The sequence below is a fragment of the Leguminivora glycinivorella genome, chromosome 3 (genome assembly GCF_023078275.1).
Source record: "Leguminivora glycinivorella isolate SPB_JAAS2020 chromosome 3, LegGlyc_1.1, whole genome shotgun sequence".
NCBI classification, from domain to species: Eukaryota; Metazoa; Arthropoda; class Insecta; order Lepidoptera; family Tortricidae; genus Leguminivora; species Leguminivora glycinivorella.
In genome coordinates this window covers 8,431,063-8,503,151 of record NC_062973.1, presented here as the reverse complement: position 1 = coordinate 8,503,151, position 72,089 = coordinate 8,431,063, and the positions used below count along the sequence as shown (strand labels likewise).

Sequence of the window (72,089 nt, the reverse complement as noted above, 5' to 3'; positions counted from 1 at the left end):
TTTATACGATGACTGTATTATGTGATGATGTACATAATATACCTATTTAAGTGCCGAATTTATTTCATACATATCTCATTTACCTATTTATTACTAGCTTCTGCCCGCGGCTTCGCTTGCGTTAGAAAGAGACAAAAAGTAGCCTATGACACTCTGCATCTCTTCAACTATCTCCACCTAAAAAATCACATCAATTCGTCGCTCCATTTTGCCGTGAAAGACGGACAAACAAACAGACACACACACTTTCCCATTTATAATATTAGTATGAATTAATTAAAATATAGTGCCTGTATAACTTATCCCATCAAAATTTAAACTTGTAAAAAAAAACAAGTCTCGCAACTCAGTTCTTCTGGCGTCAAAAGTTGTGAGATCCATGCAATACCAAGTCGGTTACTGTGGTCCCTGCTTAAAGGACCTTCTGTCATAAGATGTAAATATTATATTACTTAATTTATAGCTAACTAACAACATCTTATAGCGACCATATCAATATTAAAAATATTTTATGTTTTCAAGAAAATGGACTGAGTTGGCAATTATTATTTATTTATTATTAGAAGAGTTATAATTATTGAAACAACATTTATGGGCAAAATAATGAGTTAAGTAATATTTTAACCTCTATGAAGGAAAACCCTTTCGCAACATCCATTATATTGCGAGTTTACGTCTGACGGCCTAGCCAAGGTTAAGATTCACCTGCGCTACGACAGTGAAATGTTTTCTCTCTCTCTCTCTCTCTCTCTCTCTCAAATTACTACTTATCTTACAAATTAGTGCGATACAGACATTTGCATTTCGTTCGCTACAAAGCGTTCACAATCAGCACCTTGGCTACACAGTACACACCCTACCAGCCCGGCCAAAGTTGAAATCACTAAAGGCTAAAAAAGTAACATACAGACATAAATACATTTATAATATTAGTTTGGCTAATTGGGCTACTATAAAATAGAGAAGATGAGAATATAACAAACAAAATAAAGACACTATGCTACTCCACCAAATATTTCCCATACCTAGGCTAAAAGGCAGAGCATGCAAAAGATTGGCACATTTCGTTTACAAAAACGAAAACACTAGAATGAGATGAAATACGGACTGCAACGAAAACGGAGGACACTTCAATAGATGCACAGCACTGCGAACAACATTAATTAAAAATAAAGATAAAAATATGACGGATGGGGATGTACAGTAAACTCGCTAATTCCTGCCGGCCTAGCCGAAATGACAATTTGTTCCCGCTACGTTGCGATCCAAACACAGTCGGGCTCTGTCGCGCCAGTATGAGTGATAAAGATTACAATATTATTGTAAGAGTGATAAAGATTACAATATTATTGTAAGTGAATCATTCAAAACTGAAGTGTTTGTGAATTTAGCTACGTGCCGTGTACAGAATAGCAATAGGGAGAGCTTACTGCTTACTGCTAGCCTTTCTCCGCAGATGTTTTGTCTGCTTGCCTTTGGCTTAGGCCTCTCCCATATTTATCCATGTTTCTCTGTCTAGAGCTTGTCTCTAGACAGAGATAGGGAGAGCTAGCTACGATACGCTTGCGAAGCGTTAGCGATTTGTGACGTTGGGTAGGTTGGGATTTTTCCCGCTTGCAGTAGAGAATACGAGCGGTCGTTGCCGACATAAAATTAATCAGTAATTTGAGCACACTCAGCCTTTACAGCCGTTGCTCGGAGGTTTTCAGTACCTAGTAGTATTAAAGTAAATATTGAAAACATGCTTTTTCCCTTTCGATCAAATCGTAATGAGTTTTTAAACGTTCTGGCTTATAATAATAGACTATTTACAAAATGCTTAACCAACACGGAAATCGTTTACTGCATAATACCTTATATCTTAGAGTATTTATAAATATATCTTTACCATTCTCTTATAATAATACTAGCTTTTGCAGGCGACTTCACCCGCGTTTGAAAAAGACAAAAAGTAGCCTATCATGTCACTCGAATCCATCCCTTCAACTATCTCCACCTAAAAAAATCACGTCTATTCGTTGCTCAGTATTGCCGTGAAAGACGGAGTATGGATGACTGTGACAGTGATATTAAGGTTTCGTTCGTTACGGGTCGTTTTACAATATGATTGGCTTATTGGATAGTCACTTCATATAAGTAGTCAAGAATTATAAAAAGGAATATATTTGTAAAATTAGTGTGTATGTAGGTGGCTGACATTTACCAGTGATAGCAACTACCCACAGACTTCTACACAGGTTTTTAGGGTTCCGTAATCAACTAGGAACCCTTATTAGTTTCGCCATGTCTGTCCGTCCGTCCGTCCTTCCGCGGATAATCTCAGTGACCGTCAGCACTAGAAAAGCTGAAATTTGGTACCAATATGTATATCAATCACGCCGACAAAGTGAAAAAATAAAAAACCGGCTAAGTGCGAGTAGGACTCGCTCACCGAGGGTTCCGTACAAACTTTCAATAGTTGAATCATCAAAATGTTATTCATAAAACTCTACAGATTTGACTAAATCCTCCAAGACTCAATTTCCCACATAACAAGTAATATTTTAATATACAATTTTATTGTTAGACAACGTCCAAATAAAATCAAGACTATTCGACTTCAATAGTTTACGACTTACGACATGTCGCAAGGACGCACCTGAACCGACCTCATTATATCAGGAAAAACGCGATGTAGGAAATGAGCGTTCAACGTACAGCAACATCAATCGTAAACTAATGCGCGCGAGCTAGTACGGAAGATGATTTTTATGGAATAATTATTTATTGCGTGAACCAATTTTAACCATTTTGCCTCTATTTGAAAGCAGCACGGGAAGCATGGTCGCGCGATAGGGACGGCCTGCTATTTTCCCGTGCAGGTAATTTCATTGTTATTTTGTTAAAAAATACAGGTAACCCGCAATGGTGTTGAAATTGAAAATGTAAATCTGAAAGATTTTTTATAAATAATAATTATATCGAACAATGAAGCGAGGAAATATAATGTAAAACATAACCTAACCACAAAATTAAAATTTTGAAAAAACCCCCGACTGCGACATAGTAGACCGATTTTCATGAAACATGGCTAAGAACACTCCCGACTAACTCAGCTTTCAGACAAAAAAAACTAAATCTAAATCGGTTCATCCGTTCGGGAGCTACGATGCCACAAACAGACACACACACAGACAGACATACAGACAGACAGACAGACAGACAGACAGACAGACAGACGGACAGACGGACAGACAGACAGACAGACAGACAGACAGACAGACAGACACGTCAAACTTATAACACCCCTTCGTTTTTGCGTCGGGGGTTAAAAATAGTTTTCAAGATACGTGTACGATTTTATTTTTTCTGTAATTTGGTGAAAATTTCATAAATGTATGTTGGTAAACTTCGGATATAAAGGTGGGGGGGTATTTTTTTTTACATTTTCCTTCAAAAAATATTTTTTTCCACAACCAAAAAATTATAAAAAATAGTTTTGATATGTACAATTTGAGTTCTTTCTAACGATACCCCACTTGACCTAGTTACTTGAAATTTTCAGTTTGCCCCCCTTTCATTTTGGCCATTTTCTATCATTTATATTAATTAATTAAAAAAAAATACTTTCAACTTGTAGAGGTTCACAATGTTTATAACTATTCCAAATTTCATATCGATAGCATAAGACGTAGTTCTCGAGATATTTAACAACGTGACAGACGGACAGACAGACGGCCAGAGTCGCACCATAAGGGTTTCCTGTTGTACCTTTTTGGTACGGAACCCTAAAAATCGGAAAAAAAAGTTTTATTATGTAAAGTTAGAGGGGGACCCTCTAACTTTTGAACCATAAGTTTAAAAAATATGAAAAAAATCACAAAAGTAGATATTTATAAAAACTTTCTTGGAAAATTATTTTGAAGTTGATAAGTTGAACAGTTTTTGAAAAAAAAAAATACGGGAAACTACGGAACCCTACACTGAGCGTGGCCCGACACGCTCTTGGCCGGTTTTTTTTATCTGTTTTGTATTATGGAATGGTATGTTTGTGATGCGTAAGCCTAACTATATGAGCTTACCACAGAACTTAATTTAGATAGAAGAAACAAATTCATATATTTGTATAGGGGCCGAGCGTGTCAAATTTTGTACTGAAGTTGATTCTTGCCTGTAATTTTAAATATGTCTCAGGCTCTTGATTGTTCATAATTTTTGTGTTGTTGCAATTGAATATCACGTAACGAGGAATTTTGATGCTCGTTACGCCCGAAAGCTGCAAGCTGCGAGTAAAGACGGACAACTCAGTGGATTTCACTGAGTTCATTTGACACGCTAAGTAGATACGTTTGCTTGATCTATGGTATATATGACATCTGTGGAGCTTACTGTAGAGCTTAGTCATTAGAAGGGATATCTAATATTAAAATGTCCTATGATATTATTCATTTGAATTTCGAACCTGTGAAACTTTTTAAGCTACAATTATTTTTATCATTCCCAATATTACCTTAGTTGACAACAAGTTTACCTAATATCAGACATCGAGGCCGTCGTGTATTAAATTACCTTATAATTAAGTTTCGTTTTTCTCGTTTCGGCGGCCAAGATTTTGTTTGGATCATTGAGCCAAGTTAGTAATATAGGTTTTTCACATTTCGTGAGAAAAAAAATTGTACATTACCTATGTCAAACGGTTTTCAGTAACTTTTTTTAATAATACTTCGGTGGGAAACAAGCATACGGCGCACCTGAATAACGAAATGAACCAATACCTATGTATCAGAGTCACCGTAGCCTATTTTGCAGGTGTTCGCAACACAAAGGTGTTGGTAAGGTCTACCACACCCTCACCATCGTTGGTAAGCTCTAGCAACTATTTTCGCCGCTAATTATATTATTACATAATAATTTTATGAAAAAATGCAAAATATATTTTGCCAATAACACACCCAATGTCAGACTGTTAAATGGTAGAAGTGCCTATCGTTTCAAGTACCCGCCGTTATAAGCCGCAAAATTTAATATTGAAACTCTCTGTCAATTACAGTATAATAAATTCCATTAGCGTAAATTTTAATATTAACATGAATTACAATTTATTAATTACTAGCTGAAGTAGGTAGGCAATATTCTTTGATATTGCTCCGAAATATTGTACTTATGTGTGAAGTGTTAATATAATGGTTCACATAACAAACACTCGGCGAAAATTCGGTCAAGAAAAATCTAAACAAAAACGTGTTCTTAGATAATGCTGACATCGCGTGTCCGAGAACGAATCGCGGGTGATGCCTAATGGAACAGGCATCATCACATTTACCGGGAAAACGCTTTTTACTTATCATCTAGAGGTAGAGAGAAATGATAATAATTTGCTACAGTAATGGGTTTCTGATTATCTGATTTGTGGTGATGAATTATACTTAGTTGCATTGTACCTCTATTACATGGATGACCTTAAATAATATCAAAACTTAGTAGACACATTTACTTAGCCGGATACAAAAAAATATTTTAAAATAAAAATTATGATTGTGTTTTGTTAAAAAATGTACTAAAATGAAGTTCATTTCATTTTGTAAATTTATTGAATTCATAGTAAAGTACCTATATTCATATTTCGTGGAAAATTGGTTTGCTTTGCAATAACCAAAACAAATTACGAATACTGATAATTTATAAAGTGTCGAGGAATATTTAACCTCCAAATAATTTAACTAGAATAATACTTATATGTCTTAATTTGCCTGTGACTGGCCAGAGGCTGCGCAGGATCGGGACAGGTGGCGATCTCTCGTTTCGGAGGCCAAGATTCACTTTGTATCACTGAGCCAAAATAGTTAGATTTTTATTATGTCTTAATTAAAAAATATATGATTTATTTTGTAACTATAATATTATGCCTGATCTGTAGGGGAAGGTTGCTATCATTGCACCACTTAACTTCCCTGCTCTATAATGACTATAATTCATAGATTTTATGTCAAAAAATAAAACTACTTTGAGAAGTTTTAATTATTGACATCTATTTATGCATTACCTTTGAGAACCATAATTTATTATAGGACCAAGTTACACAGAAACTTATATAACATATCTATAAAATATTTGTTTATAATATCTAGTCTATATGTGGGAGGGCAGCACCGTCGTCAAAGCCGAGCCATCGGGTGATGGCCTTGAAGCGGTGGCGTGTGCCTCGGATGCACGTGCTGGTCGCGCGTATTACAGCAATGTTGATGCGTGCACGAAGCCAGCCTAATATAGTCGATAATGAACGGCTCCAACGTTCAGAAATGGTTTCGGCCATCATGTGTTTCACAAAATTTGACATTTGGGGTGCGAAAACTCCGTCTACTGAAATTACGAGTGGAGTAAAGGTTGTGTGTTGCATTTCGCAGGCGTTGTTGTGTTTCCTTTGTTTTTCGGTTTCGGCTGTTTTCAAGACGGATGAGACGGGTTGTGAGATGTAAGAAGGAGCGTCGGTGTCAACAACATGGATGTCAAAAACCGCCTCCCTCTGAGCGTCCCATACCCCACGGCAGGATAGGTCTGCGCGTAGTCCGCAAACTTATTCTGAGATGATGGGTTCTTTGGTTACGTTGCCCAAGGCATGCTGGCATAATTCGCAGAAGAGGTCTCTGATTTCATTGTGTCGCCTTGTGATAAGGCCGCCTGTTTTGCAACAGAGCGCATGGTCAATATCGAAGTGGTTACTGCCACAGCTATCGCACGACTGTGGCATGGCATTAGGGGATCTGTGGTAGCGTATGGATAAAGCATCTCTAAACTCCAATGGAGATAGGTCGAAGTGGTCTTTTTTTGTGGGAATAACTGAGAGCCAATTTGAGCATTTTGTCTTCATTTTGGATGCGATGCGATGGACCTTTCGATTGCCCGTTTCTTATTGACAGGAAATTTTTTCAAGGTGTTTTCTAAAAGGTTGTCTTAAGCTGTTGACTTCTTTGGACCAGAGTCGCCTTCATTGGCCCACAAAGTCGCCACGAAAGGACTTAGGAAATTTAGACCAATGGTTCAATCAAGGAAACTTATGGAAATCGACAAAAAATATTTTTTTAATGAAATATTTTTATACAAATTATATATAATTAAAGAATAAATATATTATTTTCATATCTACTAGTTTTTTCTTACATATTGTCTATTTGCGCAAGGGTGAAAAATTCTACAAAAAAAGTTGCCATGATTGGACCGGTCCGATGATAGAACCCACAGGTGGTCCATTGATAGCAACAAGGTATGTGATACCTTGTTGCTATCAATGGACATAAATAAAAATATAAAAAATAGAGAAAACAAATGCCTGGAAACTGTTGCTTTAAATTGGCTCATTAATAAATATTTAAGCACTATACATCAACACACAAATTCAATTGCCAATGTATTCCTGTCCTTTGTAATAAGCAATATAGTTTTAAGTATTTAGTTCATAAGATCTCTCTTTTTCTCTCTTTTTTTAAATGTATGTGATGCTGTATGATGGTTTCTGCAATAAACGTTTTTCTATTCTATTCTATTTGTACTTTTGTGATTTTATTCCTTCGCGTAATTTAACTTCAACAGCGCTCGAAACACACTTGGACGCGTCACTCTCTTCCGGGAAGCGAGGCGCGACTGAGGTTACGGGGTGGCCCAAGGTGAGGCCTAAGGTCACCTTGTACCTTACTGGATTCCATCTAGCACGATTAGATTTAGAAATATTTAAGTGGTCCAATCAAAGCGCTGGTCCAATGACCTTCCCCTAATTTATATTATGAATGAATAATGAATATTAGTGATTAGTGTACAATTATAAGTAAATAGTTTTAATGTTTGTCTCGCACTCAATGTTTATTCGGTCTTCTTCCACTGTTCATTTTTTTAATGTATACTTCCAGATCGTTTATTTATATCGGAATGCGATTCTAATTAATGTTTGTAATATTAACTCTGATACGCCGTCATATTAGACGCAACATCCAGACAAATTTCCGCGTTCCATAATGCTATAAATTCATTACCATACATAATATATCCTCAGATCCTCACCGAGCTAATGTCACAGTCACAGTGTGTAGCTAATTTGTGAAGCTGCCTACATGAATGAGAGCGTAGCAGAACACTCAATTTCTCAGGCTTTTATTTTATGAATATTCATTACTTAATTTGCTTAAAGAAGCGCCATACATCATGGAAACGAATGCTTTGCGTGGAAATATGCGGACTCTGAGGAGGTTCGGTACCTTGAAGAGAAATTAATATGCGCTGTAATTTTATTCATGTTGCGGTGCCATACAGGATGCGATGAGTAGCTTTGATAACGTTTCGCAGTTTTCATCTCAGGTTTTTGCTTCACCTTTATAAGTAAGTAAGTTCATTTACTCATTCATGTTACTTTAAAAAGTTTAAAGAAGTGATGTAACACAGGTAGATATTCTGTAAATTATCGAAATGCAGTATTAATTGGTTGACAAGTATTTTGTTTTAAAGGATAAACGATATAAATATTTTGTATCGTTTTATTTTTCCTTATAAAAAGGTCATTTCTATAACTTAAATGCAAGATATTTACAGTGCATTGTGCAGAAAGTATTTTCTGTGAAAAGCCGCCGAAACCAGTGCCGATGCCGTGTTGTATTAAACAGGGTTTACACCAGTATCCTGTTTTATGTTTTTAGGATAAATACATTTTTTTTCTTTCTGTCTTCGTTCTATTTATAAATTATTATTGTTCAATAGGCCTGGAGGCGCTCGGTGGAAAAGGAGGCCGGCTCAGTGGATCTCGGCTGGGCGCGCCTGGAGGAGGCCGCGTCGGACCGGGAACAGTGGAAATCCTTTCTAAGAGCCCTATGCCCCTGATGCAGGACAACGGGATATAATCATCATCTTAACTTTTGACTTAACTCTTCTCTGTTGAAATTCCTATATATACGAGTATGCTCTCAATCCCTAACTTCACTCAGAACAGCTTAGGTACCTACAGTCGAAATTACCTCAGTAAACGTTTAATAGTAGAACTTAGTCTAGACTACTTAACTAAGATGTTGGTTGCGTGCCGTACTTAGTACTAACAGCACGTACTAAAGGGACCTATATGTGCTAACTAAGACTTTAGACTAGAAATCTGGACACAAATATAGGTTAACGTTGAACACGAAAGCTTACCTAGCCGTTTTCAAGTTAGCGATCGAACGTCACGGCTCATTATAGAGCTTGTTAGGATGGCCAGTTTAATGCAAAATTGCAAAAGCGTAATATTTAAATTCCACAAAATAAAATATTAGTGAAAGAGGAATACGAGCGGTACTTTAAATATGAATAAAAACTTGGGGCTTTATACCACGTGCAAAAACGAATGTTTGGTATTGATTTTGCGTTGATGTCGGAAAAATCGTTACATTTCGAATTGCTACTAGTATAATCACCCTGTTACAATACAATCCAAGTGTGACAACCAATTCCAACTATTATAAACCGAATTATAAATAAATAATTAAACCTGTTACAGAATTTTAAGCAAGTTTTAGAGAAGGATATCATTTCAAAAACTAGGTACCTTAGCAAAAACAATACTGCAAAATGTTTGAAGCTTTTGGCTATTGGTGTTAAAATGTAACTTATATCTAAATCGATTATTATTCGTAAACTAGTGGTAGAAATAGACACCAACATTTATAATTATTGTCTTGTCTGTTAGTCTCGACCTACACAGTCCTCCTGCCAGAGGTCGATTCGTGGCGAACGATACAAAAATCTCTTCAAGCAATAGAGATAGACAACTACGATTCTGCCTAAGTTAACCTGCTCGACCTGTTTAATTTGAATTAACTATTGTAATTACCTACATAAAATCAAATTATTATATACGATACCTTTGGGTTCAATTGGCGTAAAGGACAAAATGCAGGTTTTCAGGAGAAGCAAAAAACAACTTTCTTTTTAGAAAAATGTTTATATCTTTTTTGTTTTTTGACCTATATTTGTGACGTATATAGAAAAATATGTAGATTTTTAGTATCCTTAACCTAGTGTAGCAACCGTAGTGATAAACTAAACGGTTTAGAAGTTACATGGTTGTAAAGGACACGTCAAAATTCTATGGACGTCCTTTACACCCACGATTTTTTTGAACAATTAGAGTTGATAGGGTCGTAAATGACGGTCTTAGATGATTTTTATACAAATTCGGGGCGTAAATGTAAGTGGAATGGTACAAGTGGCAACTGTTTTTAGCTTAGTTTACAATTGAGAAACTTGAAAAATGTATCAAAACGTAGTTAATATGGCATAGAATAGCCACATTAGTGTTACAGTGTATATTTATCTAAATATTTAGCAAAGACAAAGAACAAGACTATTTTATATCCAGTTTTGCAATAAAGAAACAACATTTGCTTAAAAACTATCTAATATTTTGGAAAGTTATTATTTTAGTACTCGCCGCTGTCTCAATAAGATATACGCATTCAGTATTTAATTCTAGCAGGGAAACGCTTTCGTAGTTTAAGTAAATATAAAAACACTAATGGTAATCACGTAAACTTTAATCAGCAACTGTGAATAGTAGACTATATTAATACGACAGTAATTTTAAGTCTAAAGTAGAAAGAAGTTCTAAGAATAACTAAGTGTTAAGTACTTATTTATAAACGCAAGTTAGGACGCGTATACAAACTGTAGTCAAGACTACCTACTATGTTGATTCATATTTTTGATAATTTTTAAACAGAAGATTGTTATTTAGTCTTAAACCTGTTAAATAACAATAATCTTAATTATGAGTTCAATCCTAGAAATATTATAGTCACTGCTTTAAGTACCTGGGTACATAGCCAAGTCACCAAACGCTAACGCCCATTCGCTAGCGAAACGCACCTGTTATTGTCGCACTAAATGTTAGTATAGTCTACTGTTAAAGTTTACTGCCGGCGTAGCTGAATGGCAATCGTCGACGCCAGACGCCGACAAAAATGCAGTCTGGTGCAATACGCAAGAGCGATAAAGATATATAGCTACGAAATAGATATTATCGTGAGCGTTTGTGCATTTGGGTACGTACCCTGATTACCATAGTGTTTTTTTTAATTACCTACATCTCGCCGTAGTATAATAATACTACGAAAGCGTTTCCCTGCTAGAATTAAAGACTGAATGCGTAACCTACTGACTATTCAGACAGCGGCAAATACTAAAAAAATAACTTTGAATTTGTTGCCAAAGTATTAGATAGTTTTTAAGCAAATATTGTTTCTTTATTACAAAACTGGATATAAGATATTAGTCTTGTTCTTTTTTGTTGCTAAGATAGCTTAGATAAATAATACACTGCATTAAACTAATGTAGCTATTCTATGCCATATTAAGTACGTTTTGGTACATTTTTCCAGTTTTTAATTGTAAACTTAGCACAACATTTGTACCATTTCCGTTACAATTACGCCCCGACTTTGTATAAAAATCATCTAAGACCGTACGACCCTATCAAATCATGGGTATGGGTGTAAAGGACGTTAATAGCATTTTGACGTGTCCTTTACAACCATCTATCTTCTAAATCGTTTAGTTTATCACTACGGTTGCTACACTAGGTTAAAGATACTCGTAATCTGCATATTTTTCTTATACACGTCACAAATATAGGTAAAAAAAAAACAAAAAAAGTGGGTTTATCTTTCTCTTGGAAACCTGCATTATATGTCCTTTACGACAATTGAACCCAAAGATATCGATTACCGTTGCGGATAAAATATGGTAAAGGACGAAGAACAAAAAAACTTGTCCTTTACGCCCAACTTTATCACACTACTATAGAAAGTGATCCTTAGAAAGTAAGGGCTTAAAGGGCAATAATATATATCAAGGTGACTTACGACTATATTTTTATTTGTAGATTTCCTTTACGACACAAATAATAATTTATAATTAATGACTTGATATTTACGCCCCTTCAAAAAGGCTATTTTTGCAAGTCCATAGTAGAAAATCTTGGTCGTAAAGGCAACTTTTTAAGAGATATCGAAATTTTAACTACACAGATCGATAGCGCTTGAAATTCTGAACAAAAATATAACTAATTTTCGCCAAAATGTCCTTTACGCCAATTGAACCCAGAGGTATCGATAAGGGAATGGATTAACATTGTACAAAAACCTATCATTTTTAATCAATTACGAAGTAAAATTGATGACTATTAAAAATTCGTGAGTTACGAGTACATAAATGACGAAAAAAAATTATAAGATTGATAAGGTCGTAACAGTTATTAAATACATCTTTATACCTAATATGTACATACAGTACATACAGGTTACATACAGGTTACATACAGTATCTACTGACCTAAGAAAATGCACATATCTCACAATAACTTTCAACTTTCTAAACCTAAGCAAATTTTTACAAATCCTAACAATCAGATTAAAAAAGAACTAAAATTAAATAAGTTGTATAACACCATCCAACGTGTGCGCTGAAGCATTGACCCTTGATTCGGCATCGATAAGAATCAAAAATACTTTGTCGGCTAGCATACCTCTGAAATTGGGTTGTATAAATAAATAACTTTACGACGTTGCCCTCACAACTAACGGGCAGCCCTTACAGTGTACAAGCCACCGAAGAAATGGGGGTGCAAGATACACGTCTGTCAATATAGATGTCCACAAAAACTTCAGATGTTTTTTTAACTCTTCATCTGTGTTTGATAATACAAAACTCATGTTGGCTTTTCCGCGCGTTATCTGTTAAAAACCAAGGTGTGTGTGCAGACGACGGTGCGTTTGTGGCACAAAACTCATGTTGGTTTCAGACGAAGGGTTAAAAAAACATCTTAAGTCTGTTTTTAAGTTTATACTTTAAAACAGTATCATAACTATTAACCACTAGCTTTTTCCCACGGCTTCGCTTGCGTTAGAAAGAGACAAAAAATTACCTATGCCACTCTACATCCCTTCAACTGTCTCCACTTAAAAAATCAAGTCGTTTTGCCGTGAAAGACGGACAAACAAACAGTCACACACACTTTCCCATTTATAATATTAGTATGGATTTTAATAACAAAATAATCTGTATTTAACTGGCATGTAAAAAATAAGAATCATAAATAAATATACATACATACAACATACATACAATCACGCCTGTATTCCATAAAGGGGTAGGCAGAACACATGAAACTACTAAAGCTTCAGTGCCACTCTTGGCAAATAAGGGGTTGAAAGAAAACGAAACTGTGACATTGCAGTGACATTGCCAGCCTCTCGCCTACGCCACAATTTAACCCAAATAAATAAATAAATATTTCAATAAATATACAGGGTATTACAATGAAAGTAATGCAAAACATGTTTTTCAAACTCGTCTTCCTATTGCTAAAACACTATGTTAGGTCGCGTGTAGTTAAACTAGTTAATAATCATCAATATCATTGTTTTCCTAAATGTTATTTTGGTCACAACATGGTTACCCTACCTAGGTTGTTAAGAGAAAATATTTCGAACCTAGTTTTGTAGTTTATATCTACTACAAAACTAGGTTCGAACTATTTTCTCTCACCTTTTTGTTTATCTAGACTGACATTTTATAAATAAAATGCACTCTGACATGTTACCTGTCACAATAATCAACACCTTGATAACTGATAAGACACCTACACAATGAGTGACCGCACTTCAAGAATTGGATTTATTTATTTTGTTAGAAAATTAGCAAAATTTAATTACGTAGAATTTTAAGACCTGGATACGTGGATTATATTCTTCGTCGTTAATAGAGCCAGAATCACTTATTTTGTATTACGTTCATTGAAACACCCTACATGTACATTATACAATTCTTAATTGAGGCAATATTATAAGGTTTATAAAATAATTAAATTTTGACCCGAATTTATGCACAACGTGACGTACATTAATCTGCAACATTCGGATAATAAGGGAAAATCACAAAAGAGTCATTACGTATAATATTTGTTCATAAAATATAAATCTATATTATTTTCAGTCATGCTCACAAATTAAAACGGAACATACACTAATAGCTTCAGCAATAAAATACCTCAATAATGCCATTATGTGCTAAAGCCAAATATTATTTTGGTTAAACATAGACAGCCTATAAATAATGTTCTGAAATGATATTAGCCGCCATTCGCTACACCGCACTATAGGCAACAAATTGTCTTGTCTATTTATTTTTCCTTGGCGAAACAATTGTATTTATGTTTCATAACATACGTGTAGCGTAGCAATGTAGAAAATCACGACGGGCCATACCCTTGGGGGCACTCAGTCCTGACGTAGTGAGAACTCGCGCTTTTCCTATTGTAACACTTCGCTTGAATGACTCGGTCAGTTGTTTGTGATTGTAACACACATTTTTAGAACGGTTATGTGTGAACTTACACTATGTCAGTACATTTTGTCTGTAGGTTTGATAGAACATTGTTTGTATTTATCTTTAAATCCGGTCACAAATAAAGTCCACATATTAAAAAACATCCCAAACCCTTATGAAGTAAAATGAAACTTTCGATAGCGCAATGTAGGAATCGCCCCTCTTAACACAGCTGCGCCATCTTAAGTGTCATTTGGTAAGCTGTCTCTAATGAACATAATAATTATGTATTTTATAGATAGAGGGATATGAACACTTTCTCTATTATACATTCTCAACAAAATAGTAAATTCGTGTTAAACATTATTATTTTTCTGTCCAGGCCCCGTAGCCGAATGGCATTTATCCGACGCGAAACGAAAACGAAACGCCGCGAAAGGTAGTCTGGCTCTGTCCCGCCAATACGCAAGAGCGATAGAGATAGATACTCGTATCTACTAAAGTAAAATTCATAAACCTACGGACTAAATTGACAAATGACTGACAGGTAAAATGATACCAGGAACAGCAAAATTAAAATAGGGAAGGGTATATGTCGATAACAATATATCGACAAGTTGTAAAGTACATATAACAGACAAGTTTAAATCAAGAATAAGTATATGATTTTCAAATAAGAGGTACACATTTTGGTTTGTTCTATGTATCTTCGAGGTAGTGGATGGATACCATGAATTTTTAACCACTAGTTTTAAAACATAAAAAAGTTTCCGAGCCTGTAGGTAAAAAATAAAATACCATGTCCGGCGATAATAAATTATCTATCACGCTATGGCAAGTATATCATAAATATCTATATAATTTTAGAATAATATTATTGCTGCTTCGAAATAAAAAAAATATATCTAATCTACAGGCCTACAGACCTTTTGATCTGTCGAAATCACAGAAAAAGTTGGTATATTGATTAGCCGATCAAATTGCCAATTTCATTGTCCCGTCTGGGTGCACCTTAAATCTACGATGTAATAATAATTTTAATATCGATAAGAACGACACTGGCCAAACTGTGGCAACATTCGTTCACACTTACTTGTCAATTTGGTCCGTAGGATTATGGATTTTACTTTAGCATTTCGTTTCGAAAGCGTTTCGTGAGCGATTGTGCCATTCGGCTACGCACCCTGTAATTTAAGTACAATAAGGTCAAGGACAAATAGATCACTTTACTTTCTGCTTTGAGTCCGATTTCGTAAAATAAACAATAAATTGACACCGTACTAGAAACTAAATGAGCAGTTTCTTTCCATTTATCACAGTCGCTACGATCAAATATCTATGCCCGTTTCTATTAGCGGTACTAAAAACAGTTATTATCGCGACCACGTATTTCCGCATAATAAACTATCAATAAAGATCGGCATCGCTACAGTTGAGGGCTTTCAAATAAGCGCTGTAACTTACTATTTTTATTGCACATAAAAAATTACAGGGCGATTGCTTCATATTTGCATGAAAATTCGGGCTTCGTAAAGTATATTCCGACGGTAAATAGCCGACATAAAACACAAACATACTTGCACGACTCTTGCCCAATTAGTTTGCTATTTTAAAACCGCATTTTATGTTTCATAGATTGTTGCACAGTTCCATCTTTTTATTAAGTTAGCTAGCTATCTAAGCCTCTCTACATAATTATATACAAATCTGACCTTCAAAACTTGTATTGCTTTTTAGATTAAAGTGCTAATAAAATAACGAAATAAGTATAAATCATTGTCGTGTTCACTAAATCTGAATTTGAAGGGTTTTATTTTTGTTATTTAAACTTAATGAAAATTATACATCTAAATTTTCTTCATATAAAAGTAAAAATATGTCAAACTCTAATTAATTTACAGTGTGAAGACAACCCAAAACGAAAATTTAAAATCGTTAAACAATATGACATTATATCGATAGAAAAATGTACAGAATAGCAAGCTGATTCAACAGATTGACTCAATGTTTGCCAACGATCGAAGATTCAAGTGTAACGATCTGATATCGATGTTAATAAGTCAATAAAACGTCGCCGGACTGGAAGCAATTTCTTTTTACGAGTCCCGAGACGGTGACTGGCTACAATTCAGCTTTTTACTTTTACTATACACTTCCCTCAATGAGTAAAGACGTATCAAACAACTTGCCGACGGTGAAGAGCGTGTCAAATATTTACTTGATATAATATAGATATACATATTAATTTTGAATTGATTTGTTTAAAATTTGATTTATTTTGACGACCGGTCTGGCCTAGCGCGTAGAGACCCTGCCTGCAAAGCCGCGGTCCTGTGTTCGAATGCCGGTTAGGGCATTGAGTGTGATGAGTACAGATTTTTGTTCCTGAGTCATGGATGTTTTCAAAGTAAGTATTTGTATATTAATATTATATTGTGTATATCGTTGTCTGAGTACCCGCAACACAAGCCTAGAGCTTACAGTGGGACTCAGTCAGTCTGTCTGTGTATGTCCTATACTATTTACCTATTATTATTTATTTACTATTATTATTTTACATAGTATTCTTTGTTCTAAAATTGGCTCATAAAGCCATGTACTGAACCAATTTTATTTTTCTATTTTATTTACTAGCTCGTGTAACAATATTAGCACGTGATCAGCACTATTGATCGTTAATAACAATTTCGCCCTTTTGTAAAATAAATAACTAAATAAATATTTCTGTTCTCCGGCCAGCACATATATCTTTGTAGGCACTTTTTTTCCATAAAAGTAATAATGATCATTAAATAAATAACAAATCTGTAATTGTGGAGTGCAGGTTTTTCCTCGCAAGGTGATTTTTAACCGACTTCAAAAAAGGAGGAGGTTCTCAATTCGACTGAATGTTTTTTTTTTTTTTTTTTTACCTTCCTAAAGCCAGTATATTACAATGTACACAAGTACATAAAAAGGGTTAACGATCAACAAAAATGATCTCCGAAATAACTTTTAGATACAATCAGAAACCATTTATTACGTACAACCGAAATAGCGCCATAAACGTTTATGGTGGCATAACACCGAACTCGGAAAAATCACCGATATATATCACGCTATCGACAAATGACAATCATTATCACATTATCCTGTAAACGTGGCCGATACTTGTCACGTTAATCGTGCCAAGTGTATCATTTAAGGCGGTCGAAAGCGAACAATGGGCGGTAATCAATAAGAGCCTTCGGCCCGGCTATTGTGTCCCTAATGGGGAATTAGCTATTTGCTCCATGACGAAGACAAATTATATCTCCACTTCGATTAATTACATAGCTTAACTGTGTTGTCGATTATGTGAATATATGTACCTGGCGAACTGCAGCAACGATGGAGTTTCTGTGTAAGTTAACAATCGAACTACGAGTAAATTCAGGATTTGATGTTGGAGCAATGAATACGAATGTTTTTTCAGATACGAGAAGCAGAAGTGTTAGGGAAAGAATAGTCCATACTAAATACCGTACCCCGTTGGCCCGCTTTTTCCATAAAGTGTTGGCGCGACGTCAAGTGGGTGATAGGCGTACGAGCAAGTACGCGTTGGATGGTCGACTACTATGCGCAGCGGTTTTTACGCGTACTTACGGTGACACACAATCGAAAAAGGTGGTCGAGCCATAAGTACGCATACCTGCTCGTATCGTACGTTTATCACCCACTTCAGACTGCGTTTCGATCGGCGTTTAGCGTCAATGATTATCAGCTCGGCTTCATGGCTTTACGAACCTTAGCTCGGACCATCGAATATGAAACTTATAAACTTCTTTATACACAAGGGTATAAAGAAGTTTATAACCAGGTGCTCCATGACACCATTGCACCAATCTGTCGCCAGCACCGCTACACTTCAACGGCCAAGTCACACAACATCCATACTAATATTATAAATGGGAAAGTGTGTGTGTCTGTTTGTTTGTCCATCTTTCACGGCAAAACGGAGCGACGTATTGACGTGATTTTTTAAGTGGAGATAGTTGACTGGATGGAAAGTGACATAGGCTACTTTTTGTCTCTTTTTACCCCACTTCCTTAGAATGGAGGATGGAAGTTTGTGGAGAGATTTTCGAATTTAACGCGATCGAAGCCGCGGGCAAAGGCTAGTTAACTATAATAATAAAGAAATCGCAGTAAGGAACTTTATGTAGATTTCATTACTTTTTAGAGATAAACAAGCAGCTCCATCGAGACGGCTATTTTTTACAGAATGTTTTTGGTGGGATATACATAGGCATAGGTATATAACACTAACAAGGTATCTATTGTCTTAGTCCGTTTTCACATTATCCGATCCGATATCGGATGTCGGAAGGATTTAAATGGAAAAAATCCAAGATAGCGCCTGTAATGTATGGGGTATCAGTCCTACATCCGATATCGGATCGGATAATGTGAAAACGCATTTAGTCTCATTAATTATTACTTATATCAGAGTTTCACTAATTATTTCCTTTTATTCATTTATTATCTCAGTTTAGGTTTATACGAGTACCAAACGAGTATAGTATACGAGTAGAAAATATATTACCAAAACAATACAAACTATCATTAATTTATTATAAAAACGTAATCCAAAGTGCCACACCTGGCGGCCTAACTATCGGCGTTGTGTCCAAGACGAAGCCTGACCGACGAAGCTAGCAAGTCTCTCTACATGTTAGCTGAAATACTGTCAAACCATTCACTGTGATTACTCAGATTATTATAAGCAAAATGATCTTCGAATGAACTTTCTGGACAATTGAGATGCATGGGCGCAGTCGAAACCAGCTCGCCCCTTCAGCCATGTCCCGTTGAAAATCGGAAAGATTCTTTTCCTTAGCACATTAAATTTAATGTTTACAAATTGGATTCGCCTTCTGTCACCTAAACTGGTAATTTTATGTATGAGGTCATTGGTCATACAATTATTAATTTATACAGTTATTAATTCTGTATCTCTACTCGCATTGCTGCTGCGATTCTAAAATATTTAATATCCATATATTATGAATATTCAATAAATCATACAATGACATTTGTGATGTGATATGGATGTCAGATGTCACTGGATGTCACATCTGTTGGCACAATGATTGCGTTTTGTTGAACGTATTTGAGCTCAACATATAGGTTTATTATCACTAAGTATATTATATTAATGAACAACGAAACGGATGTGACATTTTCCTAGTCCACCAACGTCATCTAGTCATTTTATTTGGCAATAGTTAGACAACATGCGAACAAACTTAGCCAGCGAAGCGATCACAACTACGTCGAGGCCGACCAAAAAATATAATTTGTAAAAATTATGTTTTGAGCCAATATTTTGATATTAAAATAAAGTTTTTTGATAGTTATTCATAGTATAATATAAAAACAAGTAAACATATGTGTGAAAATATGTTTTTTTCCACTCCCGGGTTACGAAACAACGCCATCTAGTTTTAAAGCAAAAACTAAGCTTTTTTCAGGGGTACGCTTTTTTGTATGGGCTATATCAGTCTAGTATTAAATGGTCCTTGGTACAGGTTTATCCACGAAATAGATAGAAGCAAAAATGTTACAGTTTTTCGCAGAATATTTGTGTATCCATAACTCAGATACAAGCAAAGAAACAATTAAACAACAACAATTAGTTTAATTGAATTATTCACATACATATCTGTTAGGGACTATCCACACACAGGCGACGCATGTCTTAAGACGCGGACCTCGCCTCGGACCCCAAGCTACGCGTCGCCTGGGGCGCGTCTCACGTCCTTCCTATACAAAATGTACTGAAGAGACGTTTTTAGGGTTCCGTAGTCAACTAGGAACCCTTATAGTTTCGCCATGTCTGTCTGTCCGTCCGTCCGTCCGTCCGTCCGTCGTCCGTCCGTCCGTCCGTCCGTCCGTCCGTCCGCGGATAATCTCAGTAACTGTAAGCACTAGAAAGCCGAAATTTGGTACCAATATGTATATCAATCACGCCAACAAAGTGCAAAAATAAAAAATGGAAAAAAATGTTTTATTAGGGTAGCCCCCCTACATGTAAAGTGGGGGCTGATTTTTTTTTTCATTTCAACCCTAACGTGTGATATATTTTTGGATAGGTATTTAAAAATGAATAAGGGTTTACTAAGATAGTTTTTTGATAATACTAATATTTTCGGAAATAATCGCTCCTAAAGGAAAAAAAAGTGCGTCCCCCCCCTCTAACTTTTGAACCATATGTTTAAAAATATGAAAAAAATCACAAAAGTAGAACTTTATAAAGACTTTCTAGGAAAATTGTTTTGAACTTGATAGGTTCAGTAGTTTTTGAGAAAAATACGGAAAACTACGGAACCCTACACTGAGCGTGGCCCGACACGCTCTTGGCCGGTTTTTTTTTTAAATTACACTCGGGCGGCGTGGCGCTGACGTCCGTTCCGCGTCTTAAGACATGCGTCGCCTGGCCCCGTAGCCGAATGCCATTTCTACGACGCGAAACGAAAACGAAACACCGCGAAAGGTATCTAGCTCTGTCGCACCAATACGCAAGAGCGATAGACATAGATATCTACGAGCGTTTCGTTTCGTGAGCAATGAAAATAAATGTATGCCTAGTTATGGCAAGTTTTGCTTTGCGAATGCCAATGTAAGACTCTTTTAAGCATTAACCATCAAATTTGTTGTCTTTTTTTCTAACCCCCGACACAAAAACGACGGGGTCTGTCTGTCTGTTTGTCTGTCTGTGTGTGTGTCTGTCTGTAGCATCGTAGCTCCCGAACGGATGCACCGATTTAGATTTAGTTTTTTCTGTCTGAAAGCTGAGTTAGTCGGAAGTGTTCTTAGCCATGTTTCATGAAAACTCGGTCCACAATGACGCGGTCGGTGGTTTTTTCAAAATTTTAATTTTGTGGTTAGGTTATTACCTATCCTATTTTGTGTCCCACTTTTGGGCAAAGACGTCACCTTTCCTCCGCTTCTTATCACCATTTTGCCGTCATCTCGCCATCTCTTCTCTGCCCCGGCTAATCGGCGTTGCCCAGTCAGTAGCCAATTTGGCCCACCGATCTGGACACGTTCGTCAGATATGTCCTGCCCAATCACACTTAAGCCTAGCCGACTTTAACGCTTACGTCTTCGGCACTAGTTTTTGAGTACAGTACAGTACGGAGTGTTCCTAACCAGATTAGTTTTGCGGACTCCAAGTATACTGCACTCCATAGCTCGTTGGCGAGCGCGTTGAGTCGCGTCTTGAGTCGGGACTTTTGGGCTTCCGTCAATAACTAAATTCGGGCGAACTATGTTAAAATAGACAGGACACACATATCGACTAGTTTGTACTTTAGTTTGTAAGGTTTGGGGGTGGGGTCAGGTTTAGGGTTCATCGTTATAAAAAACAAAATTGATTTTAATCCACGAACTTATTAACTCATTTACTTCTGATCTACGGTGGTAACGTAGCGCTACGCCGTAGCCGATATCATTGGTTTCCCCGTATGCAGAGAAAATCCATCGTAGAGGCAGAAAAACGTGATTAGCACACGGGTTACTATGTAATTCTCTTTTTCCTAGTGCTTAGAACACGTGTAACTATAAGTTGTTTATTTATGCCTTTTAGATATCAGTAAATGTCCTATAATCAGTGACGATTACGCTAAAAATATATTATTATACATATAGTTTCATGCCGATAAAAGACATGCAAACATTGAGCTATCATATACTACACTTACGAGCATAGCTATTTAGGCGTGTGACGCTTTCTGAATGGGACCCCCAACCTTGAAACTTAAGTCACGCGATTATGTGAAATTCACGCATTTGGTACGCATTTGATGAAATCATTTGTAAAGGAGGTATTTGATTTCTAACCATTTTGTTTATGTTTTTCGTATTATGTAGGCCATTGTAGGCAAACAAACAGGCAAATCGCCTGGTGATAAGAGCTTACCGTCACCCATGTACGGTCGAGGAAATTGATTCTTTAGCAATTTGCGGTTCAAGTAGATTTGGTTGACACATACTAATGCTAAGAGCTGTCAAACGTAAAGTGAACCGTTAACTGCTAAAGAATTAATTTCTTCGACCGTACATTGGACCTATAGTAGGTACAATAGGTACATGTATAGTAGCCTAAAGATATATATATCTCAAGCCTTTTAAATAGAAATCTCTTTCATGAAAGAGTCAAAGTCATATTGGTCCGAAAATACCGCAGGCGACAGATCATTCCACAATTAAGTTTTGGCCATGAGAGACAGGAAATTTAATCAATCTCTTATAAACCTCTGACTCCAAAATGTTGTCTCTTATTTATTAGGAACGACAGAGGAACGTAACAAACAAAAATTATAAAGAAAAAACGGTTATCAAATTTTTGTAAAAGACTAGGTACAGATGTTTAAGAAAAACGTCATTGTTTTTCTACTATTTTCCTATTCAGATACGTGATTAGTTGATTACAATACCCAATTTAAAAAGTTAATTGCATTTATTACAATGAATCAACAAGTCGATTTTATAAAAACAACCTGACACATATTGTTTTAAACATACGTTTGGCTGATTCAAACGGATAAACCGCAACAAGTCGAACTTGTTAAATTCACAATGTAAATTTCTCTCAGTGTATATTAGAAAAATTTGGGCGATAAGGATAATATTTCAGGTAAAAATATTGCGAAACAGTAAATTACGATGACATGTGCGGAGAAGTGGAATTTCGGAACGAGTGGCGATAAATTAAAATACGATACATAATGAAAGGCTTACGCTACGAGACTTTGTATTAGATTACTCATATGAGAGATAATTTCGACCTCAGCAACTGTGACCTGGGTGGCCGAGCGGAAATAGGCATCTGCCGCGATTGCAGAGTACGCTGGTTCGATTCCAGCCTCACGCACTGGAGGCCTCTTGGTCACATTTTCTATCGTATTATATGTAATTTATTTCAGTTTTAATAACGAAAGGAATTAAAACTTGAGTGTGGTTGAAACGAACGAAGTGTGAGTAATAGTGAGTGAGAGTTTCTTAATAGGATCACAGGATTCACAAGCAATTTATTAACTTTTTTGATATTATTAACTATTTTTTTAAATATTATCAAAATATTCTTTTTATACTTACTATTTTAAATTGTCAACCATACAATATTCATCTTATTCTAAATATCAGAGCAATTTATTGGTGCAATAAACAATATTGTTTTAAAACTACATTGATTTAATAAAATGATATCAATTAAAGTGTATAAAAAAATATAGTATAAAAACTTCTAGAATAAATTCTAAATGTCAAAAAAATTGTATAAAAATACATTGAATTATCAATAATTATCATCATTAATAAGCTATATAATTAATGGTTTTCAACAATACTTGCACGGTGTTTCATCATTCATGCTGTAGTAGGCTTTAGAGATCAGTATACGCTTTACATAATGTTTAAATCGATTAAAAGACAGTTCAGTGATGGCATTAGGAAGTTTGTTATAAAATCTTACACAATACCCATGAATGATTTTTTAATTTTTGGAGCCGAGTGAAGGGCACTGCAAGCTTATGCTTATTTCTAGTGTTTATATTATGTACATCACAGTTTTTCTTAAATTTACAAATGTTTTTATGTACATACATAATATTCTCATAAATATATTGATTTTAAAAACCATAAATGTCTTAAGAGACGTGAAATAAATGATGATATTTAGTGTATTAAAATGGAAAACTAACTCTTGAATGCACGTACATCCAGTCTAACTAAAAAGAGTATAAATTAAAAATTGGCAACATTGTAGTGTCATCCCACTCATCCCTTTCAAATAAATATGTGTTAGAAAACGGGACGACAACGATTTTGCCACTTTTTAATTTCTACTCTTTTTGGTCACACTTTGTAGGTCATTTACTAATATAGGTATTTTTTGTCCTTTAAATGGCGAATGCATTTAGCTATATTGATAACCAACTCAATTCCTACCTCCGCTCTAATAATCACCTTCATCCACCGTAAGGGTGAAATCATAAAAAGGGGTGCGCACAGACAGCCCTAGGTCATAAATTCAATTCAAAAGAATGTCTCTTTTCTCCTGGTTTTTGAGACTAAAAAAAAATAACGAAGCCTGCGGTGTTTTATTGTTATACTGTAATCTTTTGAGAATGATTATGATTCATTGCATTGGCTCCACGTTTATTTGAGTTGTCAAGTTTACGCCATTACTAGCTATTGCCCTTAAACAGGACATTATTTGTTTTGTCCTTAAGGTCAAAGTGAGATAGCACTTTATGTGTATGTGAGGGCGGAGCACTTTGTGTGTATGTAAGCAGATCTCCGTAAACTTGAAAACTGGTGTAATGTCGCTATGGGCCGAGCAAAGTGTCGAAGGCTTATTTTAAGTCAGCAGTCAAGTAATTACAATAAAGTGCACCACCCATATCATTATATAACGTCAGCCTTGTCATTTTCAAATGAAAGTTAATAGCAATGCAGCACATTAACTATAACCAATACACCGCAAACTGATGGCAGATGAATGCGAGTAATCACTCAATCCATGGATGCGGGCGGCATAATCTCCTATCATTCAACAGGCGGAGGCGGACTCGTAAACAAACCCGCGGTAAACACCGCAGAATGATGGATTAGATTATGATTTTCTTAAAGCTATCAACTAAGTTTCAATTTCGCTGATGATACGGTTGTTGCTGCTTGTAATTTCATTGCTCAAATCTAAAGTTTTAATTTATATTCTGAAGGGCTGAAGGTCTTCTAAGACACCTCAAGGTTTGTTCTCGGTATTGTTTGCATAGAAGTCAATATCAGGTCACTTGATAAAATAATTATGCTTGTATTATCTATAAATAAGTACGCAAATACCTACATTACAAGTCAATTTTGATAAAATATATTTAATTTTCAAAATATATTTTTTAAATATATTTAATGTCACAGTTTCGTTTTCTTTCAACCCCTTATTTGCCAAGAGTGGCACTGAAGCTTTAGTAGTTTCATGTGTTCTGCCTACCCCTTTATGGGATACAGGCGTGATGTGTATGTGTATGTGTATATTTAATTTTACATGTTAAGCATTAACAATAAAATGATGTATTATAGTAGGTAATCCTGAAACTACGATGAAAAGACGAATAATTTCAAGACATCCAGGAATTGATTGAATGTTTAATTATGAAGGAAGGGAGAATTTTATTAATAGTTATTTGTTATACAAGGGGGCAAAGGTGTATTTTAACGCCGAATGTAGAATTGAAAAACGAGCAAGTGAAAGGATGCTATAGTTGAACCACGAGCGAAGCGAGGTTGTCTGGTTGAGGTAACTGGTGACCGAAGAGCTGGCGACTTCCTCGCACAACGTATCAGCATTGCGATATAGCGAGGAAATGTCGCCAGTATCCTTGGTACAATGCCTCAAGGGCCTATTTTAGACATTAGCTAGCTTTTAAGTTTAGTTTTAGTTTCTTATATAATTATGTAAATATGTTCATGTAAATAAAGAGATTTTATTTATCTGTTCGACTAAAAAAAAGACTCATCAACATTATGCCAAAGTACGATTCGGTATTATAAAAATCTGTGAAATGATTCATGCAAAAGCATATTCTGCGATATGCTGAATTCTGCCAAGAACTAGCATACAAATCAAATACACGTAAGTATATAATTATATGAGTACGAAAAAAAATTCTGCAAGACAATAGTGAAAAAAGAAAGCTATTGTTGACTTCCGATATTTTACAATTGAATTGAATTAATGAACCTATCGATACTGATCTAGAATAAACCCCGTGGGTATAAAGTGCGAGTAGGCCCTAAGGTAATTGAAGAGATGATTATGATACGCCTGCTCAAATCTCCAAGAACTAGCAGGCATTAGCCTTTGGCATTAGCCAATGCTTGCTCTAGGGCAACCCAAAAATATACCTGTTTACTTTAACTTGGGTACTGGTTAAATGTTATACTTAAAAGTTATATTAAAAAAAGATATATGATCACAGTCAATAAAAAAGCGCTGGTAGCCTAGCGGTAAGTATTATGTGTAATGTTTAATGAGTTTCTCGGAATTTATGTGCGAAATGTCATTTGATTTGACATTTGCCAGTCGCTTTTCGGTGAAGGAAAACATCGTGAGGAAACCGGACTAATTACAATAAGGTCTAGTTTACCCTTCGGGTTGGAAGGTCAGATGGCAGTCGCTTTCGTAAAAACTAGTGCCTGCGCCAAATCTTGAGATTAGTTGACAAAGCGGACCCCAGGCTCCCATGAGCCGTGGCAAATGCCGGGATAACGCAAGGAGGATAATATGATCACAGTCAATGGTGCTGGTAACGGGTCACGAGTGTCACGACTTTAACTTAAACTTGTTATTCGTGCCTTTTAATAGGTACAATGTGTACAATTATACTTTTATTTAAAGAAGTAATTAATGAGTTTGAAGATAATTGGCTTTACAATATAATGAAGGTTTTAAATATCTCCTGCAATATTTTAGATCATATAGTATACTGAGCAACTTTCTTTAAATGTCTTAAATATTTAGAAGACTCAAATGGCTCAAGAACAAAATAACTGTCTGTGCTCATCACACAAATAAATGCCATTATCGAGATTCGAACCCGGGACCATCCGCTTTACTGGCAGGAATGCTACCCACTTAACAATTAATTCATTCACAAAATGAGTGCGTGCATACCTGCGCAAGATTTTTACGAAAACAAAATAAACATTAATGATAAACACCCTCCGAGGGGAATATGTATCTGATAAGATATATACCTATAGGTACACACATCATAGTTGAGCTAATAAAAAGTAGGTACCGAAACAAATGAAATGTCAGGGTACTTATCCAACATTACAATCGGTTACGCTTCGTAAGCGTATCGTAGGTAGCTGTTCCTTTCGCTCTTCTGTATTGGCGTGACAGAGCCAGTCTGCGTGTCGCTCGTCACGCACCGTTAACGACTGTCTCTTCAGCTAGGGAGCAGTAAGGAATACACCAGCGGCGGCGCCGCGAGGGCCGGCGCCGACACGAGCGCGGCATTCAAACGTTTTAGCCGCTTTACATTTCAACCGGTATAAAGCAGAGCAATTTACCTTTAATGATGGACCGTGTAGACCTTTTTTCCCCCAATAAATTTCACGAAATCCCAAGTTTTTATGGGAAGTGAAATACAGGAGGGTTAAAATGGAGTTTTCATTGCTTTTAACCTCATAATATTCATATTGCTCAGTCGAGCAATTCCAAGTTGATAATCCCGGGTGGGTGTAACGAGGCAATGTTTAGCCCCGGCTTTCACCGCACTCACTTGTTAAACCGCTTTGACTTTTTCACTTACTGCGTGACACATGACCAGCGTTGTTGCAAAAATTATGACCTTTTTAGCCGACATTAATATTGAAAAGACTTATGTTATTTAGTTATATTTATATTTTTAGACAATATTTAATTATTATTTTTTAATAAGAATAAGGTAAATATTAATTTACATTAAGTTACATCAGTTACCCTTTTATTTTTCAATTATATAGAATAGGGTTTGATGTTCAGTCAATTCAATACCTACATACTTACGTGTAAGAAAGTCCGACTTAATATTCATCATACTTAATATTTATTAATAAATACATAATATTTAAATAAATAGGCATAATTTTAGAACTATAGGGAACAAATCAACAAATCAAATTTTTTTCCTTGTCGTTTTTTCTTTCGTGTATTATATCTATTTCAATTTATAGGCATAATTGTATTATACAAATACATATACATGATCATTTTATAATCATAACATATATAATTATTTTTGGAATCCACATAAACTTAATTGTTTAAATTCGTCCCGAACGTGTGTTATTACGGGGCCACTCGGCAATTGTGGACGCTAGTGGAATTTTAACTAAACATTATTTTAGTCCTGAAATAAAACTATGGAAACGGATTAAATTGCGTATAATGCTGTAAAGTATACGCGATACTATCCATTATACGCGATTTAATCCGTTTCCATAGTTTTACTTCATGAGTAACTATCGCGGTAACCGAAGACAATATTATTATATTCCCTCAGTGTTATATTTTAGGCACTGGTCCCATCGCGAGCTAGTAAGCTATGAGCTATAAAAACGCTATATCGGCTATAAAAACGAACAATAAGGCGATAAAAAAGATAATCACTCCCGTGTAAATAAAAGAGACACAGCGATGTTTATAGTTACTCGCCCAGCGGTGAGCTAGGTATCAAAACCGCCGTTTCTCATTTATTTGCACGGGGGTGCTTATCTTTTGTTCGTTTTTGTAGCCGATAGCTCATAGCTTATTAGCTTGCGGTGGGACCAGTGCCTTATACATCACTATTTTAATAGTGTTCCGTTTCGTATTGTGTATCTAGGTTTATATAGGACATCATTTCAAAACAAACTATTTTTTTTTACTTTGATCCTGCAGTCAAATTAAGAAGTGATTAACTCGTAAAAGCAGAAAGCTTTCTGTAGCTTTATATGTACTTTAGTTAGAATTAACAAATAAAAAATCAATTAAAACCGAAATAAATTACACATATGAAAGAAAAAGTGACCAAGGCCTCTGGTGCCTAAGGCTGGGGAAAAAAAAACAATTGTAATAAAAACAATTTAACTGCTACTACTGCTACTGTAGTGTAAGGTTTTGCCTAGGAGTGCCTCTCTTGCCCATTTGCTGAATAATTGTCTGTATTAATTTTATTGTAGGTGTATCCAAATGTTTAATGTTTTGTACCTCAATACAAGATTTTGATTCTCGCAACCTGGATTTTAATTTTTTATTTATTAAAAACGATTATTAGTTTACATGACTCATCTAAAACTGGAATTACACCAAAAAAAAAAACAAATAATTTGTATGAAATAACGTGTCTTATTCATCAACAAGTGAGATTTATTTGCAAGTGGAGGGGCCCGAGGGGCCGAAGTTCTTCGACTTAGCCAACTTAACGCAACTAAGTGAATGATGGTACCCGCGGGCCTTCATAACATCAAAATCACGTTTCATGACGTATAATTTACTAATATATATAACTACTTAAAGACGGTGTTATATGCAGGAAAAGAAAATATGAAAATACACTTTTATAAACTGAAGAAAATTTCAAAAATTGACCTCTCTATCTGCATATATAAAAGCTTTTATTATTTGTAAAACTTAGACTTAAAATGTAATTGTTTCAGTTTTTATAGCACTACCTACTATTATCATAATATTCGTCACTTTAAACATCTTTCAACAGGTACTGATATTTAGACTTCATCCTATTATGGCATCATTGACATCAAAATGACGACAACAATACTAACAATAACATTTTTTTTAGAACGTTTCTCGTATTACCTACTGCAATTGGGCGTGACATGTTGCCAGGTAGAGTGATGCGAGTGGACCAAAATGTTGACCGAATGATGGCCGCTATCGGATGTAAGAAGCGCCTGGCATCCGTTGGCTCGTTGGGTAGATGACATTCGAAGAACTGCGGGGCACTTCTGGGTGAGATTAGCCCAGGACCGGGATAAGTGGCGTAGGCGAAGGGAGGCCTATGCTCAAGCAGTGGGCGATTAATGATGCTTACCTACTGCGTGTATACCTATTACGTATGTGGAAATGTCGAAATATTTTAAATTACAAAGATCAAAGGCCAAAGTGTAATTGATATGAGTTGATCGGATATTATCAAGCGAAATTGACATTACTTTCGTTTATACAAAAGCTTCGATTTCGAGAGATTTTATCGTACCTACATTGAAAATGGAGGAACTGAGTAGGTACCCTTTTCAGAGTGACCTTTTCATTGAGTGTTATATTTCTGAACGACTGTAAATTGGGAAGTTTTATTTAAAACATAATATTACAACACCCACTCATATAGTACTATACAGACAATAAAGTAGGTATTTCTGGGTACCTAGCCAACGTCACGAACTCACGATCGCTTACGCTTCGTAAGCTCGTCACTACTTTTAAAAATACTTGTATCTTTTCTGTCAATGAAAAGAAAATTGTAGTAAGTATGTATGGAATGCTACGTTTACGCAGACTTACTACGTTTTGACTTTGAGAAGCAGCGTGAGATACGAGATTTTTTCAAAGTAGTGATGATATGCAGTGGGGCTGGGGCGTCAGAGTAAAATTTCGTTTCGATACTTTCGGCTCGATCGCCATCGTTAGCGGTAGTGATTGTCAATTCGGCTAGGCCGGCTGGCAGGGCGTGCGTACGTTAGTCAGGTATAGATTGACTCATTCACGAATTGTCTCATATTGTCATACTTACAGAGTATAAAGGTGACAAATCTGAGCGTCATCATAAATTACAGACACATACAATAATATAAAATATACTTACTTACTCTTAGTGCGTTTTCACATTATCCGATCCGATATCGGATGTAGGACCGATATCTCATACATTACACGCGCCATCTTGGATTTTTTCCATTGAAATCCTTGACATCCGACATCGGATCGGATAATGTGAAAACGGACTTATATGTATCACGATGCAGGGCTTACGAAATTCGCAAAATCAGCTTGTTTAATCTAGATTCCACGAAGAGTTACATTACGCTCAACGAGCAAGGCCTAAGACCATACCCAAGTGTACCTATACAATCGCTGTAATCGCTGAACTCAAGAGGTCTCAAAAAAATAACGTAAGATCGCACTTTAGCGTAAGTTTTCTGCCTTATTGAAAGGATTCTGTTAACAAATTTTACCCTATTGATATAAGCAATAATTACTGTGGTATTTAAAAACATCGATCTTATAATAATTATGTATTACGTAATACGTTTTACACAGATATGATAACCTGGTTGTTCAGCTTAATACCCTAACGTTGTTTCGCTAGTTACAAACTTCGATTGCATCAATTAGTGCTGGATTGTTTGCATAGAATAGGTATGCAATATCGATTTGGAATTTATCTGTCAAGTGTAAGACTACATTATGTTATTACGAATACTTATATCGGAGTATAGTTAAATGTTCAAATTTCGTGAGACATGTTGAAATATTGAAATGTAAGTACTTACATGGATTCACTCACGTTAACATTGTCAACATGTTTCGAGTCGTCTGGACTGTCTGGAGATCGGGGCGGCTAGATCATCTCCATATGACTCAAAGCATGTCGATAATCGCAATACATTGAATTAAAAACTGGAATGAACCGAAATTAACTGACCATTACATATTACTAAAGTATCTTACTTGGACTATAAGCTTTCTGAGTCGGTCTACCTAGGATCCTAGGTGCACCGGCTTCAAATATTCAACGTTACACTTCAGGAGATATTGCGACTCTAATTTCTCCCGAAATCCCTTTGCAGTGGTTGCTTGTCGGGTGCTCTTAGCCATTGTTACCGTGTTACTCAGGAGACAGCTGCATATAATTAAATTATGAAGACTGTGAAAGATATTACTATTGCCTATATGTGTAATTTTACGTTCATTTTGTTAACCACTAAGTTACTAAAGTATTCAGAGCCACTCATTTTAATTTCATTACAACCTCTAAAAAAACTCTGGTAGCCTAGGTAGCGTTTGGTGACCTAGCGGTAAGTGCGTGTGACTTTCAATTCCAAGGGCGTGTGTTCAAACCCTAGATCATAATTTATTTTGTATGGAAGCTTATTTAATATTTGCCAATCGCTTTTCAGTGCAGGAAATCATCGCAAGGAAACCGGCCGGCGGACAGTCCTAGTAAGGCCTAATTAGTCCCCTTCGTTGAAAGGTCAGAAGGCAATCACTTTCATAAAAACTAGCGTCCAGAACAAGTCTTGGGATTCATGGACAAAACTGACCCTAGACTCTTATGATCTGTGGAAAAATTCCCAGATAACTGAAAGATTATTGTGAATAATACAAGGCATAATTTTAATTGTGAATAACGTTAGATGTTGGAGGGTAATAGATAAAAGTTAAAGTAAAAAAATGGTTGATAAAAAATGTTTTCTAGGTACAACCTCAATGAGTTTTTTACTGAAACATCCCGGTTCAAAATTATAAGTTAGCCAGTAAAATACTGTTCAAAATTATACAAGTATTGTGGTTAGCTAGACTATCTACAGCATGCACGAGTACCTATCGTGTAATGTCGGCTAGTTTCTGGGCAGAATGCCACACGAACAAAGCTCACCATATAAACAGGCCAGTCGGCAAATACGAAACGCCACCGAAACGCCGCAGAAATGTAGTCTGGCTCTGTCGTGCCGATACGCAAGAGCGATAGAGATATATATCTACGAGCGTTTCGTTTCGTGAGCGTTTGTGCATTCGGCTACGCACATTGGCTACCAAAGCCAACGTCACAATCGCTTACGCTTCGTAAGAGTTAGCTCTCCCTATCGCTCTTATGTAGCGGCGCGACAAAGCCAGACTGCGTTTCGATTGCCACTTCGGACAGGCACGCGAGGCTAGGCCGTCTGGTTATGCTCGCAGGATGACAGGCACGGGGACGCCGGCCATCCATTGCATACGCAGTCCCTGAGAGGTCGACCGTACTGGATACGGTCCACTTGTGCACGAGGCTATCAAGGGCCTCCGGAGGTGGTGCTCTGCAAAGCGGACTGGTTCTGGTGGTGCTGTAGATGTAAAGCGCGAGCGTACCTGCAGCCCACCGTTACAGAACAATGGCGGATTGCGGGGTCAAACCCCAACTCGTTGATACCGATAAGATTTTAGCAACTTATATACAATATCATATGATATTTGACAGTAGCTTATCGGTGAATGAACCTACTACTCAGCAATTGTGTCAAGAATTCAGTATTTTCTACGCGGAAATGTACTGGGAAAAACTTAGTTTAAAATAAAACACGTAATAGTTCGTATTTTTTATTACTCACGGAGAAGCAACAGTGGTCCGCATGTACCTATGTACATCTGAATTTTGACACTATGGATAACTATTGGTATTGACATTATATAATACGTATGATATTAATATGTATGCTACCGTAAAAAACAACAGTCCAGTTAGGATAAAGTATTACAAATGAATACGCGTTTTAACCACATTATTCAGAAAGACAACGAAATTTGATAACTTAAATCTCACTGATTTAAACTTTCACGATTATTACACATCATTATTTTTAAAATCGGGACTTAATCGCGTATAACTACATATTAAACCTACATTTACATAATATTAGTTGATAATCAAAACCAAGTGCGGGTAGTTCGAAAAACTCGCGCGGCTGTCAGAAGGTGTTGATGTCATTTCAAGCCAGTCTTCTCCGAGACCACGGGGACAACGCCGTCCTTGAAACGTTGGAGGTCAGTTTAATATGTAGTTATACGCGATTAAGTCCCGATTTTAAAAATAATGAACTTAAATCTCGTTTTAAATCAAACCAGTCTTTACTTAGTAACAACTGATAATTTCTTTCATTGTAATATCGGTCTAATTATCAGATTTTTCAAAATTACTGGATCGCAAAGACCAACCACTTTAGATTATCTTCACGCGTTATTAAAATTACCTAACTTGTTTTAACTAAACGTATATTTCAGGGCGCTTCGTAAAGTTAAGCTTTGTTTTAAACTTTGCGTCACAGCCAGCTTTTAAGCTATAAGATTACAAGTTTAAAACGGCTCTTGGAATAGGTCAATAATTCAATATAATATTATATAATCAAATTTTGTGTAAGCATCTACTTCATAAAATAATTATATATTTCAAACGGATTTATTTCTTGCAGGCCAAAAACCAAAAGTAAAAAGCTACATCCTCTTAATGAATGATAAATAAGCCAGTGAAATATAAGATTTAAAAAACAAGGGTTGAAAGGAAATCCGAAAGTCAAGAAGCTCATGTCGCCGCAGGCTTCGTGTTAATACTTTAGACATTGTCTTGACAACGTTTAATTTCCTAATTAGTTAATTTTGAATTATACAGAAAATAATGTCAGAGATACAGTTTAAAAATAGAAAAAAGAGATGCCAGTTTTGACGAAAAAATAGAGTATAAAACGCGACCCAAACTAGGTATAAAATTTGCAATGATAAAATCGTGCCGTTCCTCTAACATATAGAGGCGAACAGAAGAATGTTCGGTGAACCACACTATTTGAAGACTGCACGAGATTAGAGTTACACGAGCGGTGATAATATTATCCACATGGAAATGGCGACTTACCTTGTGTACCGAAACGAGGACACTGAGGGTAAGGCTGGTTAAAAATGTTGGTTAAATTTGTGTGTACTTCTGATATCCAATATGATGGGATTGATAAGATATGACAAAAAACCAAAGCTATAGACATTACGCTACGGGTAGCAAACTGTAATGTCATGGACAGGTAAAGTGAGGGACACCCTCGGATCAAACTAGTTGGAGTAACTATTCGTATGAGTATCCGAAGTAATTTTCTCGGCCGGTTTAGTCAAAAAATTCCTTCCTATATAATTATACGATTCATCAAAACTTCTGGTTCCTATTACGGTTTTCATTAGCGGCTTACGTGTTTTGTGGGAATGATATATGTATGTTGCCAAAATTAATAACAAAGAAAATGGCTGGTTTTCGTAGAAATAGGTAATTAAAATATGAGTTTATTTGGGCGTTAAACTTTCATTCCAATTCGGATATTTACAGTTGCTGGCTCGTTCAACTTTATTTACCCTCGTAACTACGCCCTAAATGTAAATTAGTCCTTCAATGTTCCGTAAAAAACGCGCTGGCTGGAAAGTGTAGATGGTTTGTCTCAAGTAAAAATACTCTCTTTGTAAATTGTTGCAATTGACTTGGTAGCTTATTAGTAATGATTGCAGTATTTTTTATTTCTTTGGTGATTTACTACGCATACAATAATTAATTGAATGTCTGTGTCCGATACATATTATAAGGTCACCAATGCTCGTACTAAATTCAAACGTGACTGAAACGATGTAATTACTTAATTAAAGTAATTAATAATAAATAGTAAATTGACATAGTCCTTGCGTTAACATTACAACTAGTAGGTAATAATTGATCGGGGTCGGTATTACTACAACACAATTCTAATAACGATATGTAAATTGGTAGAAGCATTGGAATTTAATTTTAACTACATTAGCTAAATTTGTTTTTTATCATGCAGAAACGTCTGCGAGCGATATTACATATTTTTAAATTAACGGAAAAATAGAAAAATTCACACCTCCGGCAGGACTCGAACCAAATTGATGTAAATTGAGACTCCAGTGCCTGTTAAGATATATTCTTACGGGTAGATGTTTGCTATAACGCCACCCTAAGGCGGTTGAGAATTGAGGGAAGGCATGGATAAGTTTGCACACATCCAGCAGGCCTCCGTGGCGCAGTTGGAAGCGCGATGGCCCCGGCAAGGCCAAAGGTCGCAGGTTCGAGTCCTGCCGGAGGTGTGAACTTTCCCATTTTTCCTTCAATTTAAAAATATACATTAGCTACTTATGATACGAAATAATATGTTAGTTTTCTTTTGACCTGTGACTTTATATTTATGCTAGTTTTGTTACAATATGTAAATGACTATAGTAATCTTTACATTTTTACATTCTTCAAAATAAACTCCACAGATATGTTGGTATCATAAGATACAATTAAGATATTCATGTAATTGAATCTACCTCTAAAAATAATTAAATATAATTTAGCTCCACACTAGAATAACTTTACACTTTATTTGAAATAAACCTTTTACAATAATGCGTTTTTAAAGCAACATAGTAACTATTGATAACATTAGTGAACGTTTATGAAAGGGGTAGTATCTAACAATTTCATGATAAATAATACGCACAAAGAATTAATTACAACATGTGTTCAAATGATACGTAGAGTTAATTAGTCTATAATCAGCTACAGTAATTTGTTTCACTTACTCGTACTTACTATTATCAGCTGAAATTCTTTTAAATATTTATCCAACTTCACAAAGATAAGTTTTTTTTACATAAGCAATAGGTAGGTACAACCGGGTAGCTATATTAAATAGAACGTACCTATTCTTTTACAATTTACAATTTAATACGCTAAATAGCTTAGTTTGCATAATTCAAAATACTGCGAATAACCCTTAAGCGGCAGCCATACGTGTACAGCTGCCAATCAGTCTCAAAGACAACAAAGCAATTATTACGAATTAATTAGCTAAATATCCACCTCTTAACATGTCTTGCCCACATTGATTCTCTCGCCATGTCTCGCTCCCTCCTTGGATATCCAGCTATTTAAATATAGGTACAGTATTTTCGCTACCACCCCCTCAAGTAATCAATGCCTTAATTAAAATCACTAATGAGATCAAAAAACCAAAACAGCGACCATCCACCGAGATTGCTCCGTTGTAGTCTTGTAGTCTGAAATCTAAGATAAAATAGAATTTATAAAAAACATTTTGCTAATAAGCCATTGCTACATTGTAAACGTTTTTGTCTCGCTGGATAATTAGAAACGGGGGAAGGGGTAGCGGCATTCCAGTCACAATAACTTTGTTTACACTGAATAATCTAATTAAGATCAACGTGTTTTCTTTTTGTTTTTTTAAGGTTTCCAAGTGTTGAGAAATTCTAGTTTCTTTGTTGCCATAGTTAAAGTACCTTATTTTCTGAAAATATGTTTACTTCTTTTCTTAGGTGTCTAAGGTAATTAAACGTAACTATACAGATTATTATTTTTTCAACAAGACTCCAAACATGGTAATCCTACAAACTGGGCTGTTTTTTTGTATTTGTATTGTGTATATTTTGATAATTAAATAAGGTGCACGTAATTACTACGTTTTAAAAATTTACCTAATGAGTTTTATGTAGTTTATTATTGTTATAAAAATGAAAATATCTTACCTTGTGTACCAAAAGGTGTTATTTCTGATGCCTTGTCCGCAACGATGTTCAGCCTTTGGACAACTGTTTAAAAATAAAATAAATGAACAATAGTCTTAGTAGGTATTTGATAACTGATAACACATGACATGAATTTAAATTACATATTCCGGAGTATATTTAATTAGGAAATAACTATATATTGAACTATATGTTGTCAAAATTATATATCAAAGGATAGCGTATTTCGCAACAACTGTATTGTTTAGGGCGAAAACAGTTTTCAAGTTATTTGATCAACAAACGTCGCGTTCGGTCTCTATGTAACTTAAATAATGACAAGCATTTGGAAAATAATAAACTATTAGAAATTGTATTTTATTATTCATGAGCTATTCGAATTGATAATCGTCTGGTCACCCTGCGCCCTTTCAACGTTATGGGATAATATTTTTTTTATAATCTGCAAAGTCAAACAAAAGAGAGCCGGGACCGTTCCATCCTTTTCTGGAAGTCATTCCGGCCATTTTCAACATCACTCTGTACTGTATTTCTTTGTTTCCTAATTTTAAATCCCGCCGACCTAGCGAAGGTGCAAATCGCTTGCGCTACGATAACAAACTCCTCCATACCCCCCTATCGCTCTTCTGTAATAACGCGATAGAGCCGAACTTCATTTCGATCGCTACGTAGCGTCAACGATTGTCACCTTGGTTATGCCGGTAGATTAACGGTGATAGTAATAATCGATTAAATCAGGCGTTACTTTACGGAAATCCATGATAATCAAAATCTAGAAAATTGCTTTTTTATTCGCGGATTAGCAAATCAAATTGTGATTAATGACATTACTTACAATGTTTCGTTCGCTACTAACGCGGCCTAAATTTTAAGTGACAGCTGTCACAGAGTGAAATTTTGATAATGTTTGACTTAATGTGTTAGTAGTCAGTAGAAAACGCATAGGTATAAGTAGCTAAAAATTAAAAAAAGACTTACTGATAAAATTTATACTTATCTAAGATTATACATAGTTGACACCAACTGAAAATAATAATAACGTACCATTTTTATTGTCCAGTGCAGGTTGCGGCATAGCTTCAAAATAAATTTTAGAATTAATATACAATATAAGTAGAATAACACAAATGCCTATAATTGTGCAACCTAGCAGTCTCAAAGAAGTACCTATTAAGTTGACAAGTGAAGTTAAGCTTTCCAATACTACTACTATTAGTAGCTTAAATCTATTAAGTAATAAGTACAGCCCGGCAAGTTATGGCTGCGCAGCGCAATTTGCTATGTAGATGTAAGTTTGTTCCGTCAGAAGCTTGTCCTTTTAAGCCTGCCTAATTGGCAAACATTCAGATGAATTGCCAGCAATTTATGAGCAATAATAAAACACAGAAAATTTGGTAGCGGTTAAGGGAATATTTCGAGAGTTGCTGCCGGGAATTACTGTTATTTTACTTAGAAACCCGAAGATAAAAACAATAGGAACAATCGCAAAACTCCTGATAGAATCTGTTATCACAATTGACTCGTATTGATTTTTACTATCCATGCTTTAATAGACTAGAGAAGTGGTTGGAATTGTTTACAGTATTTTAAGTCTTAAAGTGTAACGTAGGCAGTAAATTAATATTTTTTTCTACTCCCGTAGTGTTATTCGTCATTTACAGTGTCGTGCATAGATCTTTAAAACCCTACATAAAAGATGCCAGCCTCCGTCCGGCGCCCCGCGCACCCACGCATACGATATAGCTCTTAAAGCATTGTTAGGAAGCCTTTAATGGATATAGGGGGCTGGCGGCGGCGCGGAGGAGTGCGAGCGACAGGGTGATTGCACTCATTGTCGCTCGCACTCCCCCGCCGCCAAACAGAGGAGAGGCTGACAAGTCAAAATACAGGAAACAGTGCGAATTTCACGAAATTTATTCTAGAAAACGATGAAAAAGTAAGTGCATGGTCGTAGAAAAAGTATTTACGCCTTTTTTGACCTCACTTAACCGCCAGTTGCATAAAATACTATAGTTGGGTATTTTACAAAAAAAGATCCGATACTGGTATATCGTTTGTCAAAAAACCGCTATCCAAGTGATTTAACAAAAATGAAAAAAAGCCATCTAATCACGGTATTTAATATAACCACATTTTTTTATTTAAATATAAAATTAACCTCAAATGTAAATTTCAATAAAAAGGTTTTATTCCGGTTTCGACTGACTTTGAGACAAGTTGTGTGCCCACTTGCCGCGCTGTTCACAATCCCATAAAACCGAACTAAGGTTTATCGAAACATTTTCGAATAAAATTTACACTAGAGGTAATCTAACCAGTGGCTATGTTCCTCATAGTAACATAAGAAGAAGAAAAGACTTGACCGAAACACTCTACATGACTCATTCCCGTGTATTCACATCCGCTTAGGGCCACTTGCACCACTCTCTTAACTCAAGGTTGGTGGGCTGTCAACTGTCAAATTCCATATAAAATAACCCTCCATTTTCGGTAGTGCAAGTGACCCTTACATGTGTTTGCGTACACGGTGCGCATACATACATACCACGCCATGTCCGTTTGGTAGAAGAGATTACTTGTCTTATACTGTGGCCCCGTCGAACTGTTCCTGCTCAAAACTGCTGCCTACGCAGTATTGACTGAAGAATCCGAATTCAAATTCATACTTACGATATAGTTTGATGGTGCCCTCGGTGTCCCCCAAGGCGTTCTTGGAGACACATTTGTAGGCGCCGTAGTCCGCGCTCGTAACGCGCCGGATCGGCAGTCGGATCACTGACCGGAACGCCCCGTCGAACTTCTGCGGCTCGAAACCTCCGCCTACACATTATTAACTCAAATATCGGAATTGAAATTGGCATAAGGCACAATCGATTTCGCAGACATCTTTACAAACCAATGCGTGTAAATATATTATATTCTTGACATGTGGGACTGTAAAGAATTTTGTTAAATCAACCGTACAAGAGAGGGAGAGGGGGGAGTATCTTATTTAAAGACTTGATAAGCACTTCCATCTCACGCTTACACAATGGGAATGAAGTAAGACACAAACAGGGTCATGATATTAAAAGTTGCTTCAGCAGTAGCTATTATTAATGTTTTACAAAAGTATCAGACTTAAAAAATAACGATGCTACGATTACAAAGTGCCCTAACGAGTTCTCTCCAATAAAGATGATTTTTAGGGTTTCGTACCAAAAAGGTACAAACAGCAAACCTTATTATTAATACCGCGGGTGATCTGGATGTCGCGATTGAACCAAAATAAGTATAATATAAATTATATTATAATTTTAACAACTAATTATTGATCTTATCTAAATTAGCGACAAAAATGTTGAAAATTCTTTTAAATAAGAACAGTATTCAGAACTCTGGTTAGTAACGTAAAACATGGAAAGTACCAATTTCGATAAAATTATCCTGCAATCTGATTACCCTGTACCGTACATCATTTTATGAAAATCGCGTACCTAACCTATACCTCTATGTACCTATTCTAGCGTGATTTTATAGGAGAAATTCTTATGACATATACATAGAGTATTCACCATACACGAAAATATGCTCAATGGTTCTCACTCAGCCTTACGTTCCGTAGCGAGTCCTGGAACACACTACGGAACGCTGGTTTTCAGTGAGGACCGTTGAAATAAAACAAAATGGACAATATCCTTAAACTCTTATAATTTTTTTGCAAGAAACTACTTACCAACAGGAACAATTTCCCCATTATCTCTGCTCCAGTAGCTCACCGGCTTAGGGTAGGCTTCTGTGTCGCACTCCAGCACCAGGTCGGAGCCCAGCGCCGCGCCGACCAGCTGGTTCCTTATCGTGATCACTGGCGGGACTGTACAAAAACGTGTTTACTTGTTTGGCTTGGGGGATCCAGTCGGTTAGGCGTATATAATATTAGACTTAAATTGTACATTATGCTGGTAGAAAAAAAAATCAGTAACTAAGTTCTAATCTGATATCCCATCGTGCCCTGAACCTGTGAATCGAAACCTGTTGGTGATTTTAAGAATTCGTGGATGTACCTATACCTATCTATGCGTATCTGTAAATATCCATGTAATTTACGTCGGTAGACAGACACATTGGCCACCCCAGGCTATTTTACAACGTCCGAGTCTGTCTGACTAACATTAAGTATTAAAGTACCTATTTCGATTCCGAATCTTTTTATATCACGTAAACCAGGAGGGACGACTTTTATTTGCAAAAACGTTTTTGACCAAAGATTACGTACTTCGGAACTAATTGATTGCAGAATAAACACTGGTATTCATCTGTTGTACTTGCAGTCGTTGTAGAGCTATAACGCATTGTTGACTAGTCACCGACAACTTTGAAGGCAACTGCGACTTTCTATGCCTAGTTTGTACAGGAGAACAAATAAGTACTTATATGACAGAACAAAATAATTTCTGATCACATTATGAGACTAAACTAGCAGTCACTTTTTGATTTTTGCCTTTTTAAGGATTAATTACCTACTCATAATATCTTCCTTAAGTCAGTTCAATACAAAATACCTTTTTAATGAGGCGTGAACTTGCACACAATTATAGTTTCATTGCGGACTGATAGGTTAGAGTACTTTCAACATACCGAACAAATAGCGCAATGTACTGAAACTCGTATGCGAGTTCTTACACCGTGTGCAGGGACGCTTAATCTGTTAATCCTCAATCGTGCGAAGGAATAGTTGATTACAAAAGCCGGGTGTTAAGGATTAAGGATTGTGTGACGAAGGTATTATGACGGTGTTATGTCACCGTCTTTTACCGACAATTACGAGTAAATTAATAATGGTCGCGCACCGTGCGGTTTCAGAGAAATTTCCTCCCACGAACGCTCCGGCTGTGGAATGAGCTCCTTGTCGAGGTATTCCCGATGAACTACAGTATGGGGTTCTTCAAAAAAGGAGTGCAGGCGTCCATAGGTTACGGTGACCGCTTTCCATCAGGCGGGCCGTATACATGTTTGCCACCGACGTGGTATAAAAAAAATGCATATTTGGTAAAATTATTTCACATATTGACGTCGCCACAAACTAAGATACACTGCGATGAGTTATTAAACAACGAGTTTTTATCCCATGTTATTATCGGGCTTTACTTAAAAAATACTGAATTATTATACTACAGTCAATAACACAGCAAGAATACCTAGACATCAATAGTCTATTGACCCTCTTTTTATATTTTTTCCTAATCAGAATCATTAGCACTATTGAGTGCGGAGGAGGCTTGAACTCACGAACATTACTTTTTCATTAAATGAAAGGTTAATCGACATGACACCGTACTGGCTACACTAGCAAGTATGTAGGTTGTTCATGGTGGCGGCTTAGTTAAGGGAAAACAAACACAAATATCCATAATAAGTTATAATAATAATTGTCTTTGGTTAGTGCGATAGCTACTCATGAAATAAAACTACGGAGTCACCCGAAACGCTGTAAAGGTAAAATGTCGGATGTATTATTTACATATAAATTCATTGTACGTGATATAATTCGTCTCCATAGTTTTATTTCATATTTTATGATGATCGCTCTGGCCTAGTCTGGGCCTAGTACTTATTTAGTTTGTGAGTTCAAATCCCAATAGGGAAATTTATATGTGTGATGAACACAAATATTTGATCCTGAGTCATGTGGATATTTTTCTATGTAATTATTGATTATAGGTATGTATCGTTGTCCGTGTACCCACAAAACAAGCCTTCTTGAGCTTACCGTGGGGCTAGTCAACCTGTGTAAGAATGTCCTATAATTATATATTATTTATATTTACACTCGACGGTGAGCATGATCCTCTTGCTGAGCGTGGGCGGGACGCCGTTGGACGCTATGCACAGGTAGGCCCCAGCATGTTGGCGGGTCACGCGGCTTATGTTTAACACTGGTCCTTCCAGGGAAGACACTGCAACAAGAACTTGTGTTGTAATAAACCACATAATGCACTGTAGATCAGTGGACGACATTCTAAAAACTGCGGGGCACCTCTGGATGAGATTAGCCCGGGACTGCGATTACATTAAGTGGCGTACACGAAGGGAGGCCAATGCCCAGTGGTGGGCGATTAACGGCTGAAATGATGAGATCATCTGAAATCTCTATATGGCAGTTTTCATATTTTTCCAATTAATATTAAACCTCAATTGCCAAACTTGTGCAGCACTAGACTAAAGCTGTTGCCTAGGATAGTGGTGCCATCATATAGCGGTCGTCTCTATACTTCGTACTTACATTTTGTGTGGCAAACGGCAGCTATTTACTGGCACCCTATCCAACTTAAGCTTTATCAGAATCATATTTCAAGTGACTAGCTAGTACGAGTAACTGTATTCTTTCGTAAGCAAAAATTACCTTTTTACCATGTTAAATAAGAAACATGAGGAACGCAGCATCAATACTATTGAGATTTTGATAAAACATGAACAAAATAATTAATATTGCTTTGTATATTTAAAACATTTTTATTCCCGTGTAGAATATATAATAATATTAACCTATGTCGGAATACATTTTTCTACGACAAGATACAATATACAAACTTTGTATATTTATTTAACAAAATAAAGGATTGCTTAGTAAGTATGCATACCGTAAATTTATATTGCATTGTGTTGTTTTTGTTTTATTACCTAAATTCCAACTTCCATATTTGAAGATGTCCGATGAGTTTTTACATTATAAACAAAAAAGTTCCATTCGTCTGCGAGCTTAAATACTGTGCAAACGTACTGTGCAAATTTCAACTTCCTAGTTTTGAAAAGTTGGTTCAGTGATGAGTCAGGCAGTCAGGACTGGAGTATGTAACCGCACTTGCGGTAAAGAGTTTGGCCACAACGTTGTCAGTAAGAAAGTTAATAGTTCAGGTACGGTAGGCCAGTCGTCCCACATCGACTTTTGTTCTAACTTACGAATAAAGTGGTATGCCAAACATCAATGGTAGGCCGCTGAAAGTTACTCGTGCACTTGGTCTTTATTATGTAATTTGTACATTTTGTACGTAGAAACTGATCGGATGGAAATAAACATTAACACATCCACTGCTAATAAGAACCCACCCGGTGGACGCTCAGAACTTTGTTCAGATGCCAGACAACCCGCTAGGCGGTTGGTCGCTATACAAGATTACGGTTATAGATAACGATCGGTTCTGGAGTATGTAGTGCGCCATTTTTTATCTGGCAGTAAATGTTAAAAATGGTACTTTGCGGAAATCTGTGTTTATATCAAATCTTAATAATACGATTTGTAAAGCGACGTTCCTCACTATTGAATTACCATAATCTGCCTAGTCATTTTGGAACAGGTACAGTAGGTATGTATGTATTATTTACTCGTAGTTATGCTGAATTGACAACTACTAGTATAGTCTTAAGAAATAAACAAGGCAGTCAAAATTGCTTTTAACACACCATTTCGAACCAATTTGCATAAATTACATGTCGATATAGGATTATTTTCCATTCGTCCTTATATAATTAGGTTGGCTTTAAAGTTTTTTAGAAGCCCGAAACATAATAAACACCGAAACCGCTTAATTTCGGGTACTGGGATGTCACGTGTTACTGATTTGCCGTATGTCGATAGGTATGGTACTTACCGATTGCCCCATCACTATTCTCTCTTCCCACCTGATAACGACTGCGGTGGTGATGCGGTTGGCGAGCAACGTCCAGTGCAATAAGACCCCTCTCTCAGCGGCTGTGTGCCAAAGACCACGGTACTTGAGGGAGCTCATTTTATATTAGTTCGGTCGAATGGAACGTGCATTTTTGTTCGCTAACCGTCAGTGAATTTTAGAATTATTATTGTATTGCTTTATCTTGCATAAATCCTTTATTATTAGTTAGTAATGCTATAAATGAACTTACTACTAATGAGTTCATACCGTTAATATTGAAGATAGTTATTTTGTATCAATACCTCATGTTAGAAAAGTATATTAAAATATATATATGCCATAAACTTTTATGGGCTACTAGCCTGATAAAGTAAAATTTAATTATTGTGTTTTGTAAATGTCTGGTTTTATTGTACAGCATCTTACCATGTATATTTTGTATTTATGTTGAAATAAAGAACTTTAAAAAGAAAAAAAAATAAGAAATAATAACATACTGTCGGTACCCGAAAAGATAATGTATAATACCTACTCCAAAAACATTAACCCTCCTTCTTATTAGGCCAAGCAATTACACAAACATGTTTAACAGTTTGAAAGCGGGTCTAAGATTAGGTTGGAAACATTCGCAATTGAGAACTGATCGGATGGCCAGATAAAACGAACGCGCTAAAAGCCTTTATTATGTTTCAGATATAATAGTAGTAGATACGTTTTCAGAAATATATTGCCTACTAACGATCCGCCCCGGCTTTCCACGGGCTGCTTTCTTTATACATAACATTTATTATAAATTACCTTCCTCTTGAATTACTCTATTTATTAAAAAAAAGACATCAAACATGCGTATTTTTAAAGATCCAAGCATACATAAGGAGAGACAGAGTAGTAATATTGATTATACTACATACAGTCACCGGCATAAGTGATGAATAAGTGATGATTTCTGTACCTTGTCGCTTTTAACAAGAAAACCAAGTGCATCAGATTTGCGCTTCCGAACGTTAAGCAGGTAAATAACAGTAAGATCCAAATGAAAGGTGAAACGCTGGAATTTGAAGATCGAACGGTTTTCCTTGGAGTCACTTTGGATTCAAAACTGCAATGGCATGCACATATAGCCACTTTAGCTGGCAAACTTAGTTCTGCAGCTTACGCAGTAAGGCGAATCAGACAACTAACAAACGTAGAGACGGCCAGGCTGGTATACTTTAGCTACTTCCACAGTGTTATGTCATATGGGATCCTGTTATGGGGAAAAGCTGCAGACATTCAGGCTATTTTTGTGCTGCAAAAACGAGCAGTCCGTTCAATCTACGGATTGGGCGGTCGAGCATCTTTAAGAGAAAAATTCAAAGAGGTGAACATTCTTACCGTTGCCTCTCAATACATATACGAAAATATTATGTATGTTCGGAAAAATATCCACGAATTCAAGCTTAACAGTGACATCCATAACTATAACACAAGGAACAAACATAAACTTGCTGTGACCGCCCACCGTCTCCGTAAGGTTGGTACGTCTTTCGTCGGGAACTGTACACGTTTTTATAACAAAGTACCAACCGATATAGTGGATTTGCCATTTGACAAATTTAAGGCACGCATTAAGCGTTTGTTGTTATGTAAGGCGTACTACACTGTGAAGGATTTTATAGATGATAGGGATGCCTTTAAGGTGGTTGCTTGTCAATAGATGAATGAAGTCGTATATATTTTTTCATTTTCTCTGCATTGTGTAATTAAGCATACTAGTGTTCAATTGACGTATGAGAACATATTCTCGTCTGATTATATTGTTTTTATTTAAGTTTAGTTGTGGACACTTGGAGACCTTATACATCTCCAAGATTATGTGTTTAATGTTTAATGTTTATCTTACTTTAATTTTATTGTATAAATCTATATTTCCTTCCTTTGTAACATACGAGCACAGAATATAGTGTCTTACAGCTATGTTTTATTATTTGAATATTTAATTTAGCCTGGCAGCTTGAACATGTCATGCACACTTAAAAGTCTTTGCTGCGGTGGCGTCGTTGATCGGGTCGCCACCTTCCCGAATAAAGGTTGAGGGAGGCGATGGCTGAGATACGCGTCATACTCGTGAACGGGTGCCGTCTGTGAAGACCGGTCTGTTTAAGCTTACTGGGGCTGTTATAACTTAGTAACTTTAATTCTAATTTTTATTAAATTAGGACACTTTGTTCGGTTGTCGTTTGTTTCCTTTCTTTTAGTGAATATTTTAAATATATGATTTTGACTCATGGAGACCATATACATCTCTAAGGAGAATTAGATTAAGTAGATATACATTTTATTTTTAGTTGTGACATTTAGAGTCATTTGCACCTCTAAAGTAATTTTAGACTTTTTTTTTTTTGTATTTGTACTTTTTATATTAAAATTTAGTGTAGTTCTTGGTTGTAATTCGACATTTAGAGACCTTCTACATCTCTAATTAATTGTATAGAGTTAACTTTAGTTAGAACTTAGAATTAGTATATAATAGTATCAATTGTAATTTCAACTCAATTTTAAATATTTTTTTAAATACCTATGTACATGTGACGTGTAAAAGTGCCCCTGTGGCCTATTTGCTGAATAAATTATTTTGATTGATTTTTGATTGATTTGATCGTTTGACAATTTCGTATATGACATTTCAATCAAGATGTTAATATGGCAAGGTACCGAAATCATCACATATTTGTGGCGTTGACTGTACCTACTTTCATATAGAATAGAACAGAATAGAATTAATTTTATTCACACACACACAAAAAGAGAAAAATATTACAAAAAGGAACACACAAAAACGAGAAGGTGCCACGAAATATGTTACTACAGTACAGTAACAGTAGGTATTACCTAAATAAATAATATGAGATATAAAACTTTAGTGAGACATATTCAAATAAGTATTTTAATATCCGGATGTACTCACGTTAATATATCGCGATTGGTGTAGGTACATATAAATACGAGGGGAGGTACATATATTCGCGGAATGAAGTACAAGGAGGTAAAAAAATACAAAACCTCTTTGCTCATTTGGTATGGGAACTCTTTAAGAAAAAAAAAATATAAATGTCAATTCCAAACTGTCATTTGTTTTAAAGATTTCGCCTTTCAAACAAATTATTTCGGAATAAACTTGCGACTATGGAGCAAATTGAATATCGTGCCGTGATAACATTTCTAACGAAGCAAGGAAAACATCCGCAACTTATAATGGTTGAAATGAAAGACGTCTACGGGGATCAGTGCCCTGCTAAAACCATGATTTACAAATGGCATGGCCTCTTCAAACATGGCCGAGAGTCAATTGAAGACGACCCTCGCCCAGGACGGCCAATTGAAGCCACATCGTCGGAAATCATTCAAAAAGTTGAAAAACTCGTACTATGTAGAAGACGCTCAAATCAAAAAGAAACAATTAGCTGCATTAGTTGGTGTATCAGATACAACAATTTTGAGGATCCTGCATGACCATCTTGGCATGACAAAAGTGAGTGCTAGGTGGGTACCAAGAATGCTCAAACCGCAACAGATACAACAACGAGTTGTGAGTCATGTTGCGACGGCTGCTCTTAACAGGTGTGGCTTCGAATCGCTGGTCCACCCACCCTACAACCCGGATCTGCCCCCCAGCGATTATTATTTGTTCCCAAGTTAAAAAAAGAACAGCGAGGAAAAAAAATTCGTGACGATGAAGAAGTGAAGGAGGCAATTTCAGCTCATTTTGAGGGCAAAGATAAAAAATATTTTTTTGACGGTTTACATAAATTAATTAGTCGATCTGATAAATGTATTGAGCTCGAAGGTAATTATATAGAAAAGGAAAAATACTTCATTCCGCGAACATTTGTACCTCCCCTCGTATTTACTTAAAATGGAAATACTAAAGTTGTCAGCTTTTTCCTCTGGCTAACTATGGGGTTACTTTCATACCCTAGCGAGCGGAATCGTCCGAAAGGCACAGTGTTGTACATGCTTATCGCTATTTTAGATGAGAATAAGTAACCTATAAGATGTAAGTAAAAGTAAGTCAAGATAGAAATGGACCAGACAGAGAAAGTACAAGCTGAAGCTCCCGTACATGAGTAAGATACCTACACAGCGGAGAGAGTAAAGTGTACTATGAACCACATGCTGTTGATGACTGGGACGAGGAGGATCCCGATGAAGACCTTGATATTTAAATAAAGGTGCAATACTACTTTTAAAAAAAGTTAAAATATTTGACTGGACTCTGACTATAATGAACTGTCGCTGTCGTTTGGAGCAAAAAGAAGGTCACGGTAGTTTCCTGTCCATAGGCCAAGATGGTAATGGCTACTAGGTAATAGCTAACTACATATATCATTATTAACTCGGCTGTCAGGACCTTGTTTCTATGACAATATTATTGTAATGAAAGTACCGGTTCTTCAATATATGATCATACTTACTAAAATTAATAGCACTTGTACTGTGCTGTTACAACCTTTCATTTGCCTCCCGTAGAAGTCGACTGATTTGAGTTCAATTGTAGTGTGAGCGATGGCCTAGCAACCTGTTACTACATTAACACATATTTGGTTTCTTTTGACCCATTAATTGCTAAGAGTGGCACTAAAACTTGAGCAGTGTAGTTTAGTGCTCTGCCTGCCTATACCTTTTTTTTAACAGGCATTAATTTATGTATATATGTATAAACCTCAATTAATGGAATTGTCGACATTTGTAATAAAATGTGTTTTTGTTATAACTTATCTAAAAATTTACATCTTAAATTTGGAAATAATTAATACATTAATTATAACTACTTGGTACATATAATTATCTCATATTCATTCTTTTAGTTTTAGAAGTAAATTGTGTCTTACGTCTCCAATAGTATTTACTAAGCGAAAGGTGACATTACGCCGCTTTTTATCCACTCTTCTAAAGTAATTCCAAACATACACCAGGCTCGTTTTTTTATAAGAACTTCGATCGGTAAAGTATTTACGAGAGAAATTGAATTCAAGATCAAAAGGGCACATTCATTTAACACTGCGGGACGTATGTGCACAATAATTTTAGTTTCTATTATATTATTAATTGAAATGTACAATTTAGATTAATGTGTATTTTCTGCTAGGTAAGCTTGGAATGAATACACGTTCTAATTCTAAGTATATGATTTAAGTCCGTAGCAGCGGCGGTTATCGGAAGCCCGTACGCAAGATCTGTCTGATGTTCTCTTTCCGCACAGACTGATTAGACAAAACACCAATATTTCGTCTGTGTCGCAATAATACAGATAAAACGATATGTTGCCGCATCAAAAAAAACCCTCGAACCCTCCTTGGAACTTGTACACTCCTTTTTGCTGTGTACTTAACACAGCAAAAGGGAATGTACAAGTTTCTAATGGGGTGGCAACGCGCATGTGACACTGTTTGAGTTGCAGGCGTCCATAGGTTACGGTGACCGCTTTACATCAGGCGGGCCGTATACTTGTTTGCCACCGACGTAGTATAAAAAAAAAATCATGATGTGACACTTTTCGTTTACATTAGCAGTTGCATAAACCTGATCGCATAATAGGTACTTAAATAATTAGCTCACTCTCACTAATGTATTGGACGACTAACCGTCAACTTTCAGCTTGTTCCAAAATCTGAAGAGGAATTACCTACGCGTAACCTATTTTCATAATATTATTATATAGAACATATATTGAAGTCTTACCTTGTATTCCATCAGAGAGGACGATAGGCTTGGAGTGCTCGCGTCGCCACACGATCTGGGGCTGCGGCGAGCCGGTGGCGGCACACGTCAGGCTGACGGAGGCGCCTTCGCGGACCGTGTGGTCACGACTCGTTCCGCGATCCAATATATCCGGCGGGACTGAGTAAAATGATACAAAATAATTACTAAATGATACCTATAACAAATCTGACGGACTGTTTGACTTTTGGCGTCGTTATAATATTGATACTCGTATTTTCATCAACCAAAAGCATTATTAACATCGTCAACGTCATCTACTTCATCATCTTATTGCAGATGATTGTTGCGAGTTGATTAGTGTTGCGTGCAATGTCTAACATAATAGACATACACTATACAGTAAACACCAAAAAAATTGGAACCGTCCTACACAGAACAATGTAAATAGAACTAAGAGATGGAATGATGAAAAAAACATCAAAATGTAATTTCAATTCCATATTGGCAATTTAAATTAGAAATGTACCTTTGCAGCAGCTTCAATTGCCATTTTTAGTACTTAACAAAATTCTTACAGTTTATGTTAGCTTACAAGTAGATACAGCAATTACCGTAAAGTTTTAAACTTACTACAAGTCAAAGAAACGAGCCAAACGGCACAGAGCTCATTTAACTTCACAACATTTTCGTTTTGTGCTACCTGGGAAAGTAAATCGACTTTTTTTGTCAACTCATGACTGTGAGTAATTCTAAGAAGGTAACTAACTATGCCCTGCTTTGAACAAAATCATTCATTGTCATTATAAATGACAATTTTTATAGCACATTCCCGAAGATGTTTAATGCGAATGCGTTGCAGAATAAGCTTGACCCGACGACATCCAAATACCCTGGCTCTTCATATGAATATCGGTGCTAATCTGGCCAGTGTCGGTGTTAACATGTACCAGCCGTGGTGGGTCTTCCGAAGCTTTTGGGTATGCAGGAACCACGTGTTGTGGTCGCTGAGAGTCATGATATGGATCTGAGTCGAGAGTGGATTCCACTAAAATATATTCATAAAACTCACCCACGACATCCAAATAACCTAACTGACTCTTCATAGGGTCGGTGTTGCACATGAACCAGCCGCGGTTGGTCTTCGGTAACTCTCGGATGTGCAGGAATCAGGTGCGGTGGTCACTGTGCGTCACCCCCACGCGGCGCGAGCGGGGAATCACGTGGGCGTGGACCATTAGTGGATTCCACTAAAAGTTAAAGATAAAACTCACCCACGACGTCCAAATACCCTAGCTGGCTCTTCATAGGGTCGGTGTTGATCTGGCACATGTACCAGCCGCGGTCGGTCTCCCGTAGCTCTCGGATGTGCAGGAACCAGGTGCGGTGGTCACTGTGCGTCACCCCCACGCGGCGCGAGCGGGGAACCACGTGGGCGTGGACCATAAGTGGATTCCACTAAAAGTTAAAGATAAAACTCACCCACGACGTCCAAATACCCTAGCTGGCTCTTCATAGGGTCGGTGTTGATCTGGCACATGTACCAGCCGCGGTCGGTCTCCCGTAGCTCTCGGATGTGCAGGAACCAGGTACGGTGGTCACTGTGCGTCACCCCCACGCGGCGCGAGCGGGATATCACGTGGGTGTGGATCGTAAGGATGGTCTGCGTGTCTACTCGTAGCCAGGCCACCTAAAAGATGGATATCGGTTTAGCTTGTTTACCTGTTAACCCACGTTTAACTTATCATATACACCGTGTTTCCGGTATCACTCAAAACCTCAGACACCCCAACTGATTTTTATTTTTTTAAACGTATCTAGAATGTTCATTTTTTAATCTGATAATTATTATTTGTTTAAATTGAATTTTTAATTTTCTGTGCAGCTCTACTCGGCTTTTAACTCTACACTCAATAAAATAATTGCTAGCTACCATCATAAGCCTTCAAACTGTTTAATTGTGTACGTTACTGCAACGACACAAGGTTTACCAATAGACAGCTATGGCAATGTAAAGCACTTTAACCTGTCTCACAGTAAACTTCAAATTGGACAGGTGACTCAGTAAGCAAATTTAAACCTAAAATTCAAAATGACAAGGTTGTAATTAGGTACGAGTTCAGTTTGTTATGACTTATGATAAACTTTAAATTTAAACTGACGCACAACGTCTATTTCGTAGCAGAAAAAAAATCGTCCAAGTAACCAGCCAGTATTAATACCCTTAAATACTGAAAAAGGTATACAACCTCTAACAATATGATATGCACAATGTTGTATTACGAATTTGTAGAATGGGCACGTAAACAATAACTAATAATACAAATTAAAACAAAAAATATTACCCCCATCAAGATATACCTCAATCGATTCTACTCTCGATTCTGAACAAACAGTTTTCAGGTTTTTAGTGTTAAGTGAAACACGGTGTATTTCTGACTACAGGGTAATTAGTTTAACAGAATTGAATAAAAAATAGTTCTTGATTTTGTTCTGAAGATTTTCATGCTAAAATCAAAATATACCTACTTTTTTGTTCTCCGTATAAAAAAAACTATGTTTAGTTATAAGATACTGATGCCGACTGTACGTACCTTATAAGTGGACAGGTTGTGTACGGTGCAAGCGAGTATCGCCTCTCGGCCCAGCGGCGCAGTGACATTTGTGATGGGCCCGGTAAATCCCGGTTCGTCTGTAACAAGTTAAAATGTTATAGACTAAAAGTACGAAGGCCTACTACTACACACTACACATCACATCACAATTTCAAAATAAAATGTATTTCATCGACTAGTATTTTTTCTCAGTTTTAAAATAAGTTGCATTTAACAAATCTAAAAGTATCATCTCCCAAAATTCCTTCCGCGGAAACTGCAGTATGGGCCGAGATTTTCACAGGGACCTACAGCACAGTTCTTTGAAAATAAGTGTATTGGTATTCGCCAGGTCTGCGTGCGTAGCTACTAGTGACTGCTTCCAATCATGCGGTACTTAAGCTTGTTTGCAGTAAGGCCTTTTTCACATTATCCGATCCGATATCGGATGTAGAAAGGATGTAAAATGTAAGATTTCTGCGCTTCCAGGTCTTCATTTATGTATTTAATAGATCACTATTACTAAAAAACGATATAAAACGCAAAAATTGCGGATTTAATGCCGATGGCACTCTCCTACAACAGTTTTTGTCCGAGGCACCATGGAACTGCCGATATCGGCAGGACGCTTCCGACATTTTTTGGCATGCCGGACCCCCCGTCAGTTGTCGGCCGATAATATTTGTTTGTGTGTGTATATAATGTATGTATACGTTTGTAGTAGTGTGCGTGAGAAAAATGGCGTCTATTAAACAGCTGCTAATGATCGAAATTCAAATTAGTTGACAATTTCCATTGAAAAAAAAAAGGTTGTAATGCATCGGTCCGAATTGCCGATACTAGTTTTTTCATCTTTTTGTAGATATAGTTGAATGTAAAATTATTTATTTTGCCTGACACCCTGAGTATTTTTTATGCTCGTTATTTTAATTTTACAATATAATATTTAGGATATAGTGCTCATAATTATTAAATATAAAACATTTTTTAAATATTTTTTGACACAAAATCATACTTCATTGATTTGGAACAATGCGTTTTATCGGACCGACATCCGACACTATCGGAAGCGTTTATCGGATGTAGGATGTCGGTCCGACATCCGATATCGGATCGGATAATGTGAAAACGGCCTAACGTGATAGAAAACCGTCGAGGCTAACTAGCCGGTCATCAATTTATCAAGAATACTGACACCTTGAGCCAGGTTTTTCCATTCAATTACGAACGATGGATTTTATTTAAACCATTTTTCAATCTGTTACGTAGTCATGTTTAATCGAGGCTAACTAGCCAGGATTTATATTGACAGTACGAATATTATTAATTATCGAAGTGTATCCGGACGGATGTTCGAGATAATATTCAGAGCTATTTTACAAACATACGATACGATGCATTTTTAATTGGTTTAAGTTTGTAAAATGAGATTGAGTTCATTTATTAAAAACAACCGTTATTGAAAAGCATTTTTTTTTCCCTGATTAACAGTAGGTATTTGAATACGAGTATATAATAAATTGTAGTACATTTCTCTAATTTCATGTAGCGGGATCATATATTATATAATTATCTACGGCGCGATACCTTAAATAGATTTTCATATTTAAAAATTCAAGTGTTAACATCCAAGGTAAATTGCTTTTTACATCTACACGAGTCACGATTTCCCCCTTCGCACGTGTATTGTACAACGACGTTTTACAGTACTTTCTCTTTAGGTATCTTATATATATATATATACATATATATATATACCTACGAGTGGGTAAAAAGAAACCAATTGAAAGAAGGAATGATAATAATTTAATATATTATGACATTTGTGATTTTAAACAATTAATATCTGTTCACAAGTCAGCCAACATTTTTTACTTGAGAAAATCCTATTTGTGTTAAACGATCTTTCAACCTCCACTGACGTTATGGTAAAAAAGCTCTAAATAGAAGTTCTGATGCTCGCTTAATGTAGTAGGGCTTACAATTATCCACCCAATTTTGTATCCGGATAATTGGAATACTTAGAATATATGTATCCGGAAAAAACAGATAGTTCGAACATTTTTATTTTATTTCATAAATCCCCACCATGTAGGGAATATTAATTTATTATTTTATCCGCTCTGAAAGCACACTTAGAAAACTTGTCACATCACTGTTCTGTCAAGTGCCACCTAATGCCACGAGTTACCGCGCGATGTGTACTTACGAGTATATAGCCCTTTAATGTTTAGACATAGGCACATAAATAACTAGTTTTCGGGTCATTGCGAGAAAGTAGCATCATATGTACCGTAAATGCACCGTAAATATTATGCAAACGACACTAAGCAAAAAACAAGTGTATACGATCACGTGCGACTTTGATATCTTCTACCAGGGTATAAAAATCAGTCATCGAAATAAATTATGTGAAAAAAAGTTAAACAAAATACTTAGTACCTATGTACCTATGCACAATAAGAATCAATTCTTTGAGATTAGGTAACCTGCTCGTAATTAAGTACGATTTATTCATATATTATTTTGATTTCAATCAATCAACATCGTCTGTCCGATTTGTTGGCTTAAAGACTCATTCAAGCGGAACCATCTGCTATCTAGACTTCCTAAAGTTGACGCAGCTTGAGAAATGTTAGTCAAAATCAAAGTAGACTTATTCAAACTTAATTATAAAATTGTTATCAATGAATAAAAAATTCACGTTCAAGTTTTAGGGAATCATAATCTTGTCATGTCATGGTCGACATTTTGCATGATACTACTCAAGGAAGTTTAAATTATTTTTCGTTCATAGCCTAAAGCAATCGGAGAGAACGAAAAATGTGTTTTCAATTCTGTTATTTTTGTGTTTGTTAAAAGCAGTATCAGTTTCAGTAACAACAATCTAATTACTGATAACGAAAACAAATCTGTACAACAGGCGGGCATAGGAATAAAATACTATGTACCTACATAGTACCAAATTTAATAAGTATTGACTTTATTTATTTACAGTCTTAGTCCAGGTTAGGAATATACATATAATACTAGCTTTTGCCCGCGGCTTTGCTCTCGTTAGAAAGAGACAAAAAGTAGCCTATGTCAATTTCCATCCCTTCAACACCCTGTAGTAATCAAATTGACGATTCAACGCCTCTGGCCAACCACGTAGCCAACGTCACAATCGCTTAAAATGCCTCGTAAGTGTATCAAGGTACGAAGCCAAATGGCACAAACGATCACGACACGAAACGCTCCTAGATATCTTTTCTATCGCTCTTGCGTATTGGCGCGACAGAGCCAGACTACCTTTCGCAGCGTTTCGTTTTCGTTTCGCGTCGCAGAAATGTCATTCGGCTACGGCACCTGTAGTGGTGCGTGTATCGTGTTTTGATTCAACGGTTGTCGCTTTGGCTCCACCGGCAGAGCACACGTGAGACGGTGTGAGGTCGTACTGTAGTTAATCTTTAGAAGAGTTAATCAAACTATACTCCAATTGCTAATTCGAGTCCAAAAAAACTACTACGATGTTGCCACTGCAATAAAATGTTTGTAAAATAGTATAATCCTTTTTTATAAAAACACACGCCAAGATAAATTATTTATTATTTATTTCAATCCTTTGATTTATATATTTAATAGTCTTTTATTATTTACATAAATACTAGCTCGCTCGATTTTTTTTCTTTTTTTCCGTGATTTTTAGTTGTAAAGTTGGTATTGCGCTTGTATCACTTCAGGTATCAATAACATTTGGTGCTATATTTTGCGGTATAGAACAAACTATTGATGATATAGATATTGGGACCAATTTTTTATACATATATTTTACAATTAGCTAATCAGCGAAATAGTGTATAGTGGGTTTATGGTTGCCACGGCCGCCATTGTTTTGGAAGCGGCCATGACACCATGGTCTGTCAAACTGTATTTGAATTTGACATTCTTATTCGACGTCTAACTTCTGTTCTGGACTTCCGGTTGGGACGCCATCTTAGCGGTTTCGTGTCGTGAATAATTTATTTTTCTTTTACTCATTAATGTTGTTTAAAGTGTAATATTGATAGCTTATTATGCAGTAAACTAATGGTGTAGTGAGAAGCTGATGAAGAATTATTCTCGAAACGCGTTTAGCCTCTTTTTTGTCGTAAACGGCCGGTAGTCCACGTGCTCTTGTAAAATCTAGCTATCAATTTACAAGTGCTAAGTCACCGTACAATGTCGTACTTACTGTACAAAAATTACTAATATTAGCTCATATCACCTTGACACTGGCGAAATAGTCCCAATGGACTGAAGCCATTTAATTTTAAAAACTGAACTGAACTGAACTTCTGTTCTGATTGTTTGAATGTTTTTTTGCTCCGTGGTGATTTTTTGCCTTGTTGAGTTTTTGTTTTTTGTTAAGTTTTTGTTAACTGTTCAGTTACTGTTATTTCAAATCGTTGTTAAGATTGAGTTTTCTGCGAGGACTTTGCGTGAGCGCAAGCGCAAAAGTACGAGTATGATGGAACCTGAACCAGGGCCTTCTCGTCAGGTGATTCTTTCCCCAAGAAACGAAACCAACATTTATCATTAGTGGCGACTGGTGGAACTAATTTGACGTATGAGAATTAAAACAAAAAAACTAAAACGAATTTTCTTCACAATTTTATCATCAAGTATTCTTGGATTTCTTACGTGCCAAATAAAGAATGTAGAAGGTTGGCGAAACCTGAAAAGTATTTTGACAGTGACATAAGTGACATTGACAGCTGTGACATTGACGTATCTGTCGTAGTTTTTTTGGACTCGAATTAGCAATTGGAGTATACGAGCGATTAAGCGCCACATCAAGGAAGTCGATCTGAGGGGTATCGTTTATCAAACCAAGACTCCAATACAAGAGCAATATACATCTTAATTAATATTGTTGCTTCATATAACATGGTAAATTAGTGATATTAGATATAATCTAAATTCGAGACTAATAGATTTACGAGCTAATGTTTCACTCGAGTGCGATTGTTATGGCAAAATAATATTAATAACATACCCATTAAAAAGGGAATTATATTTTTGCTGTAAAAGCATTTAAAAGAACAATAGTGACGGGTTATTTATCGATAGTGTATTCTTAAACAAACATATGCAAGCGATGATTTAAGATACGCATTCACTCTGTGGAGAAGTCCACATAATACCTATGCCAAATCTGATAAAGATTTTCGATCTCAGCACTTAGATTGCCTTCGTTAAATAAGAGTAATAAAAACAACCCTAAAATCAGGTTCGTTTTATTGCTAATCTGACTTATTGCTTTACTTAGGTACCTACATGTTTTCCTCAAGTTTGGTTAACATAGCCTATAGGCACTACGTTCAGAGTTTTCATTGTCTACTAAATCTGACCTTTTCTTTTATTACAAAAAATAATCTACGCGGTCAAAATATGAACAAGGAAGGCAATTATTAGACCACTAGCGAATAACTGTTAAATACGCTCAAATAAGCATGTTCTGTCAAATTAATTCGGCAGCACGCGACTATTCCGTGTGTGACTGACGAAACCAGGTCAAAACGGTTAATGAGCTTAAAAAATAATTATGACCTTTTGCGTAACACACCACGCTCTTACGGCGTGTTAAGTTCTTGGAGTGAAAAGCGTTGAGTATCGATTTCAACTCAATTAAGCAAACATTAAACTTATAGTTGCCTTTTTACGGGAAACGGGTCTGCGTTTAACCTTAATCTTGGGTAATGGCGAGTGAAGAAAGCCCCAAGGTTCCAGCACGAAGCTTGTTACAGAATTTCTCTTTGGGTTTAGAACCTAACGATAAAATAATAGTGCTTAAGTTGTTACCTTAAAATACCAATTATTGTGATTAAAGATGCTATCTAGTGATCGGTAACCACTATTTTTCATGGCAGCGTCGTCGCGTAGCAATGTCAAAGTAGAGGGTCAATTGGGAATTAGACAAATGTATACACATATGAATCTTGTTCATCTTCTGTAAAAATAATCGGCTAAATTTCACTTTTTACCTATGTAACAAATTTTCAGGTCGCCAGTGGTAAATTTAGCAAATTTGTATGGTCAAAGGATAAAGTCTGTCGCCCCCATATTTAATATCGTTTTGCACGTTAACATTAACTAAGTGTTCAAAGTTTCGTACGGTATTTACATTAAAAATGGTCAGTCAAATAAGGTAAAATATTAGCTGTAAACTTGAACTATCGAAACTATCGAGACTTTAAAAACTATTAAATGGGGTGTATTGGGGTAATTTCGAAAGTCGTCTAACTTCAAAAGTAACATCAAAACCACCATTATTTCCATCATGTCAAGATGCCCCTCTCCCCTCGAAATTATCCGAGCATTTATGTGCTTCGAAATCACCCCAATGCGGGTCTACCTATGTTTGTTTAAAGTATTGTAGCGATTCAAATATGGCACGTTCTTAAAAAGTCGAATTAAGAAAGGAACCGCCTTTTTTTGGGTTCCGTAGTCAACTAGGAACCCTTATAGTTTCGCCATGTCTGTCTGTCCGTCCGTCCGTCCGTCCGTCCGTCCGTCCGTCCGTCCGTCCGTCCATCCGCGGATAATCTCAGTAACCGTTAGCACTAGAAAGCTGAAATTTGGTACCAATATGTATATCAATCACGCCAACAAAGTGCAAAAATAAAAAATGGAAAAAAATGATTTATTAAGGTACCCCCCCCCTACATGTAAAGTGGGGGCTGATTTTTTTTTTCATTCCAATCCCAACGTGTGATATATTGTTGGATAGGTATTGAATAAGGGTTTACAAAGTTCGTTTTTTGATATTATTAATATTTTCGGAAATAATCGCTCCTAAAGGAAAAAAAAGTGCGTCCCCCCCTCTAACTTTTGAACCATATGTTCAAAAAATATGAAAAATTCACAAAAGTAGAACTTTATAAGGACGTTCTAGGAAAATTGTTTTGAACTTGATAGGTTCAGTAGTTTTTGAGAAAAATACGAAAAACTACGGAACCCTACACTGAGCGTGGCCCGACACGCTCTTGGCCGGTTTTTTGTTAGTCGATTCAATACTGCTATTAAACGTATCAAGAAATCCTTATCCTAATCCTTAATAGCTTATTTTGTAATATTTAACGCAAATTACTTCTTCAATGGCTAATCTCTGTTAAGTAATAGCACGTTTTATAAATAAACGACACTACATTGGGGCGTTGAGTAAAATCTAGATTAATTTCCTTCCGCTGCGGAGTAACTAATAAATAGTATAATACTCTCTTACATGCCTAAAAATATACAATCTGAAGAAAAAAAGATCCCTTAATATTTAATAGCTTATTTTATATGCAAAATACTTTCAATAAAAACTGACTTATACCCCCGCTAAGCAGCGTAGCGGTATCAGCACGATTTTATAAAATACAGTATAATGCGGTGTTGTTAAAACTAGGCTCATCGCCTTCCGGCGCCGTGATAGACAGTGTCATACACGAAGACACGTACCTTAACTCTTATTTTCGTGACATTAAAAGTTAGATTGGACAAACCTGTGAGTCATTGGGAATGACACGGAGTATACAGCGAGCCCCGCGACCGGCACACTAATTGACTTGCACGTCAACCCATCATATTACGGTTAGGGGAAAAGATTTGCGGTTCATTTAGAAACCAAGCCTTCGGAAGTAGGGGTACGTAATTTTGGAATGCGATGCGAAATTAAATCTGGAAGTAAGTTTGATTAAAACATTTTTTTTTATAATTACGTCTGAATTAAGTCTTATAAGTAAAACTCGTAAATAAATATGACTTTGAGATCAGAGCTACATTACATAGTTATGGAAATTCCCAAGAATACAAATATTTTATGAAAAATGTAACGTAATCGGTACTTCTAATATGATATGACTTCGGGAAGACTACAACCACAGATGGCACAGATTGATAATAAGTTACTAACGTAACTAGGTACAACTCTGTCAAAATTGTCAGTGTGATTATAGTATGAATTTTCTGAGATGAACTTTTCGCTTTAGCCGTAATCTGTTAAACAAAGGCCTTTGTGTCTATTGTTCACGGCGGCTAGCTCCCGTTTAAACGGCACGTGCTATAGTCTCAGTGTAATTAAAAAGCAACTATCATGATAGTAATAAGGTTCAAATCCATAAAAAGCCCTTTCGGAGGTAACACGTTTTGTCATCTTCAAAAAAAGTTACCTGCATACTGCAAACTGTTTAATAAATTTGAACCTTGTTGCTATCATGATAGTTGCTTTTTAACTACACTGAGACTTTAGCACGTGCTGTGGAAACGCGAGCTAGCCGCCGTGAACAATAGAAACAAAGGCCTTTGTTTAACAGATTACGGCAAAAGCGAAACGTTCATCTCAGAAAATTCATACTATACATGTCATATCCTTTACTTCCTTTTGACGACCGGTTTGGCTCAGTCGGTAGTGACCCTGCCTGCTGAGCCGCGGTCCTGGGTTCGAATCCCGGTAAAGGCATTTATTTTTGTGATGAGCACAGATATTTGTTCCTGAGTCATAGACCTTTTCTATGTATATAAGTATTTGTATATTATGTATATCGTTGTCTGAGTACCCACAATACAAGCCTTCTTGAGCTTACCGTAGGGCTCAGTCAATTTGTGTAAGAATGCCCTGTAATATATTTTTCAGTACAGATGGTCGTTTTTTTACGCACTAGTTCGAGAAGTGGTTCATTATATAACAGGTCGAAACTTCGGAGGCTCATCTGTACTGAAAAACGTCGTACGATACACGTGCGAAAAGGAAATTCGTAACTCGTGTCGCCACTCGTTTATCGCCACTCGTTTAGAACTTCCTTTTTTACGCACTTGTATCGTAATGTACTATTATTTATTTATTAGTTATTATTATATCATGAGAATGATATAAACATGGCTACATTTTTACTAGTAGTTACCGAACATTCAGGCTTCATTAAAAAACAATAAAATAAGGTAACTTTGACATAATTATATATTCGAACATGATGAAAATTTTAAAATGGAATGTGTACGTTTGTGACAAAACGGCACGCGGCCATAACGGCTGATTTGTCAACAATATGAACAAACTCGTGCCTGAAATCAGCGTGGAGCGATATATTTATATGTTTTCAACAAAGCTGTTTTCCATCAGCACCAGTTTTTATTGTGGATAAATCCGCTTGGTGACTTATTGGATTGGAATTTCATATCGAAAACATACTTTTTAACTCGGAAATTCCATTTTGTATTTTCACATTGTATACATGGAAAGCCAACTAAAAGCCTTTGTCAATTTTGCATACATTTTATACAAGCAATTTACACATAACTAAACTTTTAATACATTTTGCAAACTAAAAATAATTCTAAAACCTTTTAAAGGTGCTATAGAGTATTTGTTATGTTTTAAATTATAAATATACAAGCCTCGTAACTAAAATAAATTTTAATTCATGTAAATAACAAAATATATAATATTGTACGTAATCTCATCAAAAATATAAGCATGAGAAGGAAGTTTACTTTTTATACAGGATACGGGATTGGGTTGTTTTTCCTCGTCGTAAGCCTGTAAGGTACATTTATACGAAATTGTAAGTCATTTTTATGAAAACCATTGTGGTTTTTACAACATAAAAGAGTAAGGGCCTGTTGCATCAAACCCTCTGTCACCGTTAAAGCGTTTGTTAAATTTTATTGTATGGGAAGTTCCATAGACATCTGCCGCGTGACGATGATGTGTTTGTCAAATGTGGTTGATGCAACTGGCCCTAAACGGTATATCGGGCCCCATAAATAAAAAAATATATAAAACAAAATATTTGTAACGTGAATGAAGGTAGCAGCATGCGGTTATCGCTTTACAATATGAAGATGTAAAGATCAAAAAGCTTGAGTCAACGATGGTGAGTTTTTTTTTTAAATAAAAATTGCAAATTATAATTCTTTATTCATTATATACCGTGTTTTTTTCGTTTTCCCTTAAATTCGCCACGTTATTATGTTCATTATCAAGAACCATCCTGTATATCACTTTTAGTTAAATTTTCAAAAAAAAATTATCGTTTTCATACATAATAAATGAATTAATCAGTGTGAGAGACCCTTAAGGATAACATTCAAGTTAGTGTCAAATAATTGACGTCATACGTCAAAACAAATAACATTAGGAAGTGGTAAAGGCTGTCACACACGTGTTCAGTAATTATTTTTATTTTTTTAATAACTCCGTAACCGTAAGAGTTAAGACGCTAGTTTCTAGAGAAATTAATTGTATTTGGTCTAAAGAATCTTCCCTTAAAGTTAACGGAATTCAATAAAAACAGGGTGTATATACTAATAATAATATTATAAGATACTAATAATTTCATTAAACTTACGGGTGGTGGCATCTGTGCTTCCGGCAAATAACGAATCCAGCACTAGTAACGCCAAGAGAAGTTTTCCGCTTTTCAATAACGTGAAGTGACTCATTGTTTTGGATTATATAGTATTCATTTTCTTGTATTCATGATAATTTTATATATTATTTCAAATATACTTTATGTTTTGCGAACAAACATAAATTTTTAAATGAAACTATAAACGTACAATGTTAAAGTTAAACTTCAACTTTACAAGTATTTGCCAGCAAACTATAAAATGTCTAATATTTCTCATACATAGAAATATTTCTTTCCAAAATCAGGGAAGCACGTAACCGTAACATTTTACCGTCAAAAACCAACTAAACCATAAAACACACGTTAAACGCTCTTTTCGGTTGCATTCGATACACGCAAAGAAGTGATTAAAGGGGCGGTCAACTCTGGAACTGAAGAATATTTTTCAGAAAACTCGTGAAAAGTTTTGGTGCCGACATGCGGCGCGCGGCTGACTAGCGCCCGGCGCCGCCGAGGTCCCGAAGATAACTGGTGCCAGCAGTTGTCACCCGCTGGCCGTAAGCGCCACCCCCTTTGCTAGCGCCTTCTCTTTCGCTTCCAACGAACACGCATAGGTTTCATAAAACAACCCTCAAAATAACCCTTGTTAATACGATATTTTCAACTTTAATTCCGCGCGCAATCGTCTAGACGATAAGTCTTGTAATGTCAGTGGCGTGAACTATGTAGGGTATGCTTTTCTTAATTTCAAGTCTGGCATTTTAAGTGGATGTAACCACTCCCTCGTGCACAATACAGAGATCCGTCTACGGTGATAGGCTAAGCACAAATCCAAATTTAATGATGTTATACAAAATGTTTTGTGCTTTGGTAATACGATGAAAGTGGTATTTTTGAAGGGTTTCTCTTGCCTAGTTTTAGTTGTAATTGATACTGTATTGTATACGACACTTCCTAATGAGCGCAAAATAATATTTTGTGCGGCCAACTCCGTAACCACAACACAGGGAAACCCTACCATGGCTTCAAAGGTAAGCATTGATTTATGCATGTCTTCAATAACCGGTTTAAAATGAAGTATTAAATATGTTAGTTTATTTTTTTGTCTACATTTTGTACAGTATAATTAAATACATATTATTAAATGAGAAAAAGACAAATTATATAGTTTGTCACTAATAGTAACGTAAGGAATGAGCAAACAAGTGTCGTTGTAAAGGATGAGGAATTGGAACTGGTAGATAGTACAGTTTTTCTTGATATAACTTTAGTTTCTAAACTTCAGTGGGGTCCCCATATTGTTAACCTCTCGAATAGACTAAGTTCTGCAGCTTTTGCAGTGAGCAAGATCCGTCAGTTAACAGACGTGAAAACAGCTCGATTAGTTTATTTTAGGTATTTTCACAGCATTATGTCATATGGTATTTTACTTTGGGGCAGTGCTTCAGAGATAAATACCATATTTATTCTACAGAATATATAAAATGAACCATAGAGACTCACTTAGAAATAAGTTTAAGGGCATTCATATAATGACAGTGCATTTTCAATATATTTATGAGAATATTATGTATGTACATAAAAATATTTGTAATTTTAAGAAAAACTGTGATGTACATAATATAAACACTAGAAATAAGTATAAAATCGCGATGCCCTTCACTCGGGTCTGTAAAATTAAAAAATCATTCATGGGTAATTCGATTTTATAATAAACTTCCGAATCATATTACTGGATTGTCAATTAATAAATTTAAGAATTATGTAAAGCGTGTACTCATTTCCAAAGCCTATTATACAACACAAGACTACATGAATGATAAAACAACGTGGGATTAATTGTTATTCGAAATGGTTTATTATTTTTTATGTTTTTATTATTGTTGATGAAATTAATATTGCCTTTTTTTTGACATTGGATTTTTCCTAGAAATATTTTTGACATGTATCATTTTATATTTTTTGTTTAACGATTATTTTTATATGAAACTGTATATTATAGACTCAATATCATTATGAACTATAAATTGCTCTGATAATTAGGTTAGATTAAGATCATAATATATATGTAATGAACTATTCATAAGAGCTTGTAATTAGGCCTACATAAATAAAGATATTTTTGAATTTTGAATTGAATTCAATATTAACCACAAGCATAATACGTTTGATTTTTAGAATACTGAATTATTGTATTGTTAAAGTAAGGACCATTTATAAACATTATCATGCTTAAAATAAAATTGTGTAAAAATGTTCCATGATATCATTTCCACGACGGAAAGAAATATCTAAAATGCTTTGTGATAAGGATAATACAAACATGTAAAGAAATTTTCGATAAAGTAACTTTTCTTCTAAATTGTTGGTCATTATGGTTGGTTGTTTATTTTTAGCCTGACAAGATTTTATTTAACCCTGATAGAGAGTCGCTACAAACAGCTTTCATATGGCAATAATGTGCGGACGTCATATATAATAGGGACAGCGTGTATTGATATCGCGTTAATATTTGTAGAAAATGAAAACAGGGTTTTAGAGAATCAAAGTTTAATAAGCAAGGTTTAAATACTCGCTACTTATTTCCGCACAGCCTAAAAGCAATGAATCTTATGCCTTTATCGAAGTCGTCGATGTTTATTTTCTTTTTGCGTGGGACCTTGTTTTATACTGGTGTCAATGATGTACCTAACGGCCTCCTTATTTCTATAAATATTTTTCACGGCAGAGCTACAGACACCTGAAATAAGAACAAAACATATATTAAGCTAAATCGAAACCAAATAATCAGTACAGGAGAACCGCACTATAAATTGTCAGTACCGGACATGTCAACAACCGATTTCGGAACATTGTTATCGAAATACTGCAACTGTGAAATCCTTCATCCTTTTTTGTTATTAGTAATTTATCACGTTAAGTATAATTATTTTTACTTTTTTAAATATTATTTTGGGCATATTTGCGATGAAACCGTTAGAAAATTTAAAATATCTACTTCTCGTTTACATCACTGACATTCAATGACATTCGACGACGGGTGTCAAATATTAATCCTCGCCAGTCAAAGAAATTAGTTCAGCTGAAAATCCGCAACGTGGCGAGGGTCAAATAAAAACTTGTCAGCCTATAAAACCTTTCAAATAAATATTTAAAAATAATTTTCAAACATCCGGTTAAACAAAGCATGAAGAAAATAAATTTGTTCAAAAGGATAGCCGGTCTCTAGAGCTTAGTTAATAGCCTGTCAACCGTTTATATTCCACCTTGCAGAACAAGGAAAAACATACAGATTAGGTTCTGACACATTGAAATGAGAAAACGGTAAAATTTCAAGTAAATTAGTATCCGTAAACTATCCAAATACACATGTGGTCCAAATTTAACTTGAATACCTAGGTATATTTGTTTAGGTGCGACTATTATGTAAATGACGCACCTCGGAGGCAAGATATTTTCATATAGGAGAAAAAAACAAACAAGTTAGATAAAACAGACATATATTATAAAAAGACGTCAACATTTCGGTGGATTTATGGAACTACATACTTACATACCTAGTGGATTAAACCAGATTAACCAATAAAAATCTCACTTTGATTTAGAACAGTTCATAAATATTACTTACAAACCGAAAACTAAATGGAGGGACGTTGTGCTAAAAGATATACTTAGAGAAAGATAGAGCGAAGTGGAGGCGAAAAACACGAAAGCTATAGCTTGGAAGTGAGGGCTATTAAATATTTAAAAGTAATATATTGTTATGTGTAGTCAAATGTGCGTTTCTTTACTGTTTATCTTTTTCTTTCTATTTAACTAATAATCTCGACGGAGTATTTAATATGCAACCTTCAGATCTTTAATAATAATTCCATCTACTTATACTAAAATATAAAAAGGTTAAAATTGCTTCACATACTGAAAATAATTTCGCAACCTTCAAGTTCCCAGTAAAGCTCCTATTCCAAGTAACTATTTATCTATATAACTATCGATTCTGAAAACGTGCTTATTATTTATTTGCTTGCAGGAAAGTATGTCCGTCTGGTCGGCGCCGGCCAATGGAGTTCCAAGAATCGCTGCGGCGTTTCCTTGCAACTCCCCGACGACTTGGAGGCTATTAATATTGATACTTACGTCACTGAAGCCTCCAGTCTTAGTGCCAGTGGAGATTGCCTCCAATTAGGTAATGCAGTGTCTCGGTCAATTTAAAAATATGTTCGCCGGCAGAGAGCGTTCCGGCTATTTGAGAGTAGGTATTAATTAAAACTAAGTACCGGTTCTGAAAAGGAAGGCACTACGCATGTTTATGTAATGGCTAATAGATTATAACAATAAAACAATTTGGTATTTCGATCGTTTTACTGTTATTTAAAATTGCAAACGGGACTTAATCGCGTATTTACTATGTTTTAAACACTAACCTCCGACGTTTCAAGGACGGCATTGTCCCCGTGGTCTCGGAGCTGTACGAGTTTTTCGAACTACCCGCACCTGGTCAGGACCAGAAAATCGTGAAAGTTTGAATCAGCGTTTTACTGTTTAAAAATAGTTTAAGCGGGCTACTCACATATTAAAGTCGATAGAACGCTCGACATGTTTCGATTTTTGAATCTAGAACGCATGAATTCGCCGTTTGAAAGTCGTAGCATTACGTCGTTTTCCATACACTATCGAACGGCGAATTCATGCGCTCGAGATTCAAAAATCGGTTCCCGTTTCCGAGAATCTTTTTCAGAGAGTAGCGACTCTGCCACCCCTTTTTACTGTTATTTCAAATACTGAGAAGTAAAAAAATCAAGCTAAAACCTGTCATACAAAGCACCTTCCTATATTTGTAACATGCATGTTTAATGCGGCATAAGTCTGTATTTAAAGTTAACATTAAATGATAATAACGTTTTTTTTTTCTTTTTTTTATTATAATATATTTATTTCAATTAAAAATATAAATTATCAATTTCAATAAAAGCTAAAAATACCATGATGACATAAAACTAACTTAAAAACTATACTACAATAATTAATAACGTTATACGTTACAAAAAAAAATCAAAAAGTAAATATCAAACGTAAGAGAAAACGAATAAAACATTACTACTAAAACGACGTAGGTTACAGCCGAGACGCGTCACGCGATCATGACTAATGCATTTTGAGTATTTTTACAAACAAACAACCTAAAAACAATTTTTATTGACTCTCTCTGGTTATGGTATATTTAGGTACATATCTTAGGGTCATAAGGTTATTATGGCTTATGACGAAAACGTATGTACTCTAATTTTTAACCATTTTTACACATATGTACTATCAGCCGCAAAAGTGGATGGCGAATTTATCAATGAATTCATTCATAATTTCTCCATGCACTTTTGCTGCTGATAGTACCTACTTCTCTCACAGCAGACAGAGTCGCCGCGGCGGGGCCAATTCCGTCCTTGAAACGTCGGAGGTTAGTTGGAAAACTTACTCTTAGGTATACCCGATTCAGTCCCGTTTGCAATTTCAATGAATATGTATAGTTTAATTATGTCCGTCTGGCTCTCCGTCCATCTGTCCGTATGTCACAGCCATTTTACTCAAAAGGTACATGACTGTGTTTTCTTAAACTTACGTTAATATTCCACTGTGATTTGTTATGCACTACATAGGTGAAGCCAACGCTTACGTTACAGATTAAAGCTCTATTTTCATTAAATAACTTCACTAAACACTGCAGCACTGGGAGAAATATACCTATGACGAAAAATATATTTCAATAAGTACAGTAGTAGTAGTAGTAATCACTTTATTGTGTACAACAGATTCATATACAGTTTACAGGAACAGAGGTACAAAGGCGAACTTATCCCTATAAGGGATCTCTTCCAGCTAACCTTAGATTAGATGAGAGGAACATTAAAGTAGGCAAGATAGACAAGCTTACAGAAGTACAATAAAGGTCAGAAATAAACCAAAATAATGTCCACAAGTAAATAAACTACATAAATACTAAATAATATTATGAAATAAACTACATACACGAATACACAAATAAAATACGATATATAAATATATATATACACATAAATATGAATATCGCAAGAAATATGTACTTCTCAAATAGGAATAGGTTCAGAAGGAATACACATAACCAGATCACGCTTGGTTGGAAAGCCAAAGCTTCTTCAAATTGGTCTTGAGTGATGCCACAGACTGAGACTGTTTGAGAGACCGGGGCAGTTCATTCCACAATTTCACCGCGCGCACCGTGAAAGACTTTGCATACGTACGTGTATTATTTGTCGGAATGGCAAGCGTAAGATTAGTGCTTGAACGTAAGCGGTGTTCACTGCCTTCAGCCAGATAGTTAAATCTCTCAGATAGGTAAGTTGGCGAACAGGGGTTATAGAGTACATATCTCTAGGAAATATGTATGCCATGAAAGTAATATTTTACGCAGACATGAACAAAATCAGTCTTTAACCATGTTAGCCACGCAGATAATGAAATTGAGTAGCGCGTTCAGGCCCAAGGATCATTTCGTTACTTGATCGGCAAATTGGGGAATTCGTTCGCTTTTGATGTATGTGTCCTTCAATACAAAGGCATTTGCACATCAAAATATATTGTAACTAGGGGAAGGTTGCTATCATTGGACCAGCGCCTTGATTTCATAATCTAATCGTTCTAGACGGAATCCAGTAAGGTACAAGGTGACCTTAGGTTTCACCTTGGGCCACCTTGTAACCTCAGTCGCGCCTAGCTTCTCGAAAAAGAGTGACGCGTCCAAGTGTGTTTCGAGCGCTGTTGAAGTTAAATTACGCAAAGGAATAAAATCACGAAAGTATAAATACATTTGCAATTGAATTTGTGTGTTGACGTATAATGCTTAAACATTTATTAATGAGCAAATTTGCAATAACAGTTTCCAGCCATTTGTTTTCTCTATTTTTAAATATTTTTATTTGTGATATGATAGCTAGTTGCTGTCAATGGACCACCTGTGGGTTCTATCATCGGAGCGGTTCAATCATGGCAACCTTTTTATTTTAGAATTATTAATGCAATGTCACAATTCGGAAGCTAAGAGTGGCACTGAAACTTACTAGTTCATGTGCTCTGCCTACCCCTTTATGGGATACAGGCGTGATTATATGTATGTATGTATGTTTGTAATTATTAATACTTCACCCGTGCGCAAATAGACAATATGTAAGAAAAAACTAGTACATATGAAAATAGTATACACCGTGTTTCACTTAACACTAAAAACCTGAAAACCGTTTGTTCAAAATCGAGAGTAGAATCGATTGGGCTATATCTTGATGGGGGTAATTTTTTTTTTAATTGTATTATTAGTTATTTTGTTACGTGCCCATTCTACAAATTCGTAATACAACATTGTGCATATCGCATTGCTATAGGTTGTATACCTTTTTCCGTATTTAGGGGTATTAATACTGGCTGGTTACTTGGACGATTATTTTTTCCGCTATGAGTTTGACGTTGTTTGTCAGTTTAATTTTAATGTTTATCATAAAGTCATAACAAAGTGAAATCGTACCTAATTACAACTTTGTAATTTTGAATGTTGGGTTTGAATTTGCTTACTGCGATTACCTGTCCAATTTGAAGTTTACTGTGATAAAGCTTTAAAGTATTTTACAGTGGCACAACTGTCTATTGGTAAACCTTATTTCGTTGCAGTTACGTACACAAATAAATAGTTGTAAGGTTTATGATGGTAGCTAGCAATTATTTTATTGAGTGTAGAGTTAAAAGTCGAGTAGAGCTGTACAGAAAATTAAAAAAATAAATAAACATCAGGTTGAAAGATGAATACTCTAGATAAGTTTAAAAAAATAAAAATCTGTTGGGGTGTCTGAGGTTTTCAGTGATACGGGAAACACGGAGTATATATTTTTTAAATATAAAATTTGTGGAAAAAATATTTCATTAAAAAATATTTTTAGTCGATTTACATAAGTTTCCTTGATTGGACCATTGGTCTAAATTTCCTAAGTCCATTGATGGCGACTTTGTGGTCCAATGAAGGCGACTCTGATCCAAAGAAGGCAACAGCTTATGAAAACTTTTTCACGATTTTTCTCTAAATTTATTATACTTTTTTTATTGTGAAGAAGGTAATTCATAAATAGATGTCAAGAATTACAACTTCTCAAACTAGTTTAATTTTTTGACATAAAATCTATGAATTATAGAGCAGGGAAGTTAAGTGGTCCAATGATAGCAGCCTTCCCCTATTTACGTTCCCCTTCCTCTGTCTTCACTTCCCATCAGGTGTGACTAGGGTCAATCACCGATCAGTCCATAATATAAAAAAAAAATCTACTAAAAAATACTTTTTAAACATACACTCGTATTACAGCGATCATATTTTTATTAATTTTTTATCCCACTCTACTGAATATATACATAACATTTAAGTATAGTACTGAATACTAAATAGTTATGTGAAATATTAACGTTAGCCCTAAAATAAAATCTTGAATACACAAAATAGGTATAAGAACATACAGAATAAATGATCACTGTTGATAGTGAATTAACTAATTAAACAACGTGCATAGAGTGAACATACAGATACCCAAGGGGGTGTTAATAAGGTTTCTTAAAA

At 35.8% G+C, this 72,089-nt stretch overlaps 1 protein-coding gene across 1 annotated transcript; it reads right to left on the bottom strand.

The window, feature by feature from the left end:
• Positions 1–35,675: 35,675 nt before the first annotated feature.
• On the bottom strand, positions 35,676–63,564 carry LOC125224719 (lachesin-like). Its single transcript, XM_048128161.1, has 10 exons — positions 63,464–63,564; positions 53,109–53,206; positions 51,997–52,204; positions 50,536–50,694; positions 42,973–43,101; positions 40,881–41,018; positions 39,836–39,985; positions 38,210–38,242; positions 37,166–37,228; positions 35,676–36,686 (listed from the first exon to the last, which is right to left on the bottom strand). Exons 1-10 carry the CDS (start codon positions 63,555–63,557, stop codon positions 36,586–36,588), a joined length of 1,173 nt encoding a protein of 390 aa, XP_047984118.1. The 5' UTR covers positions 63,558–63,564; the 3' UTR covers positions 35,676–36,585.
• Positions 63,565–72,089: the final 8,525 nt, after the last annotated feature.

Bases quoted from the DNA above. Each gene is read 5' to 3' on its own strand.
- LOC125224719 (XM_048128161.1), bottom strand. From the start codon at position 63,557: ATGAGTCACTTCACGTTATTGAAAAGCGGAAAACTTCTCTTGGCGTTA. The intron at 41,019-42,972 runs GTAAATATAAAT...GTTTTTGTACAG, and splicing joins GATCATGCTCACCGTCGAGT to TCCCGCCAGTGATCACGATA. The intron at 37,229-38,209 runs GTACGTTATTAT...ATTTTTAAACAG, and splicing joins TGCACTGGACAATAAAAATG to TTGTCCAAAGGCTGAACATC.